At 32.9% G+C, this 72089-nt stretch overlaps 1 pseudogene; it reads left to right on the forward strand.

Annotated features, from left to right (window-relative positions):
• Positions 1-38984: 38984 nt before the first annotated feature.
• On the forward strand, positions 38985-40196 carry LOC138390400 (elongation factor 1-alpha 1 pseudogene; annotated as a pseudogene).
• Positions 40197-72089: the final 31893 nt, after the last annotated feature.

Below are 72089 nucleotides of genomic sequence, written 5' to 3' on the forward strand. Positions count from 1 at the left end.
AGGCAGTAAGATAAGGCATATGTGCAATAATGCATACTTTCTAGTGCCATTTGTGAAAATCAAATACATTTAAAGCATAAAACATAAAAGAATGTTGATTGGCCAGTAGTAACCATTGAATTATGGTATCTGTTAATTTAAAATTCTATGGCAAAGAATTACATCCATCATTTAAATAACAATTTTTCTTTACTCAAATGATAAACATTGGTCTTTTCTTTGAAAGCTTTGGTTTTGAATGCAACAATTGTTAGAGAAAAAAATAATTTGAACTAAAGTATGAAGGAGGCCATCCATATTAGATACACATGGATAAATGTTATTTAAAGTTTTGATTATACATCATAAAGTTACTAAGCTTGTTTTAATAGTAATCTCTAGAGCTAATTAAAAATAAGAAGGTAAATAATTTAAACATTTTTTGTCTATAAAGAAAAATAAATTTAATTAACATTTTGAGTTCTTTCCAAATCCCCATTTTCATAATCAAGAAAACATTTAATACAATGACCTTCTAAGTATTTTTCCAGTATGTTTAAAAGTGTAGACCCAAGAAAACAAAACCATTTATAATTTTTCATATTTAACATACTATTTTATTTTATCTTTAAAATGTTATGAGATCATGTTTAAACAGAAAAAATAGCTTCATATGTACATTAAGCACTTGCGAATAATTCTCAAAGAATATTATTGACTTTTTCTTGAGAAATAGTAAATTTAGATTTTAATAACAATTGTAAATGATCACAATCATAAAAAAAAAACCTGATAGATTTTCCCAAGGAATTCATCAATATGAGGAATAATGCCTGATGATAACTAATACAACGGAAATAAATTTTAGTGGTCCTATAATTACTTTACTAATTTGCCTTTGAAAAATTGGCCACAGTAATATTTTTATTTTGTATATTTCCCTTTCATTTCTCAGGTCTAAATCAAAGGACTCTTCACCTGTCCAATCTATAACAAATGCATTTCAGTACCTAATATAGGCTGTGGTCTGGACCAGGGGCATTAAAAATGTCAGACTTCATTAAGATCCAAGACTCGCTATAAAATAAACCAGGCAGCTATGAAACACTAAGATAAGGCACATGTGCAAAACTTGTCTGCTTTTAGGTTGGTAAAGAGTGGCTAGACAACCATTATTATAAAATTACTTTTTTCCACAAATAAAGACATTATCTATCTAGAGAGTATATGCTGTCATTTGCTTTTGTCATTTAAGAAGTGGTCAGCAGAGAGAGAATTTAATATAAACCTTTATTAAAAGGCAACTGTGATTTAATATCAAAAGCAATACAGAGATTTCATTGAAAAAGCAAGTAAGATTTTTAAACTCCTTAGGGGCAATTCAGGTACATCACACTCTTTCACAGTTCATTCTTTCTTTTCAATGCCTTTCCTCATTTATACCCTTTCCCTGTAGGTTGGGGGAGGATGGAACCATTGCTTTTCTGACCCAGAGTCAAATAATGTCACTATTGTTACATTAACATGTCTTTGTCTTGTCAGATATCACTGTCATTCTTTTCGGGTCCTCCTAAAGAGACTGCGATTATCTACAACCCTTCCCCCAAAGATTTTATTGAGAAACACCATATTTATTTATTTCTACTCATTCTAAAATTTAGATTATGCAGGTATTTCAGTAATAATTTCTTATGCAAACGTGATCCAAAAAACATGGTTAAAAACAAAATTAGCTTCTCAATAACTATTAGAGGCTTCAGTTAATTCTAAACTTTATATAAATGTTAAAATAATCTCTGTTGTGCTTATATGTAGCCATATTATATTTACATAGGCTATTGTTTTTTATTTAATTCAAAATTTAGCCAATGAATAGGATAGTGAAAGGCCTTATTTAATACTTGTTAAGAATTTCATCTTATGTATGAGTAGTTCTTTTCTAGTCATTCAGTGTCAAGTATGTTCATCAGCAACCTTTTGGTTCAATGCATCTAAAAATTCTGGATAATTATTTTTAAAAACAACTTTTTAAATGAGTTACTGAGCAGGAAAGTATGAAAAAAATTCAGAGTCCAGAAACTATAAGAAATCATGAACTAAAAATGTTTATCAAATATTGGAGTTGATATTTACCTCTGGATCATCCGTCAATCTCTGTATGATCTGCAACTGGAAACATGAGACAAAACATAAGATCCACACATAATGGGATATCTAATCAGAGAATGAACTTAAAATCAGAATTAACAAATGTAGAGAAAATGTAGTTCTCCTACAGAAAAAACTACTGACATTATTTGTCTCCTTTTTTGAATTCTTAGTAGGTGTTACCAAAAAAAAAATAATTATAATAACAAACTTATCCTCATATGAATTTGAGGACTTAATTTATACTATCACTATGCTTTAAACCACTCCACAATGGCTATACAATTTAAATGGGCCTGTTTGGTTATTATCCAGAAAACTAAAAAACAACAACAAAATATTATTAGAGAAAAATGTTCTTTAAAATTTAATAATTTTTACTAGAATTAAATTTCATAAACATCAATCACTGGAACATAAGTAAACAAGGTACCGTGAATGATAGTAAGAACAATATAGCAGGATCAGACCCTCAGGAACAGCAGATACTAAAATAATATAAAATCAATGTTAGGGTTTCCCAGAGAAGTAGATCCATATCTACGCACATATACAGAAAGAGATTTATTATAAGGAATTAGCTCCTGCAGATATGAAGGTCGAGAAGTCCCAAGATCTGCAGTTAGAAAGCTGAAGAGCTAAGAGAGCCAATAGAATAGTTACATCTGGGTCTGATGGTCTGAGAAAAAGGAGAGCTGATAGTGTAAGTTCCAGTCTTAGTCAGAGTCCAAAGGCAAGAGAAAACCAACAATTTAGTTTAAAGACAGTTAGGTAGAGAGAGTAAAATCTCCCTTATTCAGTTTTTTGTTGAGGTCATCAATAAATTAAATGAGCCCTACCTACACTGGCAAGGGCAATCTGCTTTATTCAATCTACTGTTCAAATGCTACTTTCATTTTGAAACACTCACAGATACAACCAGAAAAATGTCTAATCAAATATCTGGGCACCCCATGTCCCAGTCAGGTTGGCACATAAAATTAACCAACACACAGTATTTAATAAAAACAAAGAAATAAAATGGAAGTGAAAATATCATGGAGAAAAATTAGGCTTTTAAAAATGAGTCTAGATTTAATGAAACAATTCAAATCAATATATGAGAAACAAATTCATAAATTCTGTATGACATATACAACATAAATGTAATCAAACATTTCTTGTTAAAATGCTTCACATATACAAAAAAAACTATCCAACACAAGGTAAATATGTAAAAACAAAGCATCTATAAAAGGCCTACAGATAAAAATATACTAAAAGATAAATAACAAAATATTTTCTTCTAATATCAGGATCAAGACAAAGATGTAGACTCTCAGCATTTCTATTTTGCATTGTACTGGAAGTTTTAGTCAGTACAATAACCAAGAAAACAAATAGCAGGCATTAAGATTGAAATTGTTTTTATTAATAGATTATATGGTCATATATTGAGGGGCTATACTATAATATAAAAAAACCAACAGAGCTAACAACTGAGTTTATCAGGGTTTCAAAATCCAGGACTGGTAAACAATAATCAATAGTATTTCTATTTAGTAGTATTCATGTAATGCCAATAAACCACTGGAAATTTAAATTTTAAAAATAACACTATTTAAATTAGCATCAATAAATATGAAAATTGGCACTAACTGATCAACACTAAGGTGCTCACATGATAGTAATATTCTTTGGGGTTTGGGGGCTTGGGGGTGGGTAAACGCACAACTAAGGGACGCGGTGAGCATTGTAGGTGGGAAAAGTCATGCCTCAAATCATGGTTTGTGTGTGGCAAAGTCATAACATGTAACCAAAATGTTTGTACCCTGATAATATACTGAAATAAAGAAAAAAATTAAAAACGTTTAGCCAAAAAATAAAACATATAGACGCACCAGCACACACACACACACACACACACACACACTGACTACTTTCATGATTATGGCACACACTTTGGCACATTCTGTAACCTGCTTATTTGCTTGCAGTATGCCCTGTATTGGATTCCTAAAAGCCCTCTCATGTTCATATTTATTGGTTTGGATCTGTCACATATTGTATTCTTGTAGGATATTTTGTTTGTAAACAAATTTGCACTTATTATTATTGTTTTTATGAGATTTAGAGAAAAGAAAGTTTTCATCACTGAGTATTTCTAATAACAACTTTTCCATTATGAATGTTTTCCAAGATTATTGAAAAAATTCCATTCCTTATGGACCCCTCCTTTTTAGGAATCATAAGCTCATTCTTTTCTATGTGATACCATCTACATCACAGAGAAATTATCTTCAAAGATCTCTTCCTTTGAGAAATCTATCTCTTTTATCCAATAGTGATGTTGACTTCTCTTTTTCACATTGTGTTTCTTTGAACATTTCAATGGGCTTATTAAAAGATAATATTACTAAAATATTCTGCACAAGAGAAAAATGTTATAAGGGGATACTGGGAAACATTTTGGTAAATGGCTGTAATGTGGTTATTGTCTCTTCTTGAGAAAGTATGCCTTTTACCAGTATATAACACAACTCTTCATCACTCATCAGTCTTTATAGCTTTGAAATTACATTTATATTCTATTTTCCTGTTATTAAAATTTTCTTTACGCTATTTCAGGTTTCCTTTTATATATCAATATACATTTATGATTATATAATTATATATGTGTATATGTATTTATATATATATATGGTTTCCATCCATACTTGCATATTTATCTTTTCTGTATCTTCACAGAAATAAAGAAAATAGATTGCTTAATCTTTGTTTATATTTAATAAAATTTGGTATTTGTCTTTTAATAGTAAGTTTAATTTATTTAAATATATTATCATTATTATTTTATTAGAGATGTTCAATGCCTACTTAACTTTTTTTATAAAATAACTTATAAAAGTTATTTTATATTCTTTTTGACCTTTATATTTTCTCCTTTCTTAACTTCCCTTGGACCACATACATTTTCTCTACTGTTCATACATTTACTTTTATTCTGCTGGTTTTCACTATTTTATTACTATGTGTTGTTTATATTTTTATTTTACCACAGATTTCTAAAACTTACAACTAATTAAGTCTTCACCCTAAACAAGATAATTTACTTTGTATGTACTAATGATCCTGACAACTACCCTCTTAACATCACCACTATTATTGGCACTGTTTATTTAGGCAAGAAATTTACTGAGTTATTTACTCACCCTCACTTTCCATATATGGCTTTTCTACTTGGGGTCAAGTAGAATTAATATATTATTGCTGAAGCTCTTCTGGTGTAAGTGCTTTCAAAATATTTCAAAAAATATCATTGGATAATGTACCTACCCAGAACTTATATTTCTTTCTTTCTTTCTTTCTTTTTTTTTTTTTGAGACAGAGTGTCACTTTGTTGCCCTGGCTAGAGAGAGTGCCGTGGCATCAGCCTAGCTCACAGCAACCTCAAACTTCTGGGGTCAAGCGATCCTACTGCCTCAGCCTCAGCCTCCTGAGTGGCTGGGACTACAGGCATGCACCACCATGCCCGGCTAATTTTTTCTATATATATATTTTAGTTGGCCAGATAATTTCTTTCTATTTTTAGTAGAGACGGGGTCTCGCTGTTGCTCAGGCTGATCTCGAACTCCTGACCTCAAGCGATCCACCCGCCTCGGCCTCCCAGAGTGCTGGAACTTATATTTCTGAGTGCCTATTGAATTGGCCAGCATATACAAATAATAGTTTGCTTGTATGTAAAATGTTGTGTTCAACGAATTTTTAAAAAATTATTGATATTTACCTGCTCTTGAGAGTCACCTGGTGAGAATTTTGAAGTCAGCATTATTCTTTTATAAGTGAACTTTTTCTTTTGGAGTGGCTCTGGAATTGTCATGTTTTCTTTGAGATTCATTAATTCAAAAACATTATTTCTAATGTTTATGTGGATGCATTTGTTTTGCCCTTGCATGAATTGCTTGTCATTTCCGTGTTTAATTCATGGACATTCAATTTATTATAACTTCAAATATTTCCATCCTTCCTTTTTTCTCTTATTTGGGGACTCATCAAATTTATGATGACATTTCTAACTCAATGATTTTGGGATAGCTCCCTTATCTCATCATTTAGTTCATTAATTCCATCTGTTGATCATATCCATTTTTTCTATCCAACACATTTATTGAAATCTTTATTTGAGAAATTAAAATTTTACATACAATACTCAAATCATCTCTGTCTCATAGTGCTTGTTCCTGCTGCATGTGTTAATCTCTCATCCCTTAGATTTCTGAGCATATTTATTATTACTTTTTTAAAATTGTGGTTCTGCCTTGTATATAAATTCAGTAGTTTAGTTTATCTTTATTCATGGTGTTATCTTCATGTATCTGTTTTCCTCCTGTGAGCCTATCATATTTGATTATATAATACATCTTTACTTAGTAATTCATATCTGAGGTGAAAGGTGCTCAACTTTACTTTGTACTACTTCATGTGAAGATAGGATGTGGGCTGAACAATAGGGCGTTTTTTATTAATATTTATAGTTTTCAAACACACCCTATTTAATTTAATCACTCCTCCCCTAAATAATATGTTGCTGACCCTGAGGAAAACCCTTAGTTCTTCTGATTCTTATGTTTCAATATTAAGTTTGAGGTTTGCTTAGGTCTCTGGTAGATAAATATTAAGGTGAAGGAATACATACAAAGTTCTGTTTTACAAGGAGTTTTTACCACATATGTATGTTAAATATTATCTTATTTTTCCGAAAGCTGATGATATTAAGTTCTATTTATAAATCATGGTTGATTAAGGTAAGGTCTGTGCCAAATTAGTTTATAGAAAGTCCTCTCTTACCATATTTATAAATCCACATGATGAATAGGTGAATCTAGACAAGTGGAATTACACTACCAACATTAATAGACTTATATGAAAGAGTTTCCCTCCAAATGGAGCTAAAAATAGAGTATTACCTATATTTGGAGGCTCTGTGCAATCAAGGTAATGCTAATAATTCTTCTAGGTGAAATATTTTATTTTCTTTTACCCTACTCAGCGTCCCTATGGAGACATTACTTTGAAGGAAATTTTATATTCATAATATTTTTTGCTTTTGCTGTTTTTTCTTTTTCTTTTCTCATCATTTTCAGCTTGTTGGTTCCATTATTTTGCTATTTGTTTACTATTCCTTGAAAAATTAAAAAAAAATTAATGTTGGCCTGATGTAAACTAATCAATGGGATGATTAAATTGGTCTTTGTTCTCATTATTGTTTACTTTGGTAATTCTGGAGATTTTTCTCTAAAATTTATAATGCTCTGCTTCCTGAAAATTTATATTAACATATCTACAATACAATGAGCTAAAAGAAGAGAGTGGAGACAGCTTTATGGTGGATTTTTTTTTTTCTCAAAGTGCCCCAAATGTCCTCATTTATAGCTCTTCCTTTCTATATTGTGGATATTATTTCATTTCTAATGGCATTTTCTCTTTTTTACTGTCTAATGACATTACTGCTTCTCAGGGGGATAATTACAATCTAGTACTCGTGTCTTCCATCAAACTCATCCCATCTGCATTATATATGATGAGTTCAATCAGTGTTTCTGGTGGATGAATAATAATCTTCCCTAATTTCTAGTGATATTGGAGGTTTCTGCCATTTGATTTGTAATCCCTTTATTCCTTTCCTCGGATATACAGGGCAAATGGAGAATGAATAAATAGAGATGAGGTCATTAGCTGTCTGTACTTACTTTACAATATTACCTGAAAATCTGTAGGAAAGAAAAATATTTATTAATTTGCCTCTTGAAAAAGCCACAGAAGATATTCAACAACTGGTTTAACTCAAGTTTTCACATTCTGCATATTTTTATTCAAAGTAGAAGTAATGAAATTAATTCAAATTTACCCACTGTATCCACTATCAATTTGTGATTTTGTCAAGATTGTATTATTGTTGTCTTATGACTATAATCTGATCTAGACTCCAGATGTTATCCAGGCAAATTAATTATTTTTTTCCAGAAAAGTATCAGCATAAATAGGGCCTCTCAAACTTAAAATGGTTACATGATGGATGTAACTTCAATGATCACTATCCTCTAGATTGAACGAGAACTAAAGAATTATTTTAGATGAGATATTAATTATGTAGGATAAATATTAATTTGCATCTCTCCAATCTATTCTGCCTTAAGCTGTCTTAGGCCTTGCATATAGAAATATTTTGAGGTGGCATAATAATAGAAAAGTCATAAAATAATCTGATCAATAAAATGATTTGCATTTGTGAACAAAAGAAGCAACTTATTTAATGTGGTTTCATGAAATAAAGTTGCAATTGTGACAAAAAGAAATTGTATGAAATACAATGAATTATAGCTCCTTAAAAATGATTTTTTTTGAATAGACAGAATAAAAAAGTAAATACTACAGTTAAATACCCATAAATGAGAGAAGGCCACAGCTGTATAAAAACAGACCCTTTTAAAATAAACATTGTGTTTTAATTGAATTGCCTGCTGAGCCAAACAAAAATCAAGTCTCTCCCAGAATCAGATTCTGACTGTCATGCCCTTTAAGTAAAAGCAAGCAAAATGCCTCTCCATGATTCCAGAGAGTGCTATAGCTTTCACGGGGTTTTAGAAAGCTTTTCAACAGGGTTTTTTTGTAATTGTATGTATCCCCAGGTTAAAAGAAATCTCTAATCACAGTGCCGTTTTTATTCCCTCAGGTACTTCCCTACCTACGTTACACGGGAGCCCACTGTGACTCACAGGAGGAGCCCTCTTTGCAAGCTTCAAACTAATTTTATACAAAGTTCATTGAAGCTTCAGACTATTGAATTTCTTAACTAATGAAATTGCTTTTAGAGAACTTTTCCAATTAAGTTTACTCCTTCATAGAATTCTTTATCCTTTCTAATTGGAGCAGTAAAATCTCTGCGCTCTCTCTCTCTCTCTCTTTCTCTCTCTCTATATATATACTATTTTGTACACGTATCAAATACTATGTATACATACAACAGATAGGTATGTGTGCAAGTATATCTTACGAACGACAAAAGTAAAGCATTTTTCTTGTTATAGCAAAATATATAATGATATACGAGAGTGTAAAATATGTGTTTAAAACAAAGAGTAGTTAAAAAGAAAGCACTCATTTTACCTCAGTGAGATTAAGTAACAGAACATTGTTCCTTAGAATCCCTCTTCTTGTTCCCTCCCCCATCCTGCATGTCTTTCTACCCTAGTGCCAATCACTAGTCTAATGTGAATTTTGTGATAAATCACTAGTCTAATGTGAATTTTGTGATAAACGTTATATAACTTCTTTTATAACTGTCATATAACTATCTCTATATATTCTGAAAGAATATCAGGTTTGTTCTTTCTTTCTGAAGTTGTGCAAATGGAATCCAGCCAACTGTTGATGAATATTCATGTAATTTATGATTTCATTACATGACTTCATTGATAATGGAAATTTGGATTGGCTCCAGTTTTTCAAAAATAAACAAACTGCTGCGAATACTATTGCATGTGCCTCCTTGTGCTCATGTTCTAGTAGGTTATAGTCAGGTTCATTTTGGGGAGAAAATGCAAACTGTTTTCCAAAGGAATTATGGAATTGCATATCCTGTTAATTAGCATATCACTTAAGTGCTACTACAAAAAAGTACAGGAATGTTGATATTTATTTCCCTTTTATAAAACATGCCAGAGTGGAACAGCCTTGAGCTAACAAGATAGTTCTATCTCGGAGGTCATTCAAGGCCAGATTCCTCCACCTTTTCTTCTTCCAACCTCTGAGGGTTTTCCTTCATTTGTATGGGGTTAGGGTTCACATTCACATTCATATTCCTATTGAAGGGAAGAGTACAGCAAAAGTATAGACTTATGTAAAATGAAATAATCTAGACGTTACACTCCTATTTCTACACACATTTTCTTATTACCCATTTAGTCACATGACCACATGAATTTTTAAAGGAAAGCTAGGAAGTCTAGTCACTAAATTGGCTCCTCTGGCTACCTAGCTTTTAATATGCACCCTCGTCCTATACATGAAATACACTCAGTCTTCACCAAAGACCACTGAAAGGTTCCACACCATTTACGCATCCAGCTCAATGTCCAGGCTCTCTGGGTCCTGCACTGTATTTTCCAACAGGTCTGGGTATGGCTCACTAGTCTAATGACATACATACATAGACATCACTGCAAGCCCCCCATATGCTCTCAATCAATAAAGGGTTAAAAGTTAATTAAAAGGAGGAGGGTAATCACACAAAAAAGCTTCCATTCAAAAAAGGAGAAGAAAAAAATTTAAAAAAGGAAAAACTCAGTGATGATTTGTGCATTGTAATGAACTCTTGCTGCCAGAATTCCAAGTATGAGGATCCTGGAAGTGAAATGAGATACTTGGTTTGAGACTGCTACCATAATTTGTAAGAAAGTAACTTGAACATATTCTCTGTGCCACCTACATTTTCCTTATTGAAATTTCTTCTTTTCCTATTAAACTATATGGTCATATTGGAAGTGAGCACTGCATAATGTACCATAGAGCTTGCATTTATGTCTCATGCAGCCCACTCCTTGCTGAAGGGTTGTTCTAGGATTTAAGCAACAGCAGGTCTTTGTTAACCAGTTTTGTGATTTCTACTGCAAACATATATCTATGTATAAAAAATTAGAAATATATGAATAAAGATTATTTTAGATAGAGTAGAAGGTTAAGTATAGATACTGAAAGACATGATAGCCAAAAAGAAAAATAAGAAGGAATTTGAAAAAAAATATTGAGAATACTTGCCGGAAAGTGTAAAATAGACCAAATAAAATGAATGGATTGATAAAAGTACCGGTGTCCAAATAATTTGAGTACTATAAAAAGTAAAGAAAGAAATAAAATGAGAAAAATTTAGAAGATAAAAATAATGTTTAAAGTTTAACTTAACTGAAGGATATGCGTTTCCAAATTAAAATAATATACTTTTATAAACTTTGTGATAGAAAGATGGAATAAAAAATACAGAAGAAGGAATAAAAAAGAAAAACTTTAAAGGGAATAAAATGTCATATAAAATGGGTTGATAACCAGAGTGGCCTCTGATTTCTTAGAAAAAACACTGGAACCTAGAAGCAAAAGAGCCAAACATCCAAAAGTCTACAAGGTAATTATTTCTAAACTTTTGACATGCAAAATAAGAATCAGATATGATCTCAGAATATACCATATATACTGACAATACTCTGATAAACTCTTTCACAGAATGCTACTAACAGATATTTAGCAGAAGGACTAAACCAAGAAAAAAATAAATAGGAGACATAATTTTTTTTAAATACTATAATAGAGAAGTGTGATGGTGCAATTGACCCAGAAAGCACCTTGTCTGTATTTGAGGAGAGAAATGGAAAGCTTCAAGAAAAAAAAGTCCCTGCTCAAAAATGAAAGATAGATTCCTAATGTGTTTGAATGTGTTAATAAGCGATTTAAACTTCTGAAATATAGTGTGTGTATAAATAAAGGTTGGGTTTACAGAAAATTAAACAAAACCAATGAGGCAATTACTAACTCTTAGACAAACAAAAATTATAAAAGGCAATGTATATATTTATTAATCATTATATGATTCAGCTATGAATAACATTACATAGGCACAATTATATAAATACAATAATTATGAACTCAAAATAATCATAAAACAAGACTGTAGATTATGAAAGAAGAAGTAAGCACCTGTGTTGCAGGTAGGGGTATAGGGAGATAAGTGGGGTACAAAGAAGATAAACTATTTCTTCCCATATAAAGAAAATAATAAATACATAAAATTGAAAATTTGAACCTTGATCTCTGTGTCTATAAAAACGGATATTATATATCATGCAAATGTGCTATGCAAATGAAATTATATAATTCTTATGAAATTTCTAGAATAGAACCTCAGGGCATATTATAAGCATTAAACTAATGTTAAATCTGCCATTTTAATTGACGAGAGATCCACATTTCAGAAGGGTTGAGTGATATGCCCAAGTACATAGGAGTGTAAAAGGAGGAAGAGTAATTCAGATCAAAGTGCCCCCCACTGAAAGCATGACCTTCATTATGATACATTTTACCTGGATTATTTATATAAAGGAGCACATTCTAATATACATATTCGTGTCCAGTAAGATACTTAAGATCAAAGTTAAAATATTCCCAGGGCAATTCTTCATCTAAGTCTGCTATATTGTTACCACTTGAAAAGTGGGAAAATAGAGATTCACAAGAGAATGTCTAATGAATTTCAAATTACTTATGGCTCCTTTTTCTTTTCTATTTTTCCTTCTTTGCATTTCACAATGTTTCAGTATCTACATTAAAATAAGACATAGTCAAAATTTAATATCTCTGTCTTGTAGCTATAAAAGTGATAGGGAATAAAAATGGAATATTTCTGAATAGTTTTCAAATGACTTTGATAAATGATGAAATTCATCATTAATTCCAATTTGTTTTTTTGCTTCTAAGCAAACATACATGATATATTGTTCCAAGTGCTATTCAGAATTCAACAAGACTGCAAAGAATACAGCAATAAAAATTGCATTAACATCATGAATGTCTGTGAAAGAGAAAACTTGCAAAACAAAATGGACAATAAAGTCAAAATAATATTATATTACATGTTGCTTTCAGTTTTAGTGCTTCCATTACTGGCATGGGATTTGGGAGATTGTGGAGGGAGCATTAGTGCCAAGTGAGTTTTCATTAGGGTTGATCAATCCATGTTACCAGACACATATCATAGAAATGAATATTGATTATGGTTTAACACTTAATAAATACTTATGCCCTAAGCTCAGCTTTCTGCAGGGTAGTCTTCTCAACTATGAATAATAAATATCACATCATAGTGGGAATTTTAGATTTTATGTGACTATTATTCACGCTGTTGGTAAAAAAGAATTGATAGTGTCAACTGGTGCTTAAGAAGGATGTATATACTTACATTTAATAAATTCCAGTGTTAGAAAAAAGCAAAAACCTCATATGACTTGTTGGGTTTTTTTTGTTGTTTTGTTTTGTTTTTTATTTCCAGTGCTTAGACTAAATCATGGTGTGGTCTAGGGATTCATTCCTTCATTAATCCTTATAAATGTCATTCATTGATTCATTAAACAAGTATTTATTAGGAACCTACAACTAAACTTTCTTTTCTACACTGAAAATAAAATGTTGCGCAAACATAAACCAAAATATCTTCCCTCATAGAAGTTAAACGCTTATAGGAAGAAACAAACAAGAAAGTTATAAAAATTAATAAAATATGTAGAATGTAAAACAGCGATATGTATCATGGAGAAAAATAAATTAGGGAAAGGAACAGAGAATGCCAGGTACAATTTTAAATGGGATAGTCATTATGAGGGGTTTAATTGTTTCCACCAAAAAATATATGTTGAGGTTCTAACCCTCAGGACCTTAGAATGTGACATTATTTGGAAATAGGGTTGTTGTAGATGTAATTAGTTAAAACGAGTTAATATAAGAGTAGGATGGGCCCTTAATACAATATGATTGATGTCTTTTTAAGAAGAGACATGAGACACAGAGGGAATACAGCTGTGTAAAGACACAGAGGCACAGGAAGAATGACATGTGAAGATGTAAGCAGAGATTGGGGTGACGCACCTACAAGCCAAGGAGCTCTAAGAATTGCTGGTCGTCATCAGAAGCTAAGAGAGTAAAATGGAAGAGATTCTCTCTCAGTGGTCTCAGAAGCAGCTAACCCTTGATTATTTCCTTGATTTCAGACTTCTTGCCTCTAACCTCTAAGACTGTAAGAGAATCAATTTCTGTTATTCGAAGCCACCTACCATGTGATACTCGTAACAGCAGTCCTAGGAAACAAGTGTTGTCATAAAAAGTCTCATAGAAAAGGTAAAATTTCCATATAGACCTGAAAAAAGGTAAAGGATGGATCCATGTGAAAATCATAATAGATTCAAGACAAGGGAAAATGCAAGTTCAATGTTTCTGAGGTGGAATAACTCTAGTGTGGCTGAGCAGAGAGATTAGAGAAACAGCTTAATAGGAGGTAAACTGCATACATCAAGTGTGTGTGTGTCGGGGGGCGGGGGTGGGGATTAGGGAAACCAATCATTAAGGCCCCTTCAGGTTAATGCTTAGACTTTGGCTTTTTCTTGAGTGAGAGGGGAAGCAGCCAGTGCTTTTTGAGCAGAAGAATAACTTGAGCAGAGTATGTTTTAATTGCATTACTCTAGATGTTATGTTGAGAATTGATTGAAAAAGAACAAAATTAGAAGCAGAGGACTTGTTTAGAAAAATATTACAGTATTTCAAGAAATTCTTTATGGTGCTTTTCCCAGAGTAGTAGTACTGACTGTAATGAAATAGAATTAATTGGAAGGAATGTGGTAGCTAGAACGGAAGCATGGTCAAGTGATTTCCTTAAATGTGTTTGTAGGAGGTTGCAAACGATCCAGTTATAAGGAAAACTGGCTGACTGAGGGTAAGACAAAGAATTGTTGTAGAGTTAACTTTTGATTAAATGGTGGGGTTGGGGTGAGGGTTTTGGGGGGAAGTGATAGGTCCTAGTGTACAAGTGCAAAGATTGGCTTCTGTTGCAAAAAAGGATTGTCCATCTCTAGTAACAAAAGTAACTACAAACAGCTTGAGCACAGATGCAAGCCGTTGGGTAAACATTGCAGTATGAGCTTTTCAAAATTCTCTTCTGACAGTTTCCATTTTCTCAATGAAGTAGAAAGCAAGGTCAGGAGCTAAGAGAATATGGAATGAGGTATTGAGTAGAGATAAAAGGCTATGAAACTATCGTCCAGGAAAGTGAAGGAGTGACTGGAATAAGACAATAATATTTGTGACATTGACAGGTAGCATTTGGGGTGCAGTTGCGGTTAATGATAATGACTCTACAGACGCGCAGGAGGAGGGAGTACAAATTTGATGTAGAGCGGGAAGATCTGTGGTGTGTGCTTGATGTTTCAGCTATACCTCTGATTTTTCTAAGCCACTTGATTGACTTTATGTTTGAAATTATTAATAAAACTTGATTCTGGTTAAGATCTTGGATTTGTGTGAATCTAATTTGACCATCTGATCCTTCATGCAAGCTCATAGAGAAATAACGATATTCATGCTTTCAGTATTATATAGGTTTAATGTTCCCATAATGAATCTTTAATAAATGTGAAAATGATCATTATATTAATATCAATACTTATGGGAAAATATCTTGATAGTTTAAAGAGAATATTTCTATAGATACATATAATTTTCACAATATTGTATGGACCTGAAAAAAAATAACAGAACTCTTAAACTATAACTTGAGAATCAGTTTCATTTTGCAATGCATTTATGAACCCTCTCAAAACTATTTTTCTTAAGGGTACACTTTAAGTATTTTGTTTTACATAAAACAAATAAATAGAATTGAAAACTATTTATCCATAGAAACCTTAGATAGTTTTAGTTCTAATGCAAAAACATAATTATGCCACATATACTTCCACAATCTGTTTTTATGTTAACTATGTAATCATGATAAAATTACAATAAGGTATCTTTAAGAAACTATAGTTACCAGTGACAAAAATTATTTAATTCACTAACAAGAGGTGTTCACTTTTTCCTTAATAACATCAGGTCATAAAATACTCAAACCATGGAATGTTAAATTTCTTACTGTTATTGTAGGAAATGATATGTTTGCACAAATACTAGAGCTAGACTTGAGTCATGGTTATTTTCCATATAAGCAAAAAAATAAAATACAGCAATAATAACTGATATTATAATCCACATAGAAACTGAACACTGTTTTTACCTCCTAAATCTCCTTGTTTGTGTCATTTTTATAGTGCAAGTCTGGTTAGTAAGAATGTGAGCATTTGTCTCCACAAGCAAATTCCTTATTTTTCAATGCATGCTGTGCAATTTTAATACTTTAACTCTTTATCTCAATGGCAGTATGATGAGGGCTCTCAGATAATTTATTATCTAAGTAATATGGTTGGTCACATGGCAGACTAAGATTTGTTCATCTAGGTCTTGTTTTTGCTGTTGTTATTGCTTTTGTTGATATGAGGGGGGGCATATCTTCATTCCATTGTTCCCCTAACACTTTTTATTATTCTCTATTTTATATATAGACACTTTGTCACTACCCAAGACCTATAGTTTTCTTTTAAAGCATATTATGAAAATACTGATGACTTTACTTTCTCATTAAATAACTATGTGTTCCACATAACTTACCAAGTTCTTAGGCATATAGGGATATCCTCTAGGGTCTGTTGTGTCAAATTATTCAATGATCTGAACAACCTTCAAGCAACTCAGCACCTGTCTATCTCAGACCACTGTGGTAATCCAGGTTCCTTTATCCTCCTTTTTTTTTTTTTTTTTTTTTTTTTGGCCACTTCTTCATTCAAAATGATAACTTTGTTCACAAATTATATTATTTGAACCATTTGTCAAATTTCTTGTGAATATCAATAACAATTCACATGCTTATACCATTATCTGACTTTTAAGCAATTTACCTTACAGATAATTCCTACCATATAAGAAATGGTATAGGTAGGAGAGTTCTTCCGTTTGTTCTTGAAGGATCACTTTGTGTATATCACACAAAATGGATTCCTCTGAAATATAGAAACAATCATGATTTCAAAATGTTCCCCATTTTTAGTTAATGATTTTTCTGTCATTTATATGTACTGTTTTTCAGTACTCTGAGTCAGTCAATATATCCATTAAAATTAATCTTTTCTATTCTTTTGGTGAGTCCCCACTACATATTTTTCCCTTCAAGTGGAATTTGTATTCCCAAATTTTCTTGAGTATTATTGGAAATCCTTTTTTTTTTTTTGTATATAAATTATATGCAAAGCACTTAGGACAGTATTTAGGAAATAGTAAGAAATCAATAAAATGGTGGTGATGACCATTAATTCTTCTGTTATGCATTGAGTAAGAATCAAGAATTAAAGTCAATTTTGTGGAGGAGACATCAGCAAAAATGCAGAACAGGAGGTTCCTGGATTTCCCACCTCCCACAGATGCACCACATAGACATCAACACAGGGATCAATTCACTTTGAGAGAAATCCGGAAATAAAATGAGAAGATCTTACGCACTGAACCACTGAGAATACACCCTTATCAAAACAGGTGAGAAAAGCTGAGACAGACCCCTACCACAACTGCCACTCAGGGCATAGCTTTTACAATCAGGAGGGAATTCCCAACTCCCAGGTTCTCCCTAAGGAGTGAAGGATTTGACTCTTAAATCACTGGGAGCACATTGGGTTTAGCATTCTCATGTCCCCTGAGACAGAGACAGAAAAAAAAAAAAAAAAGAGGTGTTTTTAAATGGCCCAAGAGTAGCTACAGTGGCTATTTTTCCTGACTTAGCACAGAGCAAACAGGCAAAAACATTCAGCTTCCAGTTTCTCCCAGGAAGGGATTTGACTACACATCTAATGTCCTGACTTTCTCAGTTGACACCCATGGTTTAGGCCATGAATTCACCCATATACGGGAGCTGACAGAGTAGGAAATTAGTAGTTTTCAGGGAAGCTAAACAGGTATGTGAGAACTTCCCACCACTTATCCCTCTGGTTTACTCCAAAGATAAAACCAAACTTCCCACTGACCTACCTATCTCTAAGAGCAGATAGGAGCTATCACTTTCTAGGCCTCTGGAGGTGACAAAGAATAAAGTGATGTGTTGAAAGAGTTTGCATTCAGAATTAGAGTGAAGATATTTTTCCACAGATCTGCTCTCCAGCTTTTAGTGCAGAGAAAATAGAAGATAAACTCCAGATCCTAGCTTCTCCTTGAGGATAGAAGGAACTAGAACACACATCTAATATCCCAATGTTTCCAGCTGCATCTCAAGGGACTGGCTTTTATTTCAGGATACAGATAGAACTTTGCACATCCTGATTTCCTGGAGGCCACTAAAAATGAAGGTAGAAGCTTAGGAAAGCATAAATATTTAAGAGGCACCTAGAATCTCTGTCTAGGCTGATTGGTGAGGTTCTTTCTTATATGAGACCAGTCTGTTCAGATTTGGAGAGTGGATTTCCTTATCTAAGGTACAGAAACCAACACAGAAAGTCAAGAAAAACTATGAAGCAGAGGAATATTTTCTAAAGAAAAGAATAAAGTAAATCTCTAGAAATCAACCCTTTTGAAATGGAACTAAGTAGTTACCTGATAGAGAATATAAAATAACAGTCATAAAGATACTCACTGAGGAAAGTAGAGAAAAGCATGAACAAGTGAGAATTTCAATGAGGTAGGAAATATTTACAAATATAATATAGAAATTATAAAACTGAAGAATATAATAACTGAACTGAAAAATTCAACAGAGGGTTTCAATAGATTAGATTAAACAAAAGAAAAGATTAGTGAACTTGAAGACCTGTCATTGGAAATCATCCAATGAGAGAAACAAAAATAAGAAAGAATGAAAAAGAGTGAGGATAGCTCAGGGACTTGTGGGATACCATCAAAAGAACCAATTTACACATTACTGAAGTTCAGGAAGGAGAAGAGAGAAACATAGGGACAGCATGCTCATTCAAGGAATAATGGTTGAAAGCTTTCTAAACATGGGCAAATAAATATAAATACAGACTCAGAAAGCCTAAAGGCCACCAAATATGGGAAATCCAAAGGGATCCACACTGACACACATTATAATGGTATTATAAACTTGTCAATATTAACCAAAGTGATATACAGATTCAATGCAATCCCTATCAAAATCCCAGTGGAATTTTTCAAAAAAATAGAAAAAATAATTATAAAATGAATGTGAAATGAAAAAGCAATCTTGAGAAAAGAAAAAAATAGTTGGAAGTATCACACTTCCTGATTTTAATTTACACTACAAAGCTATAGAAATCATAGTAGTGCAGTGCTGGCACAAAGACAGACACAGAGCTCAATGAGATGCAAGAGAAAGGCCAGAAATAAACTGATGCCCCTATGGTCAACTAACTTTTCACAGGGAAACCACGAATACATGATAAGGAAAGAACAGGCTCTTTGATAAATAGTATTGGGGAAACTAGGTATCCATATGCAAAAGAATAAAATTGGGCCCTTATTTTATGCCATTAAAAAAAAAACTCAAAATGAATTAAAGAACTAAACATAAGACCTGAAACCATAAATCTCTTAGAAGAAAACATACAAGAATAAATTTTTGACACTGGCCTTGACAATGATTTTTTGGATATCACACACTCAGCAAAAAAGCAACTGAGACTGCCTCAAACTAGAAAGCTTCTGTATAGCACAAGAAACCCAACAAAATGAAAGGGCAGCCTACAGATAGGGAAAAGGTATTTATATACTATATATCTGATATGGGATTAATATCCAAAATATATAAGGAACTCACACAAATCAATAGCAAAAAAACCCAAATAAACCAATTAAAAAATGAGCAAAGAATCTAAATAGGTATTTTCCAAAGAACATATAAAAATGGCCTAACAGGTAAATGAAAAGGTATTCAACATCATTAATCACCAGGAAAATGTAAATCAAAACCACAATGAGATATCTCATTGTACACATACTGCTATAATGGCCATTATTGAAAAGACGAGAAATAACAAGTGCTGGGAAGGGTGTAGAGAAATGGGAACCCTTTCACGTTATTGACAGGAATGTAAATTGATACACTCATTAGGTAGTAAATATTGAGGTTTTTTTAAATATTAAAAGTAGAACCATCATATGCCCAGCAATCTGGGTAGAAAACTAAAGGAAATGAAATCACCATCTAGTAAATAGATCTGCATTCCTATGTTCATTGTAACATTATTCACAATAGCCAAGATATAAAAACTACCTAAGTATCCACTGATGGATGAATAAATTGTAATGAAATATACATTTATATATATATTTATATGTGTGTATATATATTTCTGCCTTAAAAAAGGAGATCCTGTCATTTGTGAGAACATGAACAAACCTGAAAGACATTATACTAAGTGAAATAAGCCAGACATAGAAAGAAAAATACCAAATGATTTCACTTACATGTGCAATCTAAAAAAGTCAAATACCAAGAGTTGAACAATGGTTACCAGGGTCAGAGAATTGGGGTATTGGGGTCATAGGTAGAAATGGGGAGATATAGCTCAGAGGGTACAAAGTTTCAGTTGTGTAGAATGAATAAGTCTAGAGATTTAATGAGTAACACAAAGACTTTTATTAATAATATTATATTATATATTGTAAATTGGCCAAGGGTGTAGATTTCAGATGCTCTTATTACACACAATAGTAACTTTGTGCGAGGATGGATATGTTTATTTGTTTGATTCTAGTAACCATTTAATTATATACATGTCTATCAAAACTTATTGTATATCTTAAATATATATAACAAAAATTAAATCAATTTTGTGTATTTCTAAAATCAGGATTTTTTCCTTCAAACCATATTGCCACCAAGTTATAAAATAATGACATATTTAAAATTTCCACCTTTTTCTTTGTTCTTCTAATGTCCAATTTTTAGGTTAAATGCGTACATAAATTTAACATTATGATATGACAAATCCTTTTAATGTATCCTCCATTCTTTAATTAGTAGCATACTTTAGAGGTGATTGTTTTATACTGAATAACCACAACAAACATTTAAGTCTCACTAAACACTTTGCTATGCTTCAGTACAGTTTAATTTTCAGTTATATGCATTCCCAAATTTAAATGAGCACAAATAATCTTAATGAAATTAGTTTTATATAGATTCTTTCAGATAAAAGACTTTGACAATTAATCATATCTAAGAATTTTTTTCCCATAGATCACCGAACGTTTGCATATTTGATACTCTAAAATGTATAACTTGTAACTAAATGAAAATCCATATTAGTTAGTGACTATTTGGGGTAATTTGCATTCATTTGAATATATTAACACTTCAAAACTAACATCTAATTTTCAGAAAAAAGCCTATAATGTGACTATAACATTATTGCAGCAGTCTGAATTAATTAGCTCCTGGAAAATTTCCCTAGAGCTTTTTCTTCTACACCTTTCTGAAGGAAGTTATGCTTTTTTTGATTTTCAGTTCTTTAGGGATCAACATAATGCCCAAACACTTTCTACTCATTTTCTTTAATGTACAAATTACCAGTAGGTGTTGAATTATGAGTTAAATAGATTTAAAAAATTATGCATACACAAAATGTTTAGGAAACTTTTAGAATTCACTTTTTTGGTAAAAAATAAAAAGGCCAAAGAAAATTTTCTAATAAAAAAATTAATAATTAATTAAATTTTATAATATAATTTGAGAATGTCCTCTCAAATTTTTGATTAAGTTATTTGTGATCTGAAGTATGTTCTTTTTAATTTCAGAATATTACAAGGATATAGTTTTGGTTACATAAATTGCTTTTGTACTGTTTGAATCAAAGTTATAAGTGTAGCCACCCCCAAGATAGTGTGCATTGTACTCATTAGGTATAATTTGACCCATCCCTCTTTCCCTTCCCACTTGCTTGATTTCTGATGCATGTTATCTCCACATGTACACATAAGTGTTGATCAATTATTTTCACTTTAATGGTGAGTATATGTGGTGTTTGTTTTTCCACTCTTGTGATACTTCACATAGAAGTATGGTCTCCCCTTCACACTTCCATCCAGGTTAATACAAGAGGTATTAGTTCACCCTTTTTTATGAATGAATAGTAGTCCATGGTATATATATATATATCATAGTTTATTAATCCACTCATGTATTGATGGGCACTTGGATTGTTTCCACATCTTTGCCAATTGTGAATTGCGCTGCTATAAACATAGAGTGCAGGTGTCTTTTTTATAGAATTTGTTTTTTTTCCTTTGGGTAAATACTCAGCAGCGTGATTGCTGGATCAAATGGTAATTGTATTTTTAGTTCTTTGAGGAATCTCCACACTACTTTCCATAGAGGTTCTACTAGTTCGCAGTCCCACCAGTAGTGTATGAGTGTTACTATCTCTCTGCATCCATGACATTTGTTGTTTTGGGACTTTTTGATAACAGCCATTCTAATTGGAATTAAGTGATTTACCTGATGATTAGAGACATTAAACATTTTTTCATATGTTTCTTGGCCATTAGTCTATCTTCTTTAGAAAAATTTCCGTTCATGTCTTTTGCCCACTTTTAAAGGTGTTGAATTTTTCTTGCTGATTTGCTTGAATTCTTTATCGATTCTAAATATCAGCCCTTTATGGGATGTGTAACATGCAAATATTTTCTCCCATTCTGTAGGCTATTTATTCACTCTAGTGATTGTTTCCTTGGTTGTGCAGAAGCTTTTTAATTTGATCAGTTCCCATTTATTTAATTTTCTTGTTTTGTTTTATTTACTTTTGTTTTGTTGTGATTGCTTTGGGGTCTTCTTTATAAATTATTTGCCAAGTCAATGTTTATAAGAGTTTTTCCAACACTTCTAGGATTCTTATGGTTTCATGCCTTAGGTTTAAGTCTATTATCCATCATGAATAACTTCTTAATTTAAAAAAACACACTATTTGTTATTTTTTAGATAGGTTAATGAAGTGGAATAAGATATATCAAATAATTCAATTTATTAAATCATGCCTTCAGTGTGCTTTTAACTAAAATATTCCATCCACCAGTGTAATACATGTTTTGCCTTTTGCAACAGAATTAAACAATTAAGCACATAATGGTCTTGACCTAAACTGATTTGGAACTGTCACTACCACCCCTACGTTCCATATTTGGAGGATATTGTCTGATATCTCCAGGACTCAGTGTCCTCCTTTGCCAAATGAGGATAATAGGAGTATTTATTTTTGTTAGAATGTTGTAAGAAATAATGAGTAAACAAGAGTAAAAACTTGAAAAACATTAGCTAATATTATTTGGCAGGGGAGGAGTAAACTTTGTATAATGGTTGATATTCAGACATTAAGTGATATGATATCGATAGAATGTACACTGTATTTTGGTTAGTTCTCAAATCAAATGTAATTTTTTATGTTTAATCATTTTTAATATCATTCTTATATTTATACTCTAAATAGCTTTACCTATGCTAAAATAGCCTCTTATTTTATTCCTCTTACTGTGAATTCATTGAAGATAGAGATTGGATATGGCCACAGTTACATTTCAATGTCTACATACAACATAACATGTATTAAATGTTCAATCAATATTTTTAAAATAAATGATTATGTGGGCATACATTTTTCAATTTTTAACATATAAAAAGAGGATTTATCCAGTGATTGGTAATAAAATATATTAAACCAATTGATTTTATCTAAAATTATTTATTAGAAATCATTTTATAACCTATTTCTTATTGCATAGGGTATATGTAATATGCTATGTGTTTCAGGAACTACTCATAAGAACATTGAGTTAATGAGTAAAGCATTTCCATAAAAGTCTGATTCTGCTATCCTTTATCTCTACTAATCTAACAGGGGAAAATGTGTTACACAGATTAAGTCTATTATTGGTATACTTCAAAAAATTGTCTCAGTTATATTGAGATCATAACAATGGAAAGGGTAGAAGTTGAATAACTACAAGTAAGCATATTAAAGTAATTATTATTAGTAATAACTTTTAAGGTATTAATTACTAAGAGGAATCAAAGATAAAACATGAAATCAGTTCATGTCCCCATGGTAAAAATCATCTTTAAACAATTATCTTGGTTTTTAAGAGTCTAAAATACCTATTCAATTATGGTCATTTTTTCTCTGTTCTAAATAAATATGCTAAAAATTATAATTTTAGTCATTCAAACATTGTGATATCTGTTGTATTAGGCCAAGCTAAAGGCTGAATAAAATAATTCCATGACTTTCAAAAGGATATTTTTAACATAATCCTGACTAAACATATTAACATGATAATTTTCAAACTTATAGAGGGTATATTTGATATGATATTTGTAAATTAAATATAATCATAAAGTGATTCATATATTGTGTTAACTAAATTCACCAGTAATTAACAGATGAAATAGGAAAAAGCATATTAAGATTTATTTCTCAATATTGTTGATAAGTATAATACATGGTACCTTGTTTAACTCTTCATTATATTTTTATGACTATACTCAATGCTTAGTGGAAAACAAAACAAAATTCCTTCAGGATAATATCTGCCACTTATGGAAATCAATCTTTAGAAGTATAATCAATATCATAAGTTAAATTTTAATTAAAAATTCAGCCATAAGCTAATACACAATTGTTTTAAGTCATTTTAGTATAAAAATAAAGTAGAGCATGTTTTCTTATTGGTTAAAAAGAAAAGGAGAAAAATAAAAACTAAGAAAAGGAAATTTCTTAATAAATTGTTGTTCATACATAAGATGGATGCTTTGCTGTCCTGTCCCTTACTCTACTAGTGTAAAATATACTTCAATAGAAATCCTTAGATCAGTGTATTTCTTTTCCAATTTATCCTCTACAAAGCCAATGAACTTATTTTTTCTAAAACAAAAAGTCTAAAGACTATCACTTCTCTCCTCATACTCTTTGGCTAGCTCAACCTTGTGATTAGTATAAAGTCCTACAATTTCCTGTACCAGAAAGGGAAGAATGTCTTCAAGCCCCTCACACACTAAGGTCTGCAGCCCCTTCACACCTGCTCTGTTCTGGCTGTCTCTTCTTTCTCAAACATTCTGATCTGGATCAAAACTCAATTGCCTCCCAATTAACCAGATGACCTGTATGAGAAGCCTAAGAAGCTTGTCTACCACACTGCAATATCACCTCTATGATCAAGTTGTGCACTGCATATATTTAATATTATCCCATATTTCAACTGTCAATCTTTATGTGTCTGTCTTAATGGATTATAAATCCCTCAAGAGTAGGGCAAAAGCCTTATTCATATTTAAATCTTCCAACCTTAGCACAGTCTTGAACAGGTACAATTTTCACTTATCCAATTTTCTATCTGTACAAAATTGGGAAAATTTCTAAGCTCCTTTGAGCATCTTCTTTGGTAAAATATGAAGCTAACTATATTTTCCTCACCAAATGATTTGGGGTAGATTGCATTTTGGAACTTTAAACTTTGTATTTAAAATAGCCACTGTTTTCTTCTGGAAATGTACAATAACTGTGCATAAACATTAGCTATTATGATTTTATTCAACTTTCATTATGTAATAATAATAGTTATGTTATTGAAGAATAATGAATTATGAGAAAATTATATAAATTAAAAATAAAAAGGCATAACATATCTTTATCTAAAGTGGAAAATACAAGTCCAGACCAAGAGTCAATTCTGCATTAATTTAAAAGGAGAACACAAGAAGCATTTTAGAGGTATTTCAGGACAGTTTTTCCTTATGTAACACATGCTCTTACTCTGAGCTTTATACTTGCTGTTTCTTTTGCTGGACATGTTTCCCTCAGATGCCTGTCTGGCTTACTGCCTCACTTCATTCAAGCTTCTACCCAAATATTTTCCCTTCAGGTGCTAAACCTAAAATGACTCTTTCAAAAAAAAAATAAATAAATAAAATGACTCTTTCCTATTTCTCATCATCATCTTACCTTGTTTCATTATTATTTATATCACTTAAAACTACCGGTTAATATATGTGATTTTTTACTTATTTTACCTAGCTCAAACTATAATGTAGTATGCACGAGGACAGAGACAAGAGTTCAATTCACTGCTATATCTTTAGCAGCAGCTAGGAAGTGTCGAACATGTAGTAGGTATCCAATAACTGCTTGACTGAATGTAATTTGAAGGGTAATAAAAAAAGTATTCTATTTCCAAATATATTTTCCCCACTAACTTTTGGAGTGCTAGAACTTTTTTCCAAACTGGATTTCAAGGTATAACAATGATACATTTCTTCTTTGGATGTTCAAAAGATTGAACTCCGTGGGGTAGAATGAAATCAACTATCCTTAGGCAGTTTAAAAATCAGATAGAAAAAGAGAAATCCAATCACTATTCAAAAGTACTTGAGAAAGTGCCAAATTAATCATGAAAAAAATCAGGATTCTGAAGTGAAAGTCAGAAGTGAAAGGCCAGAAGGACACTGTATTGCAGTTTTAAATAGTCCTGAGAAAATAAGTAGTGTCATGGTTAAGGTGACGGTAATATTTATTATGAGGAGACTTTTTGAAAGTGAAAGGGGGAACTTTAATAATTAAAGCAGGACAATAGTCATAAACCAGACCTCTTCTGGGAAAAGAAGGAATACGGTCACTTAGGTGGTTGATGATTTCTTCATATATGGAGTTACCTAAATTATGTATGTCTTTGTTTTCTCATCCTATGAAATGGGGATTATAATAACTTATTTTGTAGAGTGGTTATAAGGACTAAAAACTTTATTTCTATAAAGTGCTTAGTTCAGATGATTTGTGTTAATAAATATCAGCTGTTGTTGCCACTGTCATTATTATTATTACTATTGGGATACGTGAGACTAAATATTTGACTTGTGAGAATATGATAAAAAAGTATGCCTAATAATTACATGAAAAGGCAAGCAAATAATACCAATGGATATTTGCTTTTGGAAATTTTTCTATACCAATATTTTATTACAAACATCTGTTAAATACCAGTGATATACCAGTATAGTTTTTCAAGTTGACAGACATACAGAAACAAAAGTTGGTTCTCATGACAACTATAACAATACAAACAAACACAATACCATTTGATGAATGCAGTAATAGATATTAGAAGAAGATAATATAAAAATATTAAGTAATGTATCCAAAAATTTCAGGACAAGGTAAAAAAAAAAGAAAAATGTTTCCTGAAGAAAGTTAATAGCCAAATTAATTATTAAAAGAAAAAAAAGTTACAGGTGTGTGCTATATATTTTAAAGATATTTTAATAGATGTAGGATACATTGCTAAGTAACGAAAATCCTTTATAATCCACACCTGAGACTTTCACTTGCTTGTTGATGTATTGCAGTGTGCTTCAGCAGATTAATGTTCTCATAACAATAAAAATAAAAACACATAGAAAGTATAAAACATCATCTTTTAAAAGTCATTCAAAATCTGTAGAAGCAACATGGGCTGGATAAACTGAAATCATATGGAAGAGATAATTTCCAAGGTAATCTTTTAATCAGTAGCCACTTAATACACTGAAGATATTCTCCAGTTCTGCAAGTGGGCTGAGGACCAAACCTGTTCAGGCAGAACCATCTGTTGGGAAAAAATGAATCCAACAAAGTTTTGAGTGGCCATGTTTTACAGACAGGTGGTGTGTTCCCTTCACAAATTCATATGTTGAAGTACTAATCCCCAGTGTGACTATGTTTGGAAATAGAGTGTTGAAGGACGTAATTAAGGTTAGATTAGGTCATAGAGTAGGGCCCTGATCTGATAGGGCTAGAGGGTTTCTAAGAAGAAGAAAGGACACCAGAGCTCTTGCTTTCTCTCCATACACAGAAGAAAGACCATGTGAGAACACAGAGGAGAGGTGCCATCTGCAAGCTTAGAGAGGTACCTACCCAGAAAATGACACTGCTGATACCTAGATCTTCTAGCCTCCAGATCTTTGGGGAAAATAAATTTCTGTTACTTAAGTCACCCAATCTGTAGTAGTTTGTTACGGTATCACAAGCAGAATAAAACATCATGTGAATAACAGATTGAAAGCTTTAGAAGAGTCTAACACAGTATTTGTTTTTTTCTGAAATTTTACTGACGTCCTGGGCCATGGGGAAGGCTTGGTCATTAGGCCAAAGTTTCTAAAAGGCAGAATAAAGTCCCATATAGTGCTATGGTACTTAGAAAACAAAGCTACTAGGACAGAGGGAAAGCCTCAAGCATCAGGTCATTCTACAAATGAACACACTTGCCATATTTTGAAACTCTGTGAGCTAGGAAGCTGGAGAACTGGGTAGACGAGTCTGAAGAAGTCAATCTTACATGGACCTCCATAGCTAAAGATACCATGATCCACAAAGGTCTCAGTCAAAAAGCCTAAAGTCCACACCTGAGGAACAAGCTTAAACCAGATTTAGAGAACGTTTTATCAAAAGTGTCACCTGGGTACCAACCAGGGCAATCCTTGATTATATTGAGATGGTCAGCATTTTACCTTATCTTCCAGACAAAGAAATGAGGAATCTTCTCTACAATTAAGAAATTAGGCTTAGCATAAAGAATTTAAAACTAATTTGATTATAAAATAAAGAAGATAGAGGCAGAGATTTAAAAAATTGATGAGAAGATAAATAATTTTACCAGATACTAGGAATTAAAAAAAAATCAATGACCTCTCTAGAAATATAAACAACATGTCTGAAATTCAGATCTTGACTAATGGTTGTCATAGCAGTTTGAACACAGTTATTCAAAGGATTAGTTACCAGTAAGACAACATATGGAAGATAGTCAAAGTGAAGCACTGAAAATAATAAAAAATGTCAGACAAAAATGATTAGTATGCAAAACACATATGCACATTTTGTAAATACATGGGATATATATATTTGGGGCAATGTTTATTATATATAAACATGGCTAACACCTTTAATGTGTTTAAAGTAATGACAAAATCATACCAATCTAGAATTTTATAACCAACAAAAATATCCTGCAAAAATGAACATAAAACAAAAATGTATTTAGGCATGTATAAATTGAAGATAGTAGGCTGAAATTTAAAAATCAAAGCAAATTATTCAGGCTGAAAAAATAATATTCTAAACAAAAATATGAAAATGTATAAGGGAATAAAGAATAGTGAAAAGAGTATGTGTGCATTTGTAAATATATGTTGATGCAAAAATTTGTTTATTTTAAAGCATATGTTGAATTAAAATCATAAGTAAAATATTAATGGCAGGAAAGAGGCACAGGGTTCCTAATGTTCAAAGTCTCTAACCACTCAATATAAACAATAAATTATTTTTTATAACACTGTTTTAAGTGATAGATATACTTTTTAATATGCAAATTAACCATAAAAATTGTAAGATATTTTATAACTAGAATGTTAATAGAATAAAAGTTTGAATAATTAAAATATTTTTAATTGAAAAGTAAATAAGATATAGAAAATATATATAAAAATAGATGGGCCAATGATAAAATGAAGATTGAAATAATAGTTATGAGCCCAAATATGCCAGTAACTAATTTCAATATCAATGCAGTATCTAATCCAAATAAAAAGCTAAAATTTTAAGAATTAATGAAAAAAAACCAAAACCCTCAAATACTTTAATTATTTAGGAACAGCCAAACCACACTGAGATATCACAAACTTTTTCTTTGCAAATCTGGCTTATGAACTAAACAAAAAGTAAGTTATCCAGATGATGAAAGAAGTGGACAAAGAACAGTGCAGGCCAAGGGAATGGCATGTGCCAAAGTGTAAGAAAGTATAAGCTATTAACACATATTGGTAAAATTGATGACTGTTCAGATATTTATCTTCTAAGAATTAGGTCATTTGAAAAGTTTTTGTTCATGTCCTTTGCCTACTTTTTAATGGGGTTGTTTGATTTTTTTCTTGCTGATTTTCCTGAGTTCTATATAGATTCTAGTTATCAACCCTTTATCAGATGTGTAGCATGTGAATATTTTCTCCCATTCTGTAGGTTGTCTGTTTGCTCTCATGATAGTTTCCTTGGCTGTGCAGAAGCTTTTTAAAAAAATTTTTATTGATACATAATAATTGTACATATTCATGGAGTACATGTTATATTTTGATACAAGCATATAATATATAATGATCAAATCAGGGTAATTGCAGAAGCTTTTTAATTTGATCTGGTCCCGTTTATTTATTTTTCTTGTTGCTGTGATTGCCTTTAGTGTCTTCTTCATAAATTTTTTGCCTAGACCAATGTCTATAAGTGTTTTTTCTAACATTTTCTTCTAGAATTCTTATACTTTCATGCCTTAGGTTTAAGTCTGTTATCCACGATGAGTTGATTTTTGTGAGAGGTGAGAGGTGTGGATTCTGTTTCAGTCTTCTACATGTGGCTATCCAATTTTTCCAGCACGATTTATTGAATAAGGATTCTTTTCCCCAGTGTGTGTTTTTGCCTGCTTTGTCAAAAATTAGATGGCTATATGAGGGTGACTAATGACCAACAAACATATGAAAAAATGCTCAACATCTCTAATCATCAGGGAAATGCAAATCAAAACTACAATGAGATATCACTTAACTCCAGTGACAATGGCCTTTATCAAAAAGTCCCAAAAAAATAAATGTTGGTGTGGATGCATAGAGATGGGAATACTCATACGCTACTGGTGGGACTGCAAACTGGTACAACCTCTGTGGAAAGTAACATGGAGATACCTCAAAGACATACAAGTAAAACTACCATTTGATCCAGCAATACCATTACTGGGCATCTATCCAAAGGAACAAAAGACCATTCTATAAAAAAGACATCTGCACTAGAATGTTTATAGCATTACAATTCACAATTGCAAAGATGTGGAAACAACCCAAGTGCCCATCAATGTATGAGTGGATTAATAAAATGTGGTAATTTGTATACCATGAAATTCTACTCAGCCACAAAAACAATGGTGATCTAGCACCTCTTGTATTTTCCTGGATAGGGCTGGAACCCATTCTACTAAGTGAAGTATTACAAGAATGGAAAAACAAGCACCCCATGTGCTCACCATTAAATTGTTATTAACTGATCAACTCTTATGTGCACATATAGTAGTAACATTCATCAGGTGTCGGCAGGTGCAAGTGGAGAGCAGGGGATGGGTATATTCACACCTAATGGGTGCAGTGTGTACCATCTGGGGAATGGACATGCTTGAAGCTCTGACTTGGATGGGGCAAAGGCAATATATGTAGCCTAAACATTTGTACCCCCATAATATGCTGAAATAAAAAAAAAAGGAATTAGGTCATGTGTCTTTCCTCAAAACAGTTTTTACTAAACAATGTTATATGCCCAGAAAAGACGAATGATTTCCCCAACTAAAAAGCACCATATATCAGAACAGGAGATAAGAATAGAAGTATAGGTATAACCCAAATCACTCAGCACTTAGTGTACAAGAATTTTATTTAGGATGAGAAGCTGCTGACACAATCTATATATGAGCCTAACATGATCATATTTGTAATTTAAAAAGAGCAGTCAGGGAGCAGTAAGAATGAATGACTTAAAAAGGAAACTACTGGAAGCAAAACCAAGTGGGAGGCTTTTCCTTAAATTTATTAATATGATGATGAGAATTTGGTTATGATTATGATCATAATGATTGATATCAGCAGTTCTGTTCCATAAATATTTAAAAAATAAAATGAATAGACTTAATGATTATAAATGTTAATAAGAAGAATTAAAAATAAAAAAATAAAAATCTAGTTTTGCCCTGTGGAAACCCACAAGACCATCACAGGATTTTAACATTTAGCAAAATATTTTTTATGTGTGATGATAGCATGGGACTTCATTCTTAGATTGCTCTTTGATAAGTATTCCAGAATTGATATCAACTCACTCATTTAGAGTGAGACTCTAAATATTCCTGAAGTATTATTTTAATAAAGAAATAAGTGAAGAACATGTACTGCATATGGCTACTCATTAATAAATATCATTAACAATTGAATATTCTTTCTGAATACTGGTAGGATCTGCTGTTAATAAAACAGAGACTTTATAATCCATAATTTATACTTAATAGTGTTTAATCTTTTTTTCAATCCTGTGATTTAATTACAGATGTTTAGTTCAGAGAAATAAATATTTTTTTTGTCATTGTCGTTCACTTAAAATCAACAAGGCTCCTTGAAAGATATAGATTACCAATACAGGCTTATCCTTTTATAATTACTCTAAAGATCAGTGCAGCAAATAGAAGCCATTAGATCTTGACTAAGAACAATGACAAAAGATTTTCTAAAACTTATTTTTGGAAATCTGCCCATTGTAAATCAAAGTTTATTCAAGTTACATAAATGTGTTTTTCATTTATCCTGAGAAATATAAGCTTATTGAAAAAATTTGTTATTAATTTATATTTATAAAGTTTAAAACATTTTAACTATACTTGTCTCTAGTTATCCAAAGCCATTATGTATTTGAGAAAACTTGCCAAAATTAAATCTTCATAATTTTAAATTCTTCTATTGTTTGATTTAATTTTATTATTTTAATTCACATTATGTCATGAGAATCAGAATATTGATATGGTTCAATATTAACATTTTCTATGATTTCTTTCTCAACAATAAAATATTCTCATAAATTAGGTGAAGTAGTCAAATAAAACACATATTTGATCTTTTCAAGTAAACTAGAGTTCACAGTCATATTTCAGAAATAATAGTAATAAATGTGCAATAACCAAATATTAACTAACTGGATAACATACAACTACGAACACGTACTTATGAGCACATACACATACACAGACATGCACACACAGACATCAAATATAACCTGTGAACACCAACGTATAGCCTTTTCCCTACCTTTTAGCCTAAACTGCCATGAGCAATAACTTATTGTTTAAAAATTTGTTTTCATGTTTCAAGTAGCACTTCAATCCAGTGGACTTTTATCATAAACTACAAACATTCCTCCAAGCTTCTTAGACAATACAGGAAGGCTGATCATTTTGGTTCATTGATAATTCTAGTGTTGACCATCTACCACTTGCATCAGAACAAGGAGGATCCTCAAACTACAGAAAATAATGCTAAAAGGAGAGTCTTGGGATAATATGAGGAATTGAGCAGTTCTAGCTTATCAGTTCATTTGGCATCTTTTTTCACTTATATATTAATTAAAAATAAACATGACATTCTTACAACAGAAAACATATTTGAAAACAATAAAATCTTTTAGTTTAGTTGCATACCAGCTACCTAAGAAAACCAATTGACAATTAGTTGTTGAGATGATAAATTTATTGGGCATGTGAGCCTGAGAATAGCTCTGGGACCTTCCTGAGAGATTCACAGAAGCTACATCAGAATTTGGAGCCAGATATTTGGTTTGTACATATTAGATACAGGACATGTTTTCATACATAAACATTCAAACATCAGCATTGTAATATTAACAGTTCTGCCAAATTTCAGTGATTGAATTAGAAAGAAATTCTTTGGACAGCAAAAATTAAAAAATCTAATAGCGGCTTAATTAAAGATTAATATTTCTGCCAGGCATGGTGGCTCACGTCTGTAATTCTTAGTACTTTGGGAGGCTGGGATGGGAGGATCATTTGAGTTCAGGAATTGGAAACTAGCCTGATCAACATAGCAAAACCCCCATCTCTACAAAAAGTACAAAAACTTAGCCTGGCATGGTGGTGTGCCTGTAGTCCCAGCTACTCGGGAGGCTGAGGCAGGAGGATCGCTTGAGACCAGGAGTTCGAGGTGGCAGTAAGCTATGATCCAGCCACTGCACTCTAGCTCAGGTTACAGAGCCAGAGCCTGTTTCAAAAAAAAAAAAAAAAAGATTAATATTTTCCAATATCATGAAGCCTGGCTATAGGTGGCTGGTGATAGTGTTTCAGAAACTCAACAATATCTTTGCAAATGACTTCAGATTATATTATTCGTGTTTGCAAAATGTATTTTAAAATTCCAGTTTTCATATAGCTATTTAAGTCAGGAATGAAATGTAATCAGAGAAACTTGTGCCAGTATGTCTATTTCTTTTAGTAGGAAAGCAAAAGTTTTCCAAGATAATTCCCATATCTCTATAAGACTTTCCTTTACATGTTACTGGCTAGAAATAGGTTCCATGGTTACTATTAGCAACAGGAATGAAAGGAAAAGAATCTCAATTGGCTGAGACCAATCAGAATCCATTATTGTGAGCCTGGGGTTGCCCAAACATATCAGAATTCTATCGGCAAATATCAGGAAAAATGGACAGGTCAATAACATTTTCTTTAAGCAGTGATCTATTGCAGAACAAATTTGATGCTATGAATATATATATCTTAAACATCCATATAATGAACATTATATTTTTAATGAGATATGTTTGGGAGATTTTTTTAAAAATTGACATAATGGAGGATAAAATCTAAATAAAATGTATTTCCACTATTCCTTACAATATAAAAATTGATATGTAACATTTAATTTTTAATTCACTTTTAGGAAAATTTTATTAAAGACTACCGGAGTGAAATTTAGAATTTGAGGTCTTCGTGAGTTTTCAAATAACAAACTATAAGAAAGTTATTTCTGTTGATTTTTTTGTTAAAATCTTCTTAATGATTCCAGAAATAGATATCATTAGAAAAGATTTAGAAGTACCATGCTTAGTTAATATAACTCTATTTTCCCCCATTTACCACCATTTACTTAAATCCATTGGCTGTGTATAGATAATTAACAAGGACAAGAATTAGAAACAAAAATAGCCTATTTTTATATATGTGACCATACAACATAATCCCATTTAAGAAACCAAGCTATAATGTTTAAGCTAATATAATTCTTAAATCATTTTTAAAAAGTTGAATGAATTGATGAGGTATATGTGTAGGGCAATAACATACATAAACACTTGGTTGTTGGACACAGATGCTTTAATATAGATGTACCAGGATCATAAAATCATACATAACCACTTGGCATACAGGCTAAGAAATAATCAACTGAGTTTAATTCAATTCCATGCATGCCAAAGTATAGTAACCACTCCTAGTTATGAACTGCTTTCCTACTGATATTCTGTTTGGTTTACTTCTTTTTTTTTTTTTCTTCTTTTTGTCCTTTTCTTTTTGGTACTTCAGATAATCATTATCATTCTCCTCTGAAGTTATTCAGAATCGTTGACTCTTGATACAAATGTCTTTTTACCACTCAATGCCATTCTCCTTCTTAGTATAACTAATTTAATTAATCTTTCAGACCCTGCAGGGAAAATAGGGCTTTCTTTTTTTTAAATCTGGATTTTTCCTTTCCTTTTTCTTCTATTTTCATTAATATCTCTCTCTCCCTCTCTCTCTTTCTCTCTTTTCTCACTTATATTTTGTCCTTTTCCATTAAAAACAATTTAACCATTTTCTTTTCTCCTGTATGTAGTTTTATAATGCTAAGGGCCCTTACAATAACTACATTCTAGTTCTTCTAGACTTTATGGATCCCTGGTGCATGAATTTACGAATTATCAGTTCATGGTTCCTAGGATTATGGTATTGAACTTTGCATATGCACATAGAGAAATCAACCCACAGAACTTACTTGAGGATTAACTGAAAGTTTTTAATGATATTCGTAAGTGATTGTGTTAAAATTATCTTCTAGGGGAAAAGTGAATTATAGCATTCATTTTCTGGTTATTTCTTGCACTCTCAAGCATGACAGTGTAAAATTGTTGAAATAGGATTGATTTTATATGTGATCCAGTTTTAGTCCACTGGAGACATGCTGAATTTAAAATATTAGGTAGTAAAGACAGTAAAAGACTGAATTCATCTACTTTGCTAATACTGAGGCAAGGCACTTCTGGATAGATGTAGAGAAAAGATGATATTCATTTACTCAAGTAGTACCCATAAAAAAGCTGCAGTGGTTCAATTATGAGAAAATAAAAATAGGTGAATTTCCTTCTCAATCTATATCCACATTAAATCAAGCAAAGATATTTGAAAATTTAAATGAATATAATTTCATTATTGAGCTTAAGTATGACTTTTGCTGAGATACTTAGGATATTTGATAGATTTTTCTTTTCTAAGGCAAGCGATTAGATTCCAAATCCTTCACAAGCAGAATAACAAAAATGTGAGGTCGTCGAAGATGCCTGTTCACTTTTCAAATGATGTCATTAAAGTTTATAAGGTTGATTGACTTTCACAGGGTCTCATGACTAAATTTGGTGGCAAAGCTACAATGATCACCTATTTGCTACTGTCTCCAGAATCTGAAGGTTTCTTTTCAATGTTTTAAATTATAAGAAAATCCTTATTATAAAATAACTGTGAGATTATCTATTTTCCATTGTTTTATATATCATAAAGTGTAACAATATTTCAATTATCACTATAACTTATAACATTAAGCTCATATTAAATAAAAAGGTTTGATGTAAGTGTTAAAGAAAAGATAATATTTGGTGGTTGTTTACTGAAAAAATTACAACTGGGAAATACTGAACTGGCTAACTCTTAGGAAGCTGAAATTAGGAGCTTAATTCGGCAATTTAACAAAAATCCTGCAAAAATAATGGAGCCTAAGTTAAGCAGTGGGCAAAAAAATAAGGACATGGATGTAAAAGATTTTAAGAAATTAGAATCACAGTGCTTAGCTATATTTAGATATTATAGTTAAACAGAAAATTATAGATGTTTCTCAAGGAATGAACCAGGATGGGAAATGAAGAAGAAGAAGTTTTGAAGACAACAAAATGATGACTTTAAGCCTATTCATTTTCAGGTGCTTGGGGTATACCATATGATCAGTTCATTTATGGATTTTAATGTTTGAACAGCACAATAGACATATAACCAGGGCTTACATATAAACTTTTATGTGATCACTTTCTCACAAAAGTGAGCATATAGGGACATTTTTATGTTCATTTGCAAAGAGCATAAAAAAAATCCTAGGAAATACCAAATCAATGGAGTGTGAGAAAACAGAGAGGGAGGCTGAGATTAAAGAGATTAAAGAGACAAAGCAATAGAAGAAAACACAAAAAGCCAAGAGGGTACAAATATTTTGAGAAGGAATAATTATCCCCCTTATCAACAGGCAGGAAAAGATAAAGATTAGTAGGAAATAAGAAATAGTCCAATATAATCTCTAAAATCATATCAATAGGAGATGGCAATTTAGAATTGTTTTTATTTTTCAAAATTATTTAGCTTTACTGTCTAGAGATTTAGGGACTTCAAATGTGAGTCTCTGATTCCTACTCTAATAGCAATTGCTCTATATTCTGGATACCTGCAGGTAAATACTTTGATTAACACTCAGGCTGTTGCATGGATTATAGAGAAAAAATTAGCTTTAAGGCTGTATTTTCTTGACTACAACATGTTAACAAAGTCAAAAATGGTAACTACAGCTTTGATTTCAAACTTTATACAATGGCAATTGTATGACTAGATTTATATTAAGTGATTCACATAAGAGGAAATGTTTTCACTTTCATAATAAATGTTTATCTATATTCTGAACTTCATGAATAAAATTTTCTAAATATTGTATGCAAAGAATAATTTGTTCATAAACATTATATTTATAATGAATAATAATTTTTCTTTGTTTTACATGAATCACTAAAATTTTTAATAATACTTAAATGTGTTAACCCTGCACAATTATAAAGTGAAATAGGCACTTCTCCTTATATATAAATAGATCAATTTATAAAAGGGCCCTCTCTTTCTCTGAATAGTATTTGTGGCTTTCCTGAACTCTGCTGATACCTGCCAATATATTTCAATAAATTAAGAATAGTTTAAATTAATATTGACCAAAATAAAATAATCATAATTTATAGGTCTCAAGTTTTCATTACTTATAGTGTCTCAACATTTGGTACTTTCAATCATAGAAGTATGTAGTGAGAAAAATTTAAGATATTTTGTAATACAGTATTGTCATATGCCCCCTCTATCCAAGGTCCTAGTAAAATAGCCTTTTAATTGGGTATAAATAATTTTCCAAGAATATAAACAGGTCCCTAGAATCAACTCTCATTTATCATAATGCCTTGAAGTTATCAGCTTAAAGGTTTCCATAATAAGAGTGTTTTGAATCTAATTAAATGTTTCAATCTAATCTACATATTTACTGTAATTAACAGTGTTACAAGAATTTAAGATCTTGCCTATAAACAAGAATATTAAGTAATTCATTAATCATATTCAATACACAAAATTCCTTGATATATTAACATTATTTGTCAACTATACAGAGCTAAAAGGTGCACAGATATTTGGTTAAACATTATTCTAGGTGTGTGTGAGAATGTTTCTGGATGAGATTAACATTTGGTACTGATTTGATACAATCAGTAAAGCAAATTGCCCTACCCAGTGTTGATGGGTCTCATCCAATCTACTAAAGGTATGAATAAAACAAAAAGAATACAACAGAATTAGCTTTCTGCCTGTCTTCAAGCTAGAACACTGGTCTTCTCTTGCCTTTGGGCTTGGACTAGAACTTATACCTCCTCGTTCTCGGGTCTTTCTCTCTTTCTCACCCCCTCTCTCATTCAATTAGTTCTGTTTCTCTGGGGAATCCAAACTAATACAGATTTTAGTACTGAAAATTGTTCTAAACATGAACAGAATTTTAAGGATGAGTTTTTCAACTGTGTTCTGGGTTTTTGGAATTGGCTCTCTAATCTGATTAGATTTAAACATGCTAATAACTATTTGCAGTAGAAAAGAAATTATCTGATATATGGTAAATTTGGAATGTCTAATAAATGGAGAAGAGATGGAATGTGATTTTCACAATATTTTAGAAAAATTATTCACATGTTAACCTTGATAAGCTTTCAGTTTCTTTTTAGGTTGCAGAAAGCTTAAAATGTTATTGCTCCCACATTTGCAATGCACAAAACACACAACTTTTCTTAAACCCACAAGAAAGCTGAGATTTCAGTAACCTGAAATTTAAGGAAAGACAGGTGACTCCAAAGAAGAGATGACATGAATATTGCCTGGAGCAGATGTCAAACACAAGACATCATAGAAATCAGTAAGAAGAATGTGGCTAAAATTTTTAATGGATTTCTAAAAGCCAAGTGCAGACTGGACTGGTAATATAAAGCTTCTGGAAGTCACAGACACGGGGGGAATTTGCACCCATTTGCACCGAAATGGGGAGGGAAAAGATTCACATCAACATCATTGTCATGGGACACGTAGATTCAGGCAAGTCCACCACTACTGGCCATCTGATTTACAAACGTGGTGGGATCAACAAAAGAATCATCAAAAAACTTGAGAAGGAGGCCACTGAAATGGGAAAGGGCTCCTTCAAGTATGTCTAGGTTTTGGATAAACCAAAAGCTGAGTGTGGGCATGGTATTACCATTGATATCTCCCTGTGGAAATTTGAGACCAGTAAATATTATGTGACTATTATTGATGCCCCAGGACACAGAGACTTTATCAAAAACATGATTACATGCACATCTCAGGCTGACTATGCTGTCCTCATTGTTGCTGCTGGTGTTGGTGAATTTGAAGCTGGTATCTCAAAGAATGGGCAGACCCGTGAGCATGCCCTTCTGGCTTGCACACTAGGTGTGAAACAACTAATTATTGATGTTAACAAAATGGATTCCACTAAGCCGCCCTACAGTAAGAAGAGATACGAGGAGATTGTTGAAGAAGTCAGCACTTACATTAAGAAAATTGTCTACAACCCTGACACAGTAGTATTTGTGCCAGTTTGTGGGTGGAATGGTGACAACATGGTGGAGCCAAGTGCTAACATGCCTTGGTTCAAGGGATGGAAAGTCACCTGGAAAGATGGCAATGCCAGTGGAACCACACTGCTTGAAGCTCTGGATTGCATCCTGCCACCAACTCGTCCAACTGACAAGCCCTTGCATCTGCCTCTCCAGGATGTCTACAAAATTGGTGATATTGGTACTGTGTCTGTGGGCCGAGTGGAGACTGGTGTTCTCAAACCTGGCATGGTGGTCACCTTTGCTCCAGTCAATGTTGCAACTTAAGTAAAGTCTGTTGAAATGCACCATGAAGCTTTGAGCGAAGCTCTTCCACGGGACAGCGTGGGCTTCAACATCAAGAATGTGTCTGTCAAAGATGTTCATCATGGCAATGTTGCTGGTGACAGCAAAAATGACCCACCAATGACAACAGCTGGCTTCGCTGCTCAGGTGATTATCCTGAACCATCCAGGCCAAATTAACGCAGGCTAGGCTCCTGTACTGGATTGTCACACAGCTCACATTGCCTGCAGGTTTGCTGAGCTGAAGGAAAAGATTGATTGCCACTCTGGAAAGAAGCTGGCTCTTCATCATAAACATCACCAGTTTTTCACACAAAAGACAGAAAGTTAAGTGGCAGTCCTGAGAAAGTCTCTACCATGGTGTAGTCCCGGGGAAGCAGCTCAGCAGCTATAGAAGGAAAAACATGAATCATCACTGGTACTCTTCTCTCCTGTGTTTTCTGGGGAACAAAATTCTTAAGCTATTTGGGAAAGGGTAACATACTTCTTTCCTGCAGGGCACAAGTGGAGACCCAGTGGAATGTGGTAAGGTCCTGGACCCAACGCATTAAAGATCTCCTACAGTGGGGGGAGGAAAGGCAATGATACTCATAGACACAGCCCCAAAAAGACTGAGAGAAAAACAGAAGAGAGAATGCATCCTCCTTCTCCACTCCATACCAACTCCAGGCTAACAGGTATAAAGTAACAAGTAAGAGCAGTCTGTTGTTGGAGAAGTTAGAAAGGAGAGAAATGTTCTCTGAGGAAGAATTGCAAAGAAAAGATCTAAAGCTGAGAACAGATCAAACATTAAGAACAACTCACTGGCAAGCTATTCCATATATACATTACAAGAGAACTCTAGAAATATTTAAGGTCCGTGGTGCTCTGAGGGTTGTGATAGCAAGAAAAAAATCTAAATGCTGCTCAAAACCTGACTCAATTGTTTCCACACTCAGAATGGTAATAATTAAAACGGCAGATAAAGCCAACAGGTGGGATACAATAGCACAAAATTTTATGCATACTGGTATACTTATAGACTTTTGCAGCCATGTAAACTTATGGCCTATTTCTGAGAAAAATTAACCCAAAAGTCCATTAAAAGAATGTTAATTGATTGTGATAACAGGTGGTTGGGGGAAAACTGATTTCCATCAGTAAGGCAATTGTTGAGAAAAGTGGATGCATTTACATACATTTATATTACCCAAATAATATATACTTATTAAAAGTAACATATAAGATGCCTATGAAAATTGGTGTTTAAATCTTAACAGTATAGTACTGACTGCAAGATAAAGGAAAAGACATCTATAGCACACTATCATTTTTAAATAAAAATACATGTACATAAAACAAATTAAAAATAAAATTTATATATTTAACAAGCATATGTAACAGTAAAAGGATACAGCTGATCACGGAGGGATATGGGAATGGGATATGAGGAATAAAGTAAATAAACAATTATACAGGTAAAATAGAAGTGAGCCTTTATGAGAGTTGTTGTCAATTCACTGTTATGAATACAGGAGAATAATTAAGGCAAATATTTTCTCTTGTGTTAAACAATCAATGAACCAAAAAAAAAAATAGTGAACACTAAATGTACAGGGTTCTTTATGGTTTAATTATGAAAAAATATTTAAAAACACCTAAGACATCTTTCTATGGTTTGAAAAAGAGACATCTGTCATCTACTGTTTATAAAGCTCTTTTCACCTTAGTGTCTAATCTCTTTTTATTTAATCAACTCAAAAGAAACTTAAAAAGATGGCATTTCTCAACTATGACAAAATTTGAACTTTTATAATATTTATGTTTATAAAAAGGATATAATAAGACAGCAAATATCATGTTTTTAAATATTTTCCTGACTCTAGAAACCCAAAGGAATGAATCACTAGCTTCCTCTATTATTGAGAGCAGTAAAGTGACAAATCTGATGAGTGTCACAGTAAAAGTATAGACAACATAAGTGGAATTCATGAAAAGATTTTCTTTTACAGGCACTGAGAGAGAGAGTTTCATAAAGTCAACCTGCTTACTGATAGGCTTAATGGTACAAAACATTGACATGTGGGACTGGGAAGTTCTAGATACTAGGCTCAATCTTCATTCTCAAATCAGTTTGCAGAAACATGTGTTTCCTAAATAAAAAGCAATGCTCAGTGTCATTATACAAATATTATCCATAGAGAAATACATGGACCATACATGTGTGGATATGTCAAACAAAGCTCCAGAATATTTATCTTGGATTTTTGTTGAAGAAACACATGACTCTCTTCAGCCAGTTACTGATTCCTGAGTGTCAGCCCATCAGTCGTCTATTATCACATAAAGCCAAGTTCCTTTCATTGCCTCCCTGCTTGTAAAAAGCAATTTATAGCTATCTTTAGAATAACTCATTTTGACAGAACAGATATATTATTTTCCTTCAAATAGAACATATGGTTCTCAATGATTATAGATAAAATAATATATACGTAGTAATATATATTTAAGATGACTTTCTAATATTTCATAGCAAGAGAAACAATATCAAGGTGAGTTGGGCAAAGAGGACCTACATTAGTGTGCAGGATTGAAAATAATTTATTAACACCTTTAAAACTATGACAATTTAATAAATGAATGATAAAGTACATGTTATATAATAATATTAAAATATATATCATATAGTTGGAGATTTAAAACATATTATAGGGCCGGGCGCGGTGGCTCACGCCTGTAATCCTAGCACTCTGGGAGGCCGAGGCGGGTGGATCGCTCAAGGTCAGGAGTTCGAGACCAGCCTGAGCGAGACCCCGTCTCTACTAAAAATAGAAAGACATTATATGGACAACTAAAAATCTATATAGAAAAAATTAGCCGGGCATGGTGGCGCATGCCTGTAGTCCCAGCTACTCGGGAGGCTGAGGCAGTAGGATCGCTTAAGCCCAGGAGTCTGAGGTTGCTGTGAGCTAAGCTGACGCCACGGCACTCACTCTAGCCTGGGCAACAAAGTGAGACTCTGTCTCAACAACAACAAAAAAAATAAATAAATAAATAAAATAAAACATATTATATGTATGGAAGCCATCAAGACAATAATATGTGGCATTGATGACAACATATTTTTAAAATAGTCTAAAGCTGTGCTGTTCAATATGGTAGCCAATGGCTATACAAACTAATTTAAATTTAAATTAATGATACTAAATAAAATTTAAAAGACAATTTGCCAATTATACTGGCCACTTGAAATGGTCGGTAGCCACACGTGGCTAGTGGCTACCATATCAGACAGTGAGCTTCAGAGAATATCCATCATCACAGAAAGGGCTATTGAACAGCGTGGGTGTAAAGAATATATGACATTAGTTGCTTGATAAAATGAGATAGAACAGCCCACTCATTTAAAGGGCATTTTTCATGCTAATTAGGTAAAAAAGTATTCTGACAATCTATGTTCTCTAAATTTTAGTGCCAGTGTCAGAGTTGTAAAGAGTCAACAAAATTAAAATCAAGTTATACAGATGCAAATAACATATGCAATGCAATAAAAGAAAACTAATCAAAGAAAAATGAAATCTACTCAAAATAGGCAAGTACATAGAATAATGAAGTTTGTTTTATGCCATACACACACACACACACACACACACACACACACATATAAATGGTCTGTAGTTGTAAGCATTCCAACCAATATCTTCAACTTAGACAAAATTTGTGATATAACAGTTTAGGATTAGAGAACTAGTAATCTTGATGTGAACTGAGAAGTAAAGCTTTGTTTTATATGTGAGCAGTTTGTTCCCATGACCAGAAAAACATTGACCTCATGAAATTGATCTTTAGGGATTTCCTCAAGTACACATTAAAATTATTTATTGTTTTATAGTCCTAGCTCTCTGTGACAAAATTTTCCTGGGGCAAACTAAGTAACATTGACCATAGGTAGTCAATAATCATATCTAATTTATAGTGACAGGCATGATTTTTATTATCAAACTACTATCATATTCATTCTTTAGCCTGAGTTGAAAAATAAACAATTATCAACTGAGAAAGTGATTATTCAAGATCTACTCCACTCTTTGAATAGTCATGAGTGTAGGGTGACAGTTATTTGAATCACTACCTATATCAGGTTTGGCTGATCTTTTAGATGAATGACCATTTATTGAATCTTTTGATGAGAGTGTCTGAAAAACAGAGTTTAGGATTCTAGAGGTCACACATTTGAACATGCAACAAAAACAAATGCAAAGAGGTGATCTATGCTCAAAGCGTATAGTCTGCTTCTAAACCAAAAGCCAAAAGTGACCAAACTAAACCAAGAGACATGATCCTTTCTCCAATTTGAAGAGTGCACAGAACCAGATATGGGGATATTAGCTAAATTGCCTAATTTTGTGATTCTTCATTTGTTTCCTGGATCTTGATAAAAATAGTAAATATCTGAAAGGATTCAGTTGGTTTTTAAGTATATTATTGTCCTAAAATAGTACATGTATCTTTTGAAAACAAAATATCATGTATATGTCTGTTCTTCCTCATTTTTCAGTGATAAATCATAATGCATCAATAACATATTCTACCTCATCAATATCTGAACTATTGTATGTAAAATTTTTCTAGATTCTCACATCTTTTTTATAATATGATATGAGGATATTTGAAAAGATAGAGAAGCCACCAGATTTCCTCTTGAATTATTAAGGTTTTAGATCTGTTAGAACTTCGTTTTTCTTCTTTCTTAATTCAAGTTATTAAGCAATCTATCTTTTACTTTTCTTTTTCATGTTTTTCTTTTCTTTATTTTCTTTCTTTCCTTCCTTCTTTCTTTCCTTCTTTCTTTCTTTCTTAAGAAAAATGTTGAACCAAAATGAAGCAGAGTGATATCAGCAGCTATCTTGAGATTTGCAACAGTTTACAAAGATAACAGGTACATATCCAATTTGCTTTTAGTAGCTAATAAGCTTTTGTGCCATACATCTAATGTCATATATGAAGAAATTCTCCTACTAATGTATCTATATTTATTATATAGTTTTGATATCATTCTAAGATAGCTTGGATCCTAGTCAGATGGGTACAGTATAAAGAGGAAACATAATCAAATAGAAGAAAGATTAGATCTGAAAAAATGAATAAAAACCTGACCTAGTAAGACTTCTGTGATTGTTATGAAATATAGGTCATCTTTTTCTGTTTTCTTCTTGAAACTTACCTGTACGAAAGTTTGGTTGCACAGGCTACCTCCTATCAGTGTTCCCTGAATGTTGTTTCATTGTTGTTCCTTTCATAGATTTGACATGTAAATGGTTTTAGCTTTTTAGTTTTAGGGCATTTTTTTCCATTATATTCCATCTTTAAAAAATCAATTAATAGTTGAGTTTAATTATTTATAAAATCAATTCTTTCACAATTTATTTGTTTGAAAGGGAGTTGTGTGGCAATCAGAATAAAAAGTTTGTAAATCAATACTCTTTGATTTAATGTTGAGTCAAATTATTTTTTAAAAAGTGAAGCCAGTGGTTGGATTCTAATACCAAGGAGTAAGTAAATACACAAAAGATTATTTAAAGCATAAAAACATTGTAAATGTTATGGTTAAGTTAAAATAAAAATTGCTAACCATCTGGAACTTTGCTCCAATAAAGAAGAAATGAAAAAGCTAAAAAAAAAGAATAACAGTAGCCAATTAAAACATGTAATTTGTGCTTACGGTTGTTATAGCTGCTCATGTCATGCAATTGTTTTGATTCAAAATTCTGGGGGGGAAATTTCTTTTTGTGTGTGTCTGTGTGCCAGTTATCTATTTATTGCCTCTCAGTAGTAAATTAATCTTTCATTTCCTTGTATGCAAAATGGGATCTAGGTCCTTTAAATATTTCTCCTTTGCCAACGATTGAAAGCTTTGTTAGTAGAAGTTACCAGATAGACATCGCAAGAGGAAGGGTTTTCCTTTCTCTTTCCAGCGTATTCACTTGGTCGGCTCCTGAAACACACACACACAGCTTCCCTACTGCCCGGCTCCTGCACTGTGGGTAGCATCTCTAGTATTCATGTGGACAGTAGGACCCAGAGACCAACAGCTTCCCTGGTGCCTTTTCCTCCCCACCACAGTAGTTCTACAGCAGAATACCTCTGGCTTCCTTTAGCCTTCCAAGAATTTACCACAAGCTCCAGTGGGCAGATTTTCAAAAGTTTGGTGAGAGAGCACCACAACTTCTCTGCCATTGTGTGAGTCATGACCTTGTCCTCTCCTACAATTTCTGGATCTGGGCTTTGTACTATATGCTTTGGAGTTATTTTTCTTTTATTAGCCAATCACACATTACTCCAATCCCCTGTTATAGTTAATAATTCTTCCTATTGATCTTTTCCTGTTTAAATTACTGTGTGGTTTCTTTCTGCTAACTAAACTATGACTGATACACCAACCAAAGCCATCTATTTCTGGAGGATTAGTAAGACTATTGGTTTTATAGTTCCTGATATAGTGGCAGTCTATGTCTTATATCTTTTAAGCTAGGACACATTTAGCCGTGGATCAATATTCTGAAGATTAACTGCTGCGTTAGTGTTCAAAAGTATTTAATAGGGTTTTTTTTTTTCAACATTGTTCTAAGGCATTTCTCCTTCTGGTATATTTTCCATAAGACAAATTCATTAGTATTAGATCATTTAGAGTATGTTGCCAGAATGTGAAGAAAGGAAGTTTTTACCCATTGGTGATAAGACTGGATATGAATAATATGTGGAGTATTACTGAGGTAAGTCAGAGCCTCAGATCCGAAGTGAAATACTCAACCTCACAGTGTCAAACTAGTGACAGTTGTGGGACCTACAGAGTATGGCATCATGGACACGAGGGACAGAGGGCCAGGAGAAACACTGGGGCCATCCAAGTCCCAGAAAGTCAAGTAAATCTGCTAATGTAGTTTTAAAATGTCATTGGTTCTCTTTACTTTTACTAAGTATTGAGGATGATAGAAACAATAATGTTCCTTAGTAAGTGGTAAGACTTTTCAAATTTCTCTCTTAAGAATCCCAGTAAAGTGAATGCCTCTGTCGTTGGAGAAGTAAGTTGGAATTCCCCAGCCTAGGACATCAAATCAAGTGGAAAAGTTTGCTACAGTCAGACTCATAGTTCTCTGGGAAGGAAAAACTTCAATCCATTCTAAAACAAACAAACAAACAAAAAAAAAACAGAATGGTTGCTTGAAATCTATTTGCAGATGTTCTATTTAGAGATATTGGACAATGAGGCTTGGGTTATTATCCACGTTCCACCTTTACACTATTTCCAGGATGATGCTTGTGATAGATGACACGTGTACCAGAAACACAGAGTAAGGTTAGTAAGATTAGTGAAATTTCTTCACCAATACTGACAAGGTACAGTGGCAAACATTTTGAAAGTTTCTACTTGAGGTTTCTTTCACCTCCAGTAATTCTAATGAATGTACTAGAAATTATCCTCAATTAGATTTTTTCCCATAATTCTTGAAGATTCCAGAACTGATCAGTGACTTCTTTTCACATCTCAATGATTTGATTCCTTGAAATATTACAGAGACCATGATCTTAGAAAGGGATCTTTCTTTGGCATAATTCTCAACCAAGACATTGCTTATAGCCTCCGTACTGTCTTTTTTTTTTTTTTTCCTGTGTGATTCTATCATTACAGACCCCTTAAAAGTTCTATAAATTGTGAACTATTTTAGATTGGCAAAAACCCTGACTTTTTCCACACTGACTACTCCAACAGTGTACTACTGCATAGATATTGATTAAATCTCTTACCTTCCAAAAATTAAGTAATATCTGGTAATTGTAATATGTTCTGATATCTGAGCTGATTTCACCTCAGAGATCACTCTTCAGGATGAATTGAGAGCTCTCATATATTCTGCCTATAATTTACGCATTACAGTTTTAAGTTATGATTCACCAATAAACAAGAAATGTCTGGAATTTTAAAGAGGGAGAGAGTTCTTATAAATGATTTTAGTTGTGTTTAGTTCACAATAGAGAAGATGAATAGTCATGGATTTCCCCTTCTATAGGTAATGGAAGAATAGCAGGATGTAATTTATATCAATGAATAGAAATGTTTGAGGGATAAATTAATAAAATTTCATAGTAGGTGAACCTGCTTGTTAACAAATGTTTTCTATTCTCAATTACTAACAAGAATTGACAGCATGAAATATCATCAAGTTTAAGGAGGGTTATAATTCAAAATTGGAGACGATTCTTCAAGTTTAGTTGCTGTTGCTATTACTCTTAGAAAATATGGCTAGATCTCTGCCACTGGGTGTGTGGAATACCTTTAATAAGACATTGATATGCGATCAGTCCTGTGAGATTGATTCTAACCTCCAAGATCTTGCCTGGATCACTCATCTACAGATAAGTATATAAGTTTATAATAATTGAGAAGGCGTAGAGTAAAAAGCTGTTAAAGACTATATTTAAATCACAAACTTTTGTTTATGTTTATATTCACAGGGAAGTTTCAGTTATAAGTTTTCATAAAAGTTGGGTTCCATTGCCTACTATACACCGTGATACCCTTAACATTTTTTTTGTTTTTATACTGCTATCAAACAATAGATGATTTACAGTAAACTGCACCTCTGTAAAGCATACAATTTATTGAGCTTTGCATATGTATGTACTCATGAAAACATTTTGCAATCTTTGCAATCCATATAATACAGATACCCCCAATCTTTTTCTCAATCCCTTTATAATCTATCCTCTCATCTTCTCTGTCCACCTTCACACCCTCCACCAAAGTTTTCAGGCAACTACTGATCTCCCTTTTATCAATATAGATTAATATTATTTTTTCAGACTTCTATATACAGATACCCATATAATAGATACTTTGTTTTGTTTTCTTTGTTTTTCTAGGCTCCTTCGTTTCATTTTATTGCTGAATGGTATTCTGTTTAATTCAATACTTTTGAAAGGTACCATATGTTAGTTCATTACCTTAACAAAGATATGGAAAATGAACGCAAGTGCCCAAATTCATAATTTCTACCAGACGACACTGCCAGACAAGCAAACAAACAAAAATAAAACTAAAAGTGGCAACTTGCAATCTTTCTGAATCAGTAGAATCTATTAGAAAATTTTAAGGGGCCTGGTTATCTTTTGGAGACTGACTGATGATATCTGTAGATGATTCTTTGTGCCCAATACATTGTACTGTTTGACACTTCTCATTATTTCAAGTATTATTATTTCAGCTAGTTGGTATTTGGCATGACAATTTTCAACCTGTATCTGATTTTTATGAAAGCCTGTCGACATGGTTGCCTTCTTAGGAAATATACCATTTTAATTTTCTTAGCGATAGTGAGCAATGTTGATTATATTAAACTAAGTTGTAGGCATACTGTGAGTCAAAGAAGCTGGACTTTCCATGGTCATTGCCTTTTGATTCCTTTCAGATCATTAATATTAATACAAATAAATGCTTAAAAATGAATCAAAACTTGCCAAATAATCTAGTTTAATTCCTTTAGGTAAAGTCAGTTATCAAGACAACTGTATAACCTCAACTAGAAAAATTTAATTTATAAATATTTTTCTAATAATGAAATAGTAAATGTTAAGTGGCTACTTTTTTAAAAAATAAAATTTATGTAGATTTGAGGCTTAGAACAGGATGTTTTGGGATATATATAGATAGTAAATGGTTACTATAGTGAAGCAAATTAACATCTATCATCTCACATAGTTACTTTTTGTGACAATAACAGCTAAAATCTACTCATGTAACAAAACTCTCCAACAATGTTTATTAACTGTAGTCTTTCTGTTGTACATTAGATCTCTAAACTTGCTCATCTTACATAACTATTACTTTATATTTTTTGACATACATCTGCCCATTTCCTCTCCCTACCCTTTGCCCTTGCTCCTTGTAAACACAGTTTTATTCTCTATCTTTGTATATTTGACATTTTTGTTTTTTAAGTTTCAACATATAAATGAAATTATGCAATATTTTTCTTTCTGTGCCTGGCTTATTTTACTTAGCATAATGTCCTCCAGGTCCACCCACGTTGTGACAAATGGCAGAATCTCCATAGGTTGTTTTCATATTTTGACTATTGTGAATAGTGCTACAATGAACATTTTAAACAGATTGTAATCTATTATATTTGGAGTATTCACAACCTTGGATAAAATGTGTCCAAAATAAAGCCATTTGCTCTCACAAAATTATAACTTTTTTTGGAAGCTTTGTCTTTTCCAGCTACTAGAGTAAGCAGATTGATTGAATTAGCCTTATAATTAACATTCCTCATGAATATAGATGCAAAAATTCCCATACATATTGGGACTTTTGATTTCCATTATATCATTTAATGAATTTGAAAGTTGTTATTCTTGTCTGTCCAATGAGAAAAATGTGAACAAACTGAAAATCAACAATTCTTCTTGCCCATCAGAAAACTGAAGTCATGAGCCAAACCACTTCCTTGAACAAGAAATAGGCAGATGCAGAAAATCACAGCTTGTCAGGAGTAGAAGGTGTAAAAGCCAGAAAAGAGTAGAAACAATCAACTAATTGCTGGAGACTGAATGTGGACAAGGAGAGTTAAAAACTACTGAGATCCCTGTCTTAGTGGGGGTGAGGAGGACATACTTTTATGAGTTTTACCTTCAAGAGTCTCACCGGGTTCCCATAGTGAAGACTGGAGAAAAATAATCTCAAGATTTGGGTAATAGGAGTTGAGAAAATGACCATTACACCCAGGAAACAAGATCTCCGTCTCCGTAACAAAGGCTTTCTTTTAAGGGAAAATACTTTACCAGAGCATTATCCAACCAACTGAAAGGGTCATTTGACAACTGGAGCCCCCTGTAGTCTTCCTGTCTCACATAATGGTAGGGTCACAGCTCATGAATTCTGGCACAGTTACAAACAGAGATAATTAATCATAAGATGAACTGAATGCTTCTCTTCCCTAATATCTTACCAACACATTAATAGGTTTCCAGTATAAGTGTAGATTACAATTGAGAGAGCTGTAAGACACATACTCTATTTAATAAGGAGTTTCTAGGGAAAGTCAAATACAATAGGGGACAAAAACAAGAACACCAGATGAAATAAAAATCATTAACACCTACAGATAGAGCAAAGATTAAATATAGCCTAACTCTTAGTGAGATAAATATAAACCCTCACATTAAAGGCCTATTTACTTTTATTCCTATCACTTGCCATCAAATTGATACTAGCTCATCAACACTAAAGTGCTCACATGGTAGTAATATTCATTGGGGGCAGGTCAGGTGGGAGGGGTTGGTGGGGGTGGGTAAACTCACAACTAATGAATGTTGAGTGCACTGTATGGGGGAAGGGCATGCTTGTAGCCCTGGCTTGGGAAAGGCAAAGACATTATGTGTAACCAGAATGTTTGTGCCCCCATAATATTCTGAAATAAATAAATAAATAAATAAAAGACTGAAATTGTCAGTCTGGATGAAACAAATTCCAACTATATATCCTGCCTGCAAGAGACACAGGTAAGGGCACAGAGAGGTTGAAAGTAAAATAAAGCATACCACATACCATAACAGGCTTCAGTTAAAAAAAAAAAAAATTACAAGTCATGCTAAAAGGCACAAACGGAGTCTGAAGAGACAAAACAAATATCAGAACAAGACTCAGATATAACACAGATTTTAGAACTATAAGACTGGTAATTTAAAATAAGTATGAATAATACACTAATGGGTTTATTGGATAAAAGTGAACAATATGCAAAAACAGATGGGTAATATTAGCAAGGAGATAGAAATTATAAAAAGAATCAAAAGGAAGTGGTATAAATTTTAAAGAAGAAAAAAAAAACACTAACAGAAATGAAGAAGTCCTTTGATGGATTCATCAGTATACTGGCCACAGTCTAGGAAAAATTCAGTGAGTTTGAAGGTACATAAATAGAAACCTCCTAATCTGTAATTCAAAGACCAAAAAAAAAAAAAAAAAAGGGTGAAAAAAGAGAATAAAATATCTAAGACCTCTTTGGAAATTACAAAAAGCATAACGTGCTCAGGAATGACAGAGGAAGAAGCAAGAGAGAAAGGAGCAGAAGTATTTGAATAATAATGGCTCAGAATTGTCCAAAATCTATGAGACGTACCAAACCACAGAACCAGGAAGCTCAGAGAAAACCAAACATTACAAATACTGAAAGTACACACTCAGGCATATAATATTCAAATGGCAGAAAACCAGATAAACTCTTGAAAGTGGCCAGAGAGGAGTGGGGACTTATCTAGAGAGGAACAAAGATAAGAATTACAGCGGATTTCTCTTCCAAACTGATTAAAACTAGAAGAGAGTGGAGTGAAATATTTAAAATGTTAAAAGGAAAACAAATAGACAAAAACACCAATCTAAAATCCTGTGTCCAACAAAATTATCCTCCAAAACTTAATGAGAAATACAGTATTTGTCAGACAACCAAAAACAGAAGGAAGTTGTTACCTGTAGAGCTTCCTGGCAAGATATGTTTTAAAAAATCCACTCCTTCAGAGAGGAGAAAATCTATTTACCTCAGAAATCTCCCAAAGTGCTCACTGTAATTCTAAACTATTTTTTGGTGAAACTATCCCATTTAGAAAGATAATTCAATGAATGAAAATTATAGGGTAAATGTCCTAAACTAGAGAGGTCCCAGAGTTATCTTTAAATTGAGGCAAATCTGTCAGAGTTTGAAAAAAATCATAGCCAACAAATTTTCTCTCCAATCCTTGATTTCCTCATTCCCGGCATCATTTTTATGTGAAGTCCCACTCTCAGCTTTTCATCTTAGAATCATTTAACACCAGAAACTTTACATTTTTAGTCTCGGAATTTATGCCTCTTACTGGCCTGTTAGTTTCATCACTGCTAATACCCATCCCTTAGGTCACCCATGTTGTTAATGGCGACTACAGTTTACAGAAGTTCATATGACCAGAGTGTGTCAGCTAGAGATTAAGGCTTCCATTCAGTACTGAAAAGAAAGTAGATTCTTGGCCTTCCAAAGTGGGATTGTTATACTTGTATTCCTTCACATATATTGATATATATTGTTGTAAAGAGCCATACAATGGCAGCTGCAGAGCACTGTGTCAGTCACACATGAGTGGTTTCTGCAGATAGCCAGGAATCTTAACATTAATATTCATTCTCAGATGAATTCCAAGTCACCGATCTAAAATGAACTTAATATAGCTACTCCCTGTGGATGTATATTTGACAGCCAACTTTCCAAATATTTCAAGAAGTAAAAGTAAAATTCATTAAAATTATACCCATAGAGACCTGGCATATCAATGTTATTATAAATGTATCAAGATGTTTTTTTTTTTTTTTATCCAGGAAAAATAAGTATTTAGAATAAAATCTATTATTCATGTCAAATGGGATTGTTGGACTAGGCGACAGGACTGAGATTGGATGCAGGGGCTTGAAGGTCAGGTACGGGTGTTAAAATAAACAATTCTTAAGCAGAAGCTAACTACAGGGGCTGATGAATGCAGGCGAGAACTGGCTTTGACTGGCTTGTCAGCTATCTCTTCCACCTTACGTGAGCTTTAGCTAATTACAATATCATTTACATGGAGGTTTTAAAATTTCTCCACCCTTGAAATCACCAAGACGGTTCTGAAACAACCATATAAAGTACGAAAAAGAGAGAGAACCCAATTCTAGAAATTACTACCCAAATTCTTAGTAAAAACCAATCCCTTGGCCTTGAATATTCCTCCCCTCAATTACTAAAACTACAAAAGATCTAAAACCACTTCCTCCCAGTGCAGCTGCTCTCTTTCCAGCATGCTTGCTCTCCTCACTTTCACTTTCAGTAAAAAGCTGCCACTTCCTTGGCTTACATGATGCATCGTGAAATTCTTTTCCCTATAAACACCAAGAACTTGGAAAAGCCTCCACTCTGAGGCCGGTAATAGGATAACACTTTCAGTTATTCACACATACAACCCTGCATTGTTTCCTGTATAAATGACAGGTACTAACATTTTTGATGAGAAGATGAAGTTGACAATTTTTTTGTTGCACATGATGAGAAGATGAAGTTGACAATTTTTTTGTTGCACATGTGGAGAGTACATGTTGCACATTTTGGGAGGCAGAGACACAAACTATATAGTTATTATAGCTATTTCTATAATAGAAATATTTTATATTATAGTATAAATATATACTAAATATGTACTAAAAAATATACTATAGAAATATTTATACTATAGTTATTTCACAGAGAAAGTAATTTCTACTAAACTGTGTCTTGAATGGTATGTAAAACATCCACAGACTAAGAGTATTCTCTTTGGAAAAACACCAGGAGGAGAAAGCACAGGGAATGTTCAGGAACCAGCATTATTTAGTTGGTATGTGGCATCTGTGTAGGGCACCAACTTTTAAGCAGGAAATGAAGATCCAGTTCCCAGAAACTCAATAATCCTCTAAAAAATTGACTCAGTTTCTGTATGGCATTGTTGTTCAGACTTGGTGTTCATAAAAATTATCTGCAGCGTAATTCACTCATTTTAGCTATAAACTTCCTTCTACAACATAGAGTTTTTAGGCTTTAAATTTTTAAAAATATTTTTATGTGTTTGGAACGGAGGGCTCCGCTCATTTCTTAACGTTTTGTCTAAACTTGTATATTATGTAATTTTAGCTTTGAAAGAACTGGAGTATTCACAGAATTATGAAGAATTTGAAACAATACCACCCAGCTTAAGAAAATAAACGTGCCTGGACATGCCCTGTTACTATCTGCCTCAAACTCCCCAAATCTAAAAGTAATCACTAACCAACCAGAATTTGGCATTTATTATTATCATGGTGAGAGGTTGAATTATGGTCCCTCAAAATTGATATATGAAAAATTATAACCCCAGGGACCTCTGAATAGGACCTTACTTGGAGACAGGGGCTTCACAAAGGTAATCAAGTTAATTTGAGATCATTAGGAAGGGCACTATTCTAATATGACGAAAGTTTTTTATGAAAAGAGGAAATCTGGACACACAGGTCCTCATAGAGAGAAGACTATGTCAAGAAGATAGCCATTCACAAGCCAAGGAGACAGAGGCCTGGAACAGATTCTTCCCCCACAGACCTCAGAAGGAAAACATCTTGCTGACACATTGATCTTGATCTTGAACTTCTAGCCCCGACACGGTCTTTGGTACTTTGTCATGGCAGCCTTTGTAGACTAATACAAGGTATGCCATGTATGCCTTTCTATATTATTATGCATGCTATTATTAATAAACAATACATCATACCGCTTTGCATATTGTATGAAAATGGTATCATAATGTCCCCTTGATTTTCTGTTGTTTTTTTGATATTATATTTGAGGAATATATCCTTGAGCATTGTTTTGGTTAATACATTACCAATGCTGTACAGAGTTTTTGTTAACTTTCATTGCATTTCCTCTCCTGGGCCACCCCTCCTTTTTGTATGGAGAGATTGTGGGCATAGCCTTGTGAGTGAGGGGCAGCCCAATTACTTCAGTTAAACATAAACTTTTAATATAAGAAAGATAAAATTAAGCATACATTTATCTGTCTCTCATTAGTAGTACAAATGCTATAAAATACTTTCATTTCAATTATCACTTGTATTTGCTAAGGCTGCCATAACAAGTTTCCACATACTGGGTGGCTTAAACAACACAAATTTATTTTCTCACAGTGCTGGGGAATAGGAGACTAAGATCAAGGTGTCAGTAGCGTTCTGAGGGTTATGAAGAAACGATCTGTTCCAGGCTTCTCTCCTTGGCTTGCAGATGGCCATCTCTCTGTGTATTCATATTATCTTCCCTTTGTATGAATCTATGCTCAAATTATCTTTTCCTCTCAGAATACCAGTCATATTGTATTGAGGTCCACCCGAACAACCTCATTTTAACTTGATTATCTCTGTAAAGACCTTGCCTCCAAACACTGTCATATTCTGAGACACTGTGGGTTATGATTTCGACATATACATTTGGAAGGTGGGATGCACAATTCAGCCCCTAATGTCACCATCACTGATTTCTCTGTTATTTTTACCTAGAGTTTTATGTAGAGTTTCTACATATTTTTGATAAAATACATCATATATTGTTCTTATTTATCTAGTCAATATAATCTCAGATTTAACTCATTACGTATCATTTTTCAAAATTTACTTGAGAAGTCTACTATCAGTAGAATTGTCCTTGACTGTCTTTTGCTTCGTTTAAGAATGTTTTATTATATTTTGAATTCTGTAGATTAGTTACTATGTGTCTAATAAAATCTTGTGTAAACTGAATTACCTTTATTCTACTTTGATATGTTTATTATCTGATTCTAGGAAATTTTTTCTTTTTCTAAAAAGATCATCATCAGTTATCTCATCAAATAATATTTCTCCCCTATTATTTTCCATTTCTTTTAAAAATCTGAATATACATATATATTAGTTCACCTCATTCTAGTCTCCATACATCTTTATCTCTCTTTAATATCTTTTTTTCCTATGTTTTTCTGTAGTTGAGTATTTTCTAAAACTCCACCTTCTTGTCTACTAATCTTTTAACTATAATCTATTTAACTTTTTAAAATATCTCAAATAATATTTATTGAAGCATTATTTACATACGAAAAATTATCCACTGAGATTGTACAAGTTGTTGAGTTGTGATTCTAAATCATCACTACAACAAACATCACATAAAATATTTATATCATCCCCAAATTTTCTCAGGTTTCATTCCATTCAATATCCTTTCTACACTAGAACTCAGAATACCATTGATCTGCTAGTATGCATCTTGTAAAATTTCTTATACAAGAATCAGACTACATTCACGCTTTTGTCTGTTTTCTTTCATTAATATATCAGTTTTGAGATATAGCTGTGCCACTGTAGGTGTCAATAGTTTCTTTTTACTACTGATATTCCAAAGTTTATTTATTCTCCTGTTGAAAAACAGTAACACATGAAAAAAGTGCAGCAAGACCCACTCATTAGAATGGCCAACATTAAAAAGGTTGATATTGCCAAGTGATGATACAGCTGTGTAGTCACTGGAGTTAATACAATCATTTAACCAAGAGAAATAAAAACATGCATGTGTATGAATATATGCTTGAGAATATATTTACAAATATGCATATATATATGTGAGAATATTTACAGGAATGTTTCTTAAAATGGCTAAAAACTAGAATCAATTAGGTTATAAATTTAATTATTTTTAACTACTGGAAGTAATATTTTATTTAATTTCAAAGCTTTTTTATTCTTTGATGATATCTTGTTTATTACTCAGCTTTTTAGTCTTTCTTTTCATTATAAATCATTTTTATTAACTTATTTTGTCTTTCTGATAATTCTAAGTTTGAAAGCCTTAGGTATCTATTTATCACATTTAATGTTATTGTTGACTTTTAAGCTCTGTTGAAAAGGATGCCATAAGATATATCTGAAAGTGTCCCCATGTGCTGAATGCTCCATGAACATATATTGGACCACCTTATTCTAATAGGTCTAATTTATGTTAATGTCCAAATAATCCAGGTGATACATATTTTATGCAATAATTTGCTTGTGACTGGAACAGTTATTTTAAATTCACAGAGGACTGTTTTATTATTTTACTTTATTATTTTTTTTATTTCAGCTTATTATGGGGGTACAAAAGTTCAGGTTATATATATTGCCCATGCCCCTCCATCCCCCTGAGTCTGAGCTTCAAGCGTGTCCACTCCCCAGACAGTGCACATCGTACCCATCATGTAGGTATACACCATCCCCTCTCCCCACTCCCCACCTCTGTCCGATACCCAATTAGTGTCATTCCCAAATGTGCACTTAGGTGATGATCAGGGAAACCAATTTTCTGGTGAGTACATGTGGTGCTTATTATTCCATTCTTGGGATACTTCACTTAATAGAATGGGTTCCAACTCTCTCCAGGAGAACAAAAGGGATTCTATATCACCGTTAATTCTAATAGCTGAGTAATACTCCATGGTATACATATACCACATTTTACTAATCCATTCATGAATTGATGGGCATTTGGGTTGTTTCCACATCTTTGCAGTTGTGAATTGTGCTGCTATAAATATTCAGGTGCAGGTGTCTTTTTTACAGAATGACTTTTGTTCTTCTGGGTAGATGCCCAATAATGGGATTTTAAACCAACAGCCCAAACTAAGAGAGAATTGTTTTTCTTCTTTTCCTGATGGCTAGAATATTTTCTATTTCTGTTGTCCCCAAGTCCCAGGCCATGGACTGGTATCGGTCCATAGCTTGTTAGGGACAAGGTCATAGAGCTCCCCCTGCCACTTTGCAAAAGTTGTTTTCCATGAAACTTGAAATTTAGGAAGGGGGGGCAGGAAGGGTGCACAGCCAGAGGTGAGTCACCAGTGAAGATTCATCTGTATTTACCATGGCTCCCATCCCCATCACTGACATCACTACCTGAGCTCTTCCTCCCCAACCTCACCTTCCTCTCAGCCTCTCACCCCTGTTGAGAAAAATTGTCTTCCATAAAACCAGTCCCTGGTGCCAAAAAGGTTGGGATAGCTGTAATCTAGCTAACTTTTCTCTCAATGTGTAACACTTGGAGTGTCCTGTTTTTATGTGGGGGTCTGAATTTCAACTCTCTGTCTTGGTTGGTTGGACCTAAGTATTTGTGTTCTGTAACCTTTGTGGTCATTAAAGCCCAAGCCTTTAGGTCCCCAAATTTGGAAAGTGCCCTGAGGTCACCTGTACTTCAGTATCAATTTACTCTTTGATTTTTAGCTCACTCTTTTACTTTGGGAGGTTGGATGTTGTCTTTACTTTTTGGTAAATTTAAATCAGTATTTAAATGTCTGTTTGTCATGCATTTACAGTATTTTTAAGTTTTAGTTCTTTAGAAAAAGAGGTTTTCAGACTATTCTATCTTTGACATAAAAGAATACCTTTCTACTCTTTTCCAAATTTAGATCTTGATAAAGTATATTATTTGTTCATGTTTATACTCTTGCTATAAGTAGAGTATGATTTTTAGTCATATTAAATTAAAATTGGGCTTGGTCGTACAATCTGATTTGATTAGTCGAATGTGAATAAATACATTACACATTACGTCTAAGAAAACACTTTAAATGCATTTGAGTGGTGGTGCTGCTCCATCTTCTTGAGCCCTATGATATACATACATAGAGAGATTGGAAGAGTGCATCTGAAATACAAGCAATAAGGAAATGTTTGTTGCTGTTGGCCACAAGCTATTTAGGATTTCATGTTATCATGACAAATCTTTCGTAATATCTCAAGCAGGCGGCTTTTATTCCACGTTAGTTCTTGTTTCCCTTGCTATTGGTAAGACTGCTGGAAAGCTTTATTGACGGCCTCCACTTTTTCTAAAAAATGAAAATCTTTATGCTTAATTCTTCAAATAAAAAATGTCTATGCTTTCAAGTTTTCTCAGTTTCCCAAGTTCCTACATGAATGATTACCATGGCCCTTTTCATTCCATCATGCACACAATCATCAAAATGGTCTTTAAAAAAAAAAGTGCCAAATAATATTTATTTTATTTTTCACTATCTGTCAAATTTTTCTTTTTACCTTAAGAAAAGGGATTATAAATTCTTACACTATTCATATGGTATAGGTAAAAAAATGAGGAAATAATTAAAGATTTTCCTTAACTTTGGAATCCTAACAGAAAAAGTACTAAATAGACCAAAAGCAAAAATCATACAAGATATCCCACACACTCTGTGTTACTAAACTAGACAAGCAGAGGGCAAACATCATAGTAATGTGTAACAGATGAAAAAAATAGGAAAACCCTGGGTCTGCATATAACGAAGTCTCTACATATAACTAGAATGAAGGACATATTGACCATTTCAATATCTTAAAATATACAAAGAGGACATTTGTTACCAGGAAAGATGGGGAAGGTAGCAAAAGACTTTTGTTTTCACTTATTTAATTATTTAAACTGCCATGTTATTATTTATTTAATTAATATCACTTACCAATTATTTAAACTGTTATATTTTTAAAAGCATCATAAATCTTAGAAGTAATAACCAGATTTGTGTTCTATAATACATGGTATAATGTCCATGGTGTCAGGATTCACCAGGGATTTGTTTTAAAAATGTAGATTCTAGGACCCTACTGTGGACTCACACAATCAGGATCCCTTTGTGTGAAATTCGATAATATCATTTAAAATTACTATACGTGATGCTACTAATGAGAGAGAACATATGTAGATAATCCAACATTTCAGAGAGTAGAGAATTTTTTCCAGGATAAGCAGCTCATTTCTATCTGTCCCTCCTTCCCCACTTCTTAGTTGTCTTTGCTGAGAGCAAGAGAAACCAACAAAAGCTTTAAGCAGACACATGGTGCTGCAATGATAAAGTAGTATCTTGAGATACTTCAAATGCAACCTTAATTTGTCCTACATGATATTTGCTGAGTTCTGCAAGCTAGTGTAGGAAGCTAGGAAAAAGTCCTTCTGAAGTGTAGAATGAAGTCTTTCATTCTAGTGGATCTAAAAAATGTGAAGGGACAGAGTTTACCTAAAACACATGGTCATTCTCCCTGTCAAGAGGTTTGTTAAATTGTGAAGCTGAGTGTGAGGGAAGCAAAACATTCAGCCCAAAACTACTAACTTGAAGGACTGTATCTCTTGCTATCTTTCGGGGCTGTGGCAACCCAGACATACTCAGCTTTCAATCAGTAAACTGGATGAACCACATCTGAGGAATAATGAGTGTGACTCATAGGTAGGCTGAGTAATACTAAAACTATAACCAAATCCTAAATCATTTAAATCCATGAAATGATTGACATAATCAGCCACTCATTTTATTGGCCTAATCAAGAAAAGAGAAAGTCTTTCTGGCTAGAGATAACATAATCAGGAGCTTTTTAGTTTATTCATAAGTCAATCAAAAATTATTGGACATTTGTAAAGATTATATGTTCTATAACAAAGAGAAAAAATATAATAGAAACAGGGAATATTGCTATTGGCTTTATCAAAGAAGTAATTTATGACTAAAAAGTTATTAGAAAAAAGAAAAAATGGGCAAAATAGTGAAAATATGGAGAATTTCACTATTTTTAGAGTGGCATCTATATAAATTAATCAAATGGGTATACTAAAATTAGGAATACAAAAGATAAGGTTAATGGCATATTGAACATAAAGCAGAACAGAGTTTTAGTGAACTAGAAATAGGTTAATGGAAACAACCAAACTAAAATGCAAAGACAAAAAAAAAAGTAACAGAATATAAAAGACATATAGGGCATTCTCAAAGCTTCTAACATACACACACACACACACACACACACACATATATATATAAAATAAGGAACATATAAAATCATGAAATAGAGAACTAAAAATAAGGAGGTTTATAAAACTGATATACTGATAAAACAGGAAATATGGTAGTCATAAATTCAACTGCATGAATAATTGCATTAAATATAATTTGAGTAAATTCTTTATGTAAAAGACTAATATTTTCAAACTTTATTAATAAAAAACTCTAACTATAAGCCATTTGCAAGAATTTAGGAGAAAAGGAGAAGGAAAATGAAAAAGAAGCAATTTTCTTCATAAATATCTAAAAGTGAAACTCAGAGATCCAAATATCTCAGTTTACCCCACGCAGGATAAATAAATATGTCATAATAAAATGGTACGAAATCAAAGATAAAGGGAAAAGAGAAATTGCTTTCAACATTGTAACACTAAGACTGACAATTGGTTTCTTAACAAAAATATTTGAAGACAAGAAGCAATATAACAATTGGATTTAAAATGCTGAAAGGGAATAACTGACTACCTGCAATTCTATACCTAAAATTCAAGGAGATTAATGACATGCTTTGGCCAACAGCAGCAGAGAGATTTATACTAGCAAAGCTTCTCTACAAGAAATTCTAGAAAAATAATTATTCAGTTAGATGGAAGGAAGTCATTTTATTTAAAAAATGGAAATGCAGCAGAGAATTAAAATCCTGAAAAGTTTAAATAATTTGATGGATACAAATAATTATTTACTGCATGAAATATTAATTATAGTGTAAAATATACAAACAACAGTGGTAAAAATGAGGGAAGGGGAGGATAAATATACCTGATAATGTGAAATGACAGAAGTATCAAAAACTGATAAAATCAATAATGTAAACTGTGTTAAATCAAAAATGTGTTTTGGAATTTTAGGTAATTGCCTAAAAATTTATTGAAAGGAACATAGAGAACTAAAAATAGAGAACTAAAAATAAGAAAATAAGAAAGAGGTTTATAAAACTGATATACTGATAAAACATGAAATATGGTAGTCATAAATTCAACTGCACAAGTAATTACATTAAATATAATTTGAGTAAATTCTTTATGTAAAAGACTAATATTTTCAAACTTTATTTAAAAAAAAAAAAAAAAACCTAACTGGCCAGGCGTGGTGGCTCACGCCTGTAATCCTAGCACTCTGGGAGATTGAGGAGGGTGGATAGCTCAACGTCAGGAGTTCGAGACCAGCCTGAGCAAGAGCGAGACCCCATCTCTACTAAAAATAGAAAGAAATTATCTGGCCAACTGAAAATATATAGAAAAAAAAAATTAGCCAGGCATGGTGGCACATGCCTGTAGTTCCAGCCACTTGGGAGGCTGAGGCAGTAGGATCGCTTGAGCCCAGGAGTTTGAGGTTGCTGTGAGCTAGGCCGATGCCACAGCACTCTAGCCCAGGCAACAGAGTGAGACTCTAACTCAAAAAAAAAAAAAAAACCTAACTGTAACCTGTTTGCAAGATCTCTATCGGTCTCTATAAGGTATTGTAAATATAAGGATATTGCATAAACATAAAAGGAAAGGAAAAGAAATATAATTTGCAAACAACAGATAAAGAAAGCTAATGTGGCAGTTCTAATATTACACAAAAAGATAGTAAAGCAAGTAACATTATCAAAGATCAGGATTGCATGCTCAACATTATCTTAGAAACTTTTATTCTTTGCATGGATTTTTTAAGTTATTTAGATATTTTGTGATAATTAGTATAATTAACACTATCATGAAATGCACAGATATATTTAGTAGAGCACAAGTAAAGTGCAATATTTCACACTACACCAAAAGACAAATTAATGATTGTCAAATAATTCACATTGTGCAACTCCCTCTCTCCCTTAGGATATCTCATGACACACAAACTCCTAACATTTAGACCAAGGGACTATAGAGTAAAATTTAATGATAATTAGTAAATACAGATTTCCCTCAGGAATATAGCATTATGTTTAATAATTCAAACTAAATAATTCAATCGAAACAAAGTTTAAGGACTGGCAAAACGAATCCAGATGTATTTAGAAATCAATATAGTGGGTTACCTTGGGTTGCAACAGGAAAGAGGCAGGAAAGAGCTTTTGATGTTCTGGTTAAAAGTCTATTTCTTGATCTAGGTAATTGTGAAATAAGTACATTTATTTTGTGAAAATCCATTAATGTTTACAATTATGAATTCTATACTTTATGTATGAAATATTTCAACAAAATTTAATACTAAAATATTAATGGTTATAAAATATCTTGTGGTACCAAAAATAGCATAAAACAATACTAAATTTTACATTTTTCTATGCATTACCAGTAAAATAAGCAAAATTTTAGTTACTTTTAATTATTATTTGCCTTTTCATCATTTCAAGAAAAGTTAATATTTCTTAAGCTTTTTTCAATATCTGAAAGTTTTGACATAAGGAGTTGCATAAACTTGGGAATACATAATATCTAAGACCTCAAAAAAATGAGAGTAGATATTGTCCTATAAACAATTTTAAATGTTAAAATATGAATTTCCTGAGGATTTTTTTCTCTGAATCTGACTGAATAGAAACAATTTTCAAATAGAAGCTAAAAAAAAAAAATGAAAAGAATAAACACAATAGTTGAAAAGGTAGAGGATCTCCAGACTGTTTTGAAAGATTGAGATTGATGTTTATGGAGTCAATAAAAAGCCCTTTGGGAAAACTGACCCAGTATCTTGTCATCATGGTTCCCTTACAAGGTTTCCAAACTTGTGGTAAGTAAAGAATGTCACTTTCTGACAAACCCAAGAACCTAAAGATATTTTGGAGACCTTGAAAAATGAGGAATGCACCCAATTCATGAAGGTAATACAGATACAGTCTTTTTTTTTTTTTTTTGGCTTGGCTCCTAAACCTCAAGGGATTTTTAAAAGTCCAATACAAAATTCTTTGTCAAAAAGTTCTAGTAAAGCCAACTTAAAAAGAACCTATCTGGCCAATTACTATTCTTCATGTACTTTATGCAAATTATCAGACCACGTATAATAAGATTAAAACTTATTTTGCAAATAAATGGGTCTTCCTATAATTTTCCTAGCTAGATAATGGGAGACTGAAAACAGAAAAATTATGCTTCAGAAGACCTGTAATACACCTGTTATTAGATTGTAGCATTGTCCATTTGTTTTTGAGTTCTTTATCTAGTCTCAATCTTAAATTTTTCGTTCCCTCCAAAATCTGTGACCCTCCAGACTAACATTTCCAAAAGTTCTCTCACCCTTCTGATTTAAAGTCACTAAAAATTAAAACTATGCATTTCTTAAAACCCTACAAACTGAAGTCAGAAAACTTGATATACATGTCAGGGGAAATTACTACAAGAACTTATTTTATTTTTATTTTTTTGAGACAGAGTCTCACTCTGCTGCCTGGGCTAGAGTGCCGTGCCATCAGCCTAACTCACAGCAACCTCAAACTCCTGGGCTTAAGCAATCCTTCTGCCTCAGCCTCTCGAGTAGCTGGGATCACAGGCATGCGCCACCATGCCCGCCTAATTTTTTCTATATATTTTAGTTGTTCAGCTTATTTCTTTCTATTTTTAGTAGAGACGGGTCTTCCTCTTGCTCAGGCTGGTCTTGAACTCCTGAGCTCAAAGGATCCACCTGCCTCGGCCTCCCAGAGTGCTAGGATTACAGGTGTGAGCCACCACGCCTGGCCAAGAACTTATATATTAACAGCGTTTGTACCTGTTGGTGTATAATCTACACAGAAAGTTCACTGGAACATCTCATGTGAACTGGAATCTAGGAAAGTCTGTCAGATTGCAACTGCCTGCCCACTCCCATTGAAAATGCTTTAAAGACTCTAGAAAAACTAGTTTATAGACTACAACTCCAGACATTAACCTTTGTTTTTCTTCTGTTTCCATAGAAATACTTCTTAATGAAGATGTGTTTGCCTACATTGTATATACAGGCCTAGCTTTGAGAACCCATCGGCGGCGATGTCATCTTCTGAAATGAGATACAACTGTTTAATTGTACTGACCTAGTTCCCCAAAATGGGAGACTGGTTTAATGGGATCATATGCTCTTTCACTATTAGCTCAATTTTTCTCTCCACAGCTACCAACTCTCATTTCAGACAGGATAATATTGGGACTCAGAAGGTAGATTCCAAAGACTGGCTCTCTGACATGCTGAGAGGACTTAGGACCTGTCTGAGAATCAAGGTCCCCCTAACCTTGTCTTGTCCACCCCTGCCCCTTTCTAAGGACAGGGAGGTGCTCTCTCTAGAATTTTGTTATCTTACCAAGAAAGCTTCTTTTCAAAAGAAACAATTGCCTTTCATTCCCTCACTGCAATCTCCTTATCTATCACAGAAAAGAAGACAGAAATACAACCACACCTGAAGGCGTTTTTTCATAAGACAATGCCTGCCTCCCATTCAAAGTCCAAAAAGAATTATTTACAAGTTAATTTCTGTCTACTCATTCTCCCTAATAATCATTTACTGCCCCATAAAAAAATGACTATATTCTACAACTTTCCCCTGCCCTATGAAAAAGAGTTTGTAACTTTTTATACTCCGTTGGATTATTGGGTAATCATTCTCCTGTGATTCCTCCATGCTATGCAAGTTAAAATAAACTTTGTATGCATTTTCTTCTGTTAATAAAAAAAAAAGGAAACAAAGGATTGTCACGACTGGATTACCGTCTGCAGCTTCAAAGTCAAAAAGAAGTATGGGAAAGAATTAACAATACATGAAGCACAAATATAAACCACCTCAAACAAATTTTCTATTAAATATATGAGGATAAATGGAACGTGAAATACCTTGTCCTTAGCCTCAAAGATAGAGACAATAATTGAGAGCATTATGCTTTGTGATCTGCTGTGATAAATTCTATTGACAGATTCAATAGGACAGGCATGGAACAGAAACAAAAGTTCTGCTACCACAAGCATAATAAAAACTTTAAATATGACATTTTAAATTGAATGAACAATTTATACCTTAAAACCACTTAGATATGCTTGAATTTGCAGTATATAACATTAAAGAAAATCTAAATGGATGGTTGCACTTAATATTTTGCAGGAAGATTTTTATATATAAATATCTGTTGTATATTTTGAACATTTTTCTTAAGATATAATTGATGTAGATTTAAATTCTGTGCCTGACGATTTAATAATTGATGTAATATAATCTTTTCTACTGAAAGAGTCACAAAGTCTATAAATATCTTTATAAGATATTACTTATCTTATAAAGGGTTGTAACCTATAGGCTGTCCATCCTGACAGACTGGGAAGAGTAACGTCCCCAGAGGCTGAGAGAAAAGTACATCAAGGGAAGGAAGGGTAAGAGGAATTTATGCTGCACAGGTTGGCCAAGTATAAATATTCGACAGGTTATGGGAGGAGTTATGAATATACATGGAGACCTACATGCATATATAATTGGTTTATGTTGCGGCCCGATTACAGAACGGGGGATGAACTCATAAACATACATACACACAAAAAAAACACATGGACACACGTGAAGGTTAAGACTTCAGTACAGTAAAGCAGCAGTCGCTTTATTTTTATACTCCTTTTGTCCAGCAGCTACTTCCTGGTACGTGACTATCTTCAGAGCCCTGAGGCGACATGTTCCATTTCTTATGGAAATTGCTCAAGGGAAGGCAAACGTTTGCATCTTAACCTTTGGACCTCATTACCCCGGTGCAGGACAATGAGACACACCTTGGCTATTTGCCATAGGAAACAGTTTGTCTATTTCAATAGGCCATTGACCTTTAGCTCCAAGAAGCATTCAGCAGTCAATGGGCCATGTCCGGACCCATTGACTTCTGGCCTCAAGGAGCCCCATTGACTTCTGGCCTCAAGGAGCATTCTGGACCCATTGACCTTTGGACCCAAGAAGCACGTCCAGCTTCGCTGACTCTGAGCTCAAGCCAATTCTTGCTCAGGGATGATCCCTACAATTTACACATATGTAACATAGATCTCATGATCAATTTGAGGTGGAGAATTAACATTAAATGAATTAAATTGAGGTTCTGTATGTAAAAAGCTGAAATGTAGGGCATGAGTCCATGAACTGCGCATCCTCAGGAGACCAGTTTGTTGCTGGCAATCATTTATTCAGAAGAAATTCACTGTGGTCTGAGATAGCTGTCATATTGAAACCATAAGAACAGAAAGAGGATGCCAGAGGTTGGATGAAGTAAACAGAGGGGTCTTCTGGACTTTTGTTCTCTTAAGCTGCCCTTTGATAAAATCTAGTGGTATTTAGCAAGAGAAAGGGGTAAAAGCAAATGGGACATGGCCATCCTCCCAACCTGCCATGGCCAGAAGTTCTAAAATTTACGGCTTTTAGCCAAAGGAGGGTTCATTAATCTGTTAGAGGGGTTTAGGATTTTTATTTCAGCCCTCACTTTCCCCTTTGGGCCAAGATCTGCCTTGGCAGAACGGATGGCTAAACTTCATTTATCTCGTTTTGTTGCTGAGGTGGTATGATCACCTTCCCCAGATCTATTCAGTCCCACTATGGGACCCGCACAGCTAATAAACTCGTATCTAATTAAATAATCTTTAAAAAAAGAATAAAAGAGAAAATTATAATTATTAATATTCAGGAAACATATTTTTTATTCACCGAACTTATTTTTTTTTCCTTTTTCAAAAATGATTGCAAAGTTTAATCAGTTGTCTTATGCATAGCAAAGGAAGAAAAATATTACATGTATTTCATCAGAAATGCACTCCGACATATAAAAGTATAGGATGAATAGTTCTTAGAATAGTTGTAGGGTCAAGATAAAAATATGAAATTCATTTAAATGTTGAACAACTTTAAAATTGTGTATTTTAAGGCAAATTCAATATTCCCCAAATGCTTAAATGCTTTAGTAGAAAAATGGTAAATTTAATCTAATATGACATATGTTCTAAGTGTGGAAACCCAGAAATGGACCAACTTGTTGTTTCATTGATCCTTTGTATTGTTTTTTTTTTTTTTTCTTTTGGTTTCCATTTCATTTAGTTCTGCTCTGAGCTCTGTTATTTTTTTTTATTGTGCTGGCTTTGGGTTTGGTTTGTTCTTTTTTTCTAGTTCCTTGAGGTGTGATATTAGGTTGTTAATTTGTTATCTTTCTGTATTTTTGATGTAAGTATTTAAGGCTGTGAATTTTCCCCTTACTGCTTTCTCTGTATCTCATAGATTTTTGAAATATTGTGTCATATTTGCTGTTCAATTTGAATTTTTTTTTATTTCTGTCTTTATTTCGTGAATAAACCAAGGATAGTTCAGGAGCAGGTAGTTTAATTTCCATGTACATGTGTAGTTTTGAGGGTGCCTCTAGGAATTGATTTCTAGGTTTATTTCACTGTGGTCTGAGAAGATACATGGTATGAATTTATACCATTTGGCCAGCATCTCCTTATTTCCTCCATATAGCAGACCTTGGCAACCACCATTCTACTCTGTGCTTCTATGAGTTCAATGTTTTTTGTTTCAAAATATAATTGAGATGGCCGGGCACAGTGGCTCACGCCTGTTATCCTAGCACTCTGGGAGGCCGAGACGGGAGGATCACTTGAGGTTAGGAGTTCATGACCAGCCTGAGCAAGAGCGAGACCCTGTCTCTACTAAAACATAGAAAGAAATTATCTGGACAACTAAAAACATATATAGAAAAAAAATTAGCTGGTCATGGTGGCGCATGCCTGTAGTCCCAGCTACTCAGGAGGCTGAGGCAGAAGGATCGCTTCAGCCCAGGAGTTTGAGGTTGCTGTGAGCTAGGCTGATGCCATGGCACTCTAGCCCAGGCAACAGAGGGAGACTCTGTCTCAAAAAAAAAAAAGAAAAAAATATATATAATTGAGATTATACAGTATTTATCTTTCTGTGTCTGGTTTATTTCACCTACAATAAACTCCTCCAGGTTTACCCATCTTGCCACAAATGGTAGGATTATTTTCTTTTTCATGGCTGAATAATAGTCCATTATATTAAATACACACACACACACACACACATACACACATACACACATGCATGTATATCCACATATTTTTATCCATTTATCTGCTGATAGTCATTGAGATTGTCTTCATATCTTGGCTATCGTGATTAATGCTACAATGAACATGAGGGTGCAGATATCTGATTTCCTTTTCTTTGGATACATACCCAAAAGAGGGATTGCTGCATCCTAGGGTAGTTCTGTTTTTAATTTTATGAGTAATTTCCATACTGATTTTCACGTCTTTACTAATTTATGTTCCCACCAACAGCATGCAAGTGTTCCCTTTTCTCTATACCATCACCAACCCTTATTATCTTTTGTTTTTTTATTTTTATTTTTTTGATGAAAGCCACCCTCCCATATGTGAGGTGATATCTTATTGTAGTTTTGATTTGTGTTTCTCTGAGCAATAATTTAGTTTCAGTGTTTTTCATATGGTTTATAATATGCTTAATTAAGAAATCCTTGTGCCATTTAGATGAAATTTTGATGTTAATATAGATTTCTACCGTTAATAGAAAGCTAATATACATAAGGTGACAAGTAATTTTAGATATTGTCCTTAGGTACAGGAATTAAGAATTTTTAACTATTCTTTTCTATTACCATATCCTCTTAGCTAGAAATACAGAATAAAATGTATTCAATAAATTGTCATTAAGTTCCAAGATACAAAGGAGAAACTAGATGAAGGGTTTTGAGAGAGAATACTTTGCAAGTTTTCTGAAAATAGAGCATTCATTAAAAAATATACTCACACATTCTTTGGATCACAGATTTTTTTTTTTTTTTTTTTTACAGATATGGTCCATTACCATTATTACTTATTTTGTTTCTTAAACGGTCCCATACTTGCCATCTGGCAGTTCTTTTGTTTTCCATGATTTCTTTTGATATCTCCCTATCATTTGTGTATGTGTCTGTGTGTGTGTGTGTGTGTGTGTTTTCTTACTGTATGATAATGCAAGCATTCCAGGCTGATCTTGTACATTTTCTGCCTCAGTCCTGGTATCAGTCATTTCTCCAATGAAATCTCCTCTTTTTTTTTTTAAATTGGATAATGATATTTAGAAACCAAAACACCAACATCTGCTAAACATGCTATTGCTAGGGATTCATTATTTACAGGTTCTTTCAGAGGATAGAACTAGGAAACAGAGGGATGTGTGTGTGAGTATGTGTGTAGATACATATGCTGGAATCTATATCTATTTCTCTCTATTTCTATATTTACCCATCTGTTTTCTCTGATTCTAATCTAGCCTCCCGGGAATCATTCTATCCTTTCTCCTTTCCTCATTTATAATTTCTTTTCCTGACCATGGGATACCTGGCTTTCATTATCCACAGTATATGTACCTAGATGCTCATTCCCAGAATATAAATATTGTGGTTTTATAATTGCTAACAAACATACATAAATAAAAAATTTACTAACCAGAAAGCAACGTTCATGAATTTTTTGTTTGTCTGTAGCTTTAGATTATATAGTAAAATGCTATTTTCGTCTTAATCCCCTTCCCCTTCGGTTTATCTATGTTTTTCACTTGTAGTACAGTAAGGTTCTTTTGTTACTCTCTGTATTACATTTTGTGCTTTCTTCACATCCTGATGGCTTTTAATTATTTATTATTTACATATTTTTCAGTATGTGAAGAATCAATATGGTTCTAAACGTCAAGATTTTACAGAAAGGTATATTCTGAGGAATGTCACTCCTTCCTAATACTTCCCATACTGTTCACATTTCCTCATTCCCACCCACCCTCTGCAGATAATCAAAGTCATTAGTTTTCACTTAATTCTTTCTGTTTTTTTCTTTGCTTTCAGGACTGAGCAACACGCAGTTGCTCCTATTTCTCCTTTCTTACATGAAATGGAACATGCTATTGGTACTCTTTTTTTTCTACATTGTCTTTTCTTTCTTGCATTGAAACCTATACCCTGGATTTTACTTCCTAGCAGTTTATACAGACCCTTTCCATTAGATTTTTTGGTTGCATGGTACTCCATTATATGGCTGTTCCATAATTTATTCAGCTACTCATTCATGTATAAGTATTTAGGTTGTTTCAAATATCTTGCAGTAATACAATGCTGTAATGAAAAATTTTGGATAGATATATGTTCATACTGTTGAAGAACATTCAGGATAATGCATAGATATGGGGCAGCTAAGTCAAAATTAAGAAAAAATATAATTTTTCAAGATTCTAGAAAGCTTGTATCAGTTTCCATGCTTAGCAACAATATGTGACAGTGTCGTCTACTCTCTTGGCAAGTGTTGGCAAGAGAATATTTGCCATGGATACATATATATTTTTTTTTTTTTTTTTTGTTGAGACAGAGTCTCACTTTGTTGCCCAGGCTAGAGTGAGTGCCGTGGCGTCAGCTTAGCTCACAGCAACCTCAGACTCCTCGGCTTAAGCGATCCTACTGCCTCAGCCTCCCGAGTAGCTGGGACTACAGGCATGCGCCACTATGCCCGGCTAATACATATATATTTAATACATTAAATGACCTGTGAGTTGTATATAACTCACAGTAGTTTTGAGCTCTGGGACTCGGGAAGCATGTGTAACTCAGATGTCTCTTCACCTTGAGAGTCATGAGAACTATTTTTCAAGTTCCATATAATTCACAAAAAAACAATATAAAATAACACATTTTTCACTAAATTAGAAAGGGACATTTTGTTTTTGAAGTTTATTCTATTTTCTTAATATTCTATTTTCTTTTCCATGGCCCCAAGGAAATTTTTTTTCTAGTATGGAAAGGTGTTAATTTACATATATATGCATACATATTTAATTTTCACT

The sequence above is a fragment of the Eulemur rufifrons genome, chromosome 8 (assembly GCF_041146395.1).
Source record: "Eulemur rufifrons isolate Redbay chromosome 8, OSU_ERuf_1, whole genome shotgun sequence".
NCBI classification, from domain to species: Eukaryota; Metazoa; Chordata; class Mammalia; order Primates; family Lemuridae; genus Eulemur; species Eulemur rufifrons.